Here is a 72,089-nt window from a genome sequence, read left to right on the forward strand (position 1 = left end):
CTCCCCACAAGCATAACTAATGGAGGGTTCGATATATTGCCGGTAGATTGTTTGGGGTGTATTTTCCTGGGAACGGAGTCAAAAGCCTTATGGATATCCACTGAGCACATAACCGTTTTGGTATACGGGTTGGCAGATAGTCCACCTGAGATGAAGTTGGGATATTGCTGATCCCAACGTAGAACTTTATCAATTTGTTGGTGAAGAGAGCCGTATTATCCTCACCCGATTTATATCTCTCCGGGTTTGTGAATCTTCTTAGGGATGCCCATACTTTTGTTAGAGGGACCTCCGCATTTAGTCCCATGGCGAACTTTTCAGCCCTCCCGTACCGTTTGTCCTTTCCAGACTGTTCTATGAATTTATTCAGTAGTCTGATCCAATGCCGACTGTCTCTAGTAAGATGTAAGCGACCTTTCAATGAGTTCCGTTCCTTGATTAGAGGTAGAATCCTCGAAGGAAATTTTCTTACTGGTTTTGAATAAATTTTCCTAATTCTTAAGATTTTCGCCCAATCAAAATTGTTCGGTTGAAATGCTTGAGGGCAATGTCGACAGAATCGAAATCGTGTACATCAAAGTTAATCAGTGATTTGTCAATGTAATGGGCAAATTAGACCCAATCTGCGTGCCTGTAGTCGTATTTCAGGTTGGGGAACCCCTTTCTGAGGGGCAAATTGACTTGGACTTTTATAATTAACGGATTGTGATCACTCCGTAAAGGTAACGCCCCATTTGACCAGAGGTGCAAGGTGGAAGAACAAAGGATCAGATCGGGGGAGGTAGGCTTGTCCCTGATGTTGTATAGAGTCTTGTGTGCAGTGAGGGATTGTTCAGGATTACAAGGTTGTCCAATTGCTCGAGAATAGGAGTCAGCGGTTTGTGACTTTAACCAATGACGGGTGTTTTGCATTCAAATCCCCAAAAATGATTAGGTTATCGAGTTTATCAAAAGGGCGTAGATCTGTGTTTCGGACACGATCCTGTTGGTGAAATGTACATATTGCAAATCATTATGTTTCCAACTGAGGTGGGAATAGTAATTGCAGAAAACTCCAAACTCGAATTTTTTCTTCCTGACGATAATCAAAGAAGGATGAGCAAATGATTCTTTTTTCATTAATCCAATAACTGGATTTTTGCGCCACCATAAAAGGCGAATCACACGACGCATACTATAAAAAAATATGTTGGATATAAATGACCAATCATTAATGTCGACCATTGCGAATAATATTTAATTAAAATTCCAAAAAATATTGAAATTTAAAAACCCCAAATCCTGCTTTTTAAACACATAATTCCATAACATTTTAGATTATTGCAGCCTTTAGATGAGGCTTATCTTTCTTGAATGGCCTTGGAGCGCGAAAAGGTTTCCAACCTCGGACGTTATTTAATCTTGCCACGTGTCTGACTCTTTCATAAATTATTTAGTTCTTCAGTGGAAATCAGATGGCGTAGCTGACTTTAACTGCTCAATGTAATTCTCGCAAGTGTGAATGCATTTATTCATTCCTATTTCTCAACTTTATCTTCGAATACATTTTCTGTAAATACTTTCACTTCCTACTTATTTCCGTAAAATGATTTTTCCAAAAAAGCAAATAATTCTGAAATGCTAGTATATAAGGAAAGTAGGAAGGAATAAGAAATGTTCACAACTGTTGGGAGATTGCTGAAAGCCATCAATGCAGCTCTTTATCTTGTAAATGGAGAATAACTAAAACGTAGGTTTTGGGCATTGCCCTTTTTGTGTCGACTACCACTTACCGCCAGCAAAATACTCAACAAGTGTTTGAACAAATGGATTCAGGGCAAGCAGTCAATATAATCTACGCTCTCACTGTTGGGAGTGGAATCGTATCGTTTTTTACATTTCTCGTGAGTGTGCTCAGCTTAGTAAAACAGGATTTGCGAGTCAAATATACCGTAAATTAAATTGTCCTCATCTGTAGCTTATTGTCGGATATTCATTGATGCTAATAATCTGCGCGTCTTCAGTGATTTTCTTTGTATATGCCTTCGTACTGGTCTGTGTGTCGTGTGGTATGTTTCCAGGTTGACGAGGTCAGCAAAGACACGATGCAAAGACTAATCGCGGAATACAACCAGACTGGGCACAGACTTTTGGACCAAATTCAATCGATTGTAATATTTTATTGAACCTCAATTTAGAACGAATGTTGCGGATTTGCAGGACCAGCGGAGTACGTTCAGGGAATCCCCTCTTCCTGCTGTTCTGTTCCACCCTGCACAATGATGAATTCTTATAGAATGGTTAATAGTTTGATTAAAGAATGATAGGGTTGTGGTTGGGTCTACTCCATGGCGCTCATTACAGTGTTTAAAATTATAATAAGGATAATCATGTTTATCATTTTTAACACAGTATATATCATTGATACATCTCTTAGATTCTTGGAATGATGCATCTCTCCTACACAATACACCTACAAAGAGGATGATTTTTATATAATTCTGTCTTCATTTTTTAATGTAAAATAATTCTCTTCGTGGTTTTGACCTCTCATATAGTTCTTATTGCTATAAGCACAGTGACTATTTTGTATGTCAATTGACTCTTCTTTTGGATGGTCTGTACTTCACATATAAATGTTGAATAAATATAATTGAAAGCAAAATATATAAAAACATTACCATCTGGAAACAAATTATAATTAAGATACTATTTAAGTTGGGAAATATTACCAATTTACATGATTTTTTTAATTATTTTAGTCCTGATAAAGAACTCAGATGGGTCATGTAACATTCATAAACAGAAAAAAATATGCATGAAGGAAACATGCTACATATACTATCCCAAGGCATTTTTCAGTCACAAATCAGCACGAGTTCTTTGTGAATTGTCGGGAAAACAACTTGCCACAGTCGACAACAAACAAGAACTAAGAACTATTAGAAGTAAGTTTTTTCTCTAATCAGGATTCCTCAAAAATATAAAAACAAACTCAATCGCCATTTGGCTTGACTACACCGACAAAAAAACAGAAGGAGACTTCAGAGACAGTAAAGGATATGTTATGGTTCGCATTCCACTCAGATTTGCAGAAATATTCAAATTGGCTTAGAAAAGTACTTCCTGCCACAAATAGATATACAAATTGTGCGGCAATGAACCTTCTCTCCTGGAAGTGGTTTGACTACGGCTGTCACGTCCGACTGCCAGTCTTGTGCAAATATACAAATCCTGCTTTTAAAGCGATATCTCGTCTGACGACTGCAACTCCAACGACAATCAAAGTAGAACTCAAAAATGAGAACACAATTCAAATGACAAAGGCGTGTGGAAACCACATTGCCTCTTTGGCCAATGACCACCAACTGTCGACATGTGCGATCACAAAAAAAGAATTTTTGGGGAATATTAACTACACATTTTCCAAGCCAAATAAATTGGAACAAATCACAATTTACAGTGGTGATAACGAAGATGGTATTGACTTGATAAATGCTGGTTTTGCTAGAACAGTCGAGGTTTTTTGATATTTTTGTTGAGGACTCGCAAAATAAAATGCTGCATTGTGCCAAAGTGGGGTCTGAACGACTGTGGAAAAACTCAAAAAACGTTTTCCGTTGTAATAGAACAATTTTATCAGCCAAGAAAATTATTTTCAAAAGCTATCAGCCGTGGGATGCCTTGTCTCTGTGCGAAATAGAGATACAGTAACTGTCCTAATTAATTACTAACATTTGGGTTGTCAGTATTAACAAATGCCTATTTTTTATAGTCCAGGGATTCCAGGGTCACTCAGTATTAACTTTGATGGATTGCACTAACCACAAAATTATTCCTACACTTTTAATTCATCTCTTTTGCAATAAGATGATTTATAGACTATTTAATTTTATAAAGTTGGAATGCTTATTTAGAAAAAAAATAAATATTTGAATATATGATAATTAAACTAAAATTAAAGAATTTTTCAGGGGTTATAAAAGTAAAATAAAGACATTTAAAATGCTAGTTCGTCACGTGGTTTACTTTTTAAATAAATGGCAGAGTAAATTACTGGGAAAAAGGTCAGTCTTCACCGACAACACCGTCATAACAAAACTGGCAAATGGATTTCGTGTGGCCACTGAGCGCCTGGACATTCCCACAGCGACAGTACGACTATTCTTGACGAGGCAGGTGGGACTATTCCTCGATGCAGGATCCCGCTATGAAAACCAGCAGAATAACGGAGTTGCACACTTCTTGGAACATATGCTGGTACTTTTGTCGAAGTGGTCGCAGTTTTTTTAGAAGATAATTAAAATTAATTAATTTTTTTAGTGAAAAATAGATTATTTAATTTATAACCCTCTATCAATAATTTAAATGGTTATTAAAATTATTTAAAATTTATTTAACCAATTTAGTCATTTTTAGTACGCGGCATCCAAATTCCAGGACTGTAGAAGGAATTTATGTCTTTTACAATCTGTGCAAAACATTCCTTATAGTTCTGTATTTGTTTTCGCCACATAAATTCTGAAAAAATAACTAACTAAAAAAACCTGCGAAATAAGATCCCAGATGATGTCTTACAGCTCCTCTTTGAGCTTTATTCTTGCATTTTGCACTTCCCCACATTCGTTCTACTGTCTGGGTGTGCACTCCCGTCGTTGGATCCACAAAGAATTTTCTGAATATATTATATTTCCTTACTTATGGTTAACGGTTTCGTGTGTGTAGCCGTTTTCAACCAATTGATCAGTTGAATACCCTAAATGTTAATCAAATAATGCTAACCTTTCCAGCAGTCACTATAAATAATGCTTCCCACCTCGACATATCGAATTACTAGACTGAGCAGTGTTTCTCTGCTCCTATCCGCGACTGGTTGCAGAAAACACTGTTTGGTGGCTCGACAAATACCACCGAAGACCCACTGTTTTGGTAAAACTCTTCCAGAGTTGTTTTTCCGTTTGGAAAACATACTCTCGTCTACCTCCACAATCATACCAGGACCACCTGAAATAAACATTAATAATACCAATTTTGCCGTCAGATCTTTTAACAAGTGCGTCCACACAGACTTCACGTAAAAAACATAGCCCAATCGACATATGTATGTTCACCCCAATTGTATTCGTGATGAAGCCATTTGAAGGTATGCCTATCGTAACTCCATAAGTATATGTAGGCGATGACATCCTCAAATGGCAATCTACAATTCTCTAACCAGGTATCTAGAATTATTTGAGAGAAATTATACCTTTTTTAATAGAACATTGGACTCTACAACCAACTCTTGAGCATTTCCAATTGAGCTTCGGTCCCAAGACTAATTCCATCTGATGTCCCTTCGGACATATGCAGAAAATGCACTGCATCCTCCTTACTTATTGGGAGCTGTCGGAATTTGATGTTGCATAAGTCCACAACAGAATTTTCCATGTGACCTATAGTGCCAGTTTATATCAATATTAGGTACATGCTCGCCATAATATTAAAAAATAGAAAATAAATTAGTAAAAAATTTAATAATATTTTAAATTATTGATAGAGCGACTTAAATAAAATATAATATATTCCACCTCAAAATTATTAGATTTTTAAAAGGCCTAAAAAAACTGCGACCACTTCGACAAAAGTACCCATATGCTCTTCAAAGGCTCCACTCGGAGGAGTCAGATGGACTTGGAACTGGAAGTCGAGTCCATCGGAGCCCACCTGAACGCCTACACTGGATAACAACCTCCAAGAAGTGGTGTTTGACCATCTGCACGCTGTGGCCTTCCACGACTCGTCCTTGGCCTACACAATATTGGGTCCCCCCGAGAACATCCGCTCCATCACTCGAGAACACTTGTTGGACTACGTCGCCCAGCATTACACGGCCGACAGACTTGTCCTGGCTGCCTCGGGGGGTGTCTTGGTTGTCCTCACACTGCAGGGGTCGACCACCAGCACTTGGTCACATTGGCTCGCACACACTTCGGCCATTTGGAGACGTCTGTAAAGAAGCCAAGTCCGCCGTATGTCTTCAGAGGATGCGATGTTGGGGGAGTCCTACATTCTAGATTAAAGTGTGTGACCCAGCATTGGGAGTTGTCCATGTGGCCATGGCAGTTGAGGGGCCTTCGTGGAGTTCTCCCGACAGTCTTCCTCTGATGGTGGCGAATGCGTTGGTGGGGATGTGGGACTCCAGTCAAGTGAGTGGACTCAACATGGCCTCCCGTCTGTCTAAACGAGTCGAGGAGGGGCGTCTGGCCTACTCATTCCAGTCGTTCAACACGTGCTACTCTGATACGGGACTGTGGTGGGACTTGTCTCTCATGTTAGGGGAGTCTACTTTGTCTCAGACCAGCAAAATGCTTATGAAATGGTCAAGGCAGTCACGGAGGAGTGGTCTGTATAATTCCTATATTCTTAGGAAGAGGATATGTTCTTCCGTGGGGGACCTCGAAGTACAGAATGCCAAGAACCTACTGAAGGCTACTCTTCTGTACAACCTGGACGGGTCCACGCCTATATGTGAGGACATTGGGAGGTGTGGTGTCTGATTAATCCCAGACATCTTCTGTTCTACGGGCGGAGAGTGCCATTTGCCGAGTTTGACGCGAGGATTAACGACATTGACTCGTCCGCTGTTCGGGATATTTGTTCGCGCTACATTCGATTCAAGGAACCCGTCTTGGCTGCTGTCGGTTTGTCTCATCTTCTCAGTTTAAAGGACCCACCCAAAATATTCCCGATTATTCCGTTATTCGTCCCACCTTGTCTTGGTGATTTTCAGTTTTTAAAATTATGTATTATTTCCACTAGTTTTACTGCGATTTCGTGATTATCTGGTTATACTACGAGCACTTTGTACATTTTATTTACAGTCAACTCTCGTTAATCCGAAAAATTCAAATCGACTTTCCCTTCGGATTATGAAAGATTCTAAAATTTATAAAAAGATTCGAATCCGGACCTCTGAATAATGAGCAAAACTCTTATTCTAATATCAGAGCAGAAATGTAATTAAGTCAAATAATTATCTTTAATTAATGTTTCTTCTTTTAGAATAGCTACTCCGCTGACATGTTACGTATCGACACCTCTCCTTTTCTTATTGTAATAAGAGAGTCAACTCCTCTGACGGGTTTACTGACATTCCCAGTTCCTCTCTTATAGCGATAAGACTATTCGTCTTCTCCGAAACTTGATGGCTGTCAACACTCTTTCCATGTTGAGTTTCCAGCATTGATGGAAAATGGTATAGACTCCTTAATGCCAACTCTGACCAATAGTTCAGTTTTAGACAATAGCCTGTGTATCATGCACAGACTGTGTTAATCGATAATGTCTTTCAACACGGTAAGTAATTTACTCTTGTTGATAATGTCAAAAGACTTATTTATGTCTAAAAATTGTTGAGAACCGCTTATAGAAACGAATTTTTGTTGAAAATTTTGTATTAATTCATTTAAAACAGTCCTAAAAGAATATCAGTATTAAATGATTTTAAACAGTGAACTAATTAAGTTTCACAATCATTTTGTTTTATTTTTTTAATTAAGTTCAAAAGCATGTAATTGGCCTATTGTTAGGATTTATTTTATTTATTGAACCAGAAAATAAGAAATGTTGAAAGTGGTTTAAACTCAAATTAAATACATTTTTCGTATTTTAAATAAATTGTTAGTTATTTATAAATATGGTTGACGAATCTCTACCGCACCCTTGTCTTCATTGTACCTCAAAACAATCAAAATTTTGCTCATATTTTTTAGATAATTTTTAACTTTTGCCAAAGTTTAATTTATAAACAAATCTGCCACAAATAATTTACAAATAAATCGAAAAAATGTAATTGAGGAAAAAATGTAATCAATTAAGAACTTTTATCGCTACTCAACCCATGCCAAAATAATTGCCAAAATAACACCTCTCTCCCACCAAATTACCACTTTGTCCCGATTGCTGTGGAGACAAGTGGAGTGATAGGGACGGCCGGAGTATCGCTTCTGACCAAAATTGGGAAGTGCATCCACAAGTGCACGAAGGACCACCGCCAAATCGGCTGGCTGTACCAGAGGATATCGATCGCAATCTTGCGAGGTAACTCGCTTGCAATCCGAGGTGCAGCCACTGCTGACACTTAATTAGCTATTTTGAAGAACTCTTTTTAAATACCTTTTAAATTGGGATTATAGTAACTTTTGGATTCTGAATCTGGACAAGTTTTCAAAGAAAATCATAAAAAAATCTGCTAAATAGCTATCCTTATAAGAAGTCAGATGCTTTTCAACAATAAAGCCGTAATGATTTGTGTGTGCCTAAGACGTCTCATATTGACGGGGCACAGATGCAGTTGCAAATTTTACCATTCTCGGAATATGTCTGCCGCGGCGTTATTAATCCCTATTCGCTTTGAATGAAAGAATTCGCCAAAATAGCCGAGTTTCAATATTAGCTATTTTTCGGAATCATGATGAACTTTCTGGTAGAAATCGAGAGATTCTTGGTCTGAGATGTAAAATTCATCAACTAGCCGTACAGTGTAAATATGCATGATAAAGGGTCACGTATTTTCAATCCAGAAAAGTCTTTTCAAACTAATTTACATGATACGAATGAGGTCATATAATTCTCCCTATTATAAAACCTAAATATAAAAAATCGAGGTAATTTTCAAAAAAAAGTAATGCGAAAATGTATTGTGATCGGTTTTATTTTGGACCGACATGCTCAGATTATAATAAAATTATGCTTTTTTAAATTTCTCCACTAAAAAATAATAATATAAAAAAATACAAACCTTAATTAAAGCGTGCATAATGGTTCTAGTGGATTTAACAAGAGAAGAATTGAAAATAATCTTGATATTAAGAATAATATATTAATTGATTCCAATATGAACAAAAGAGACAAGCATCGCCTTAAAAAAATCGAAAATTTTTTTAATTTTGTTGACGAAAAGGCATATTTTGTAAAGAATAACAAAAATTTTGGTTTTTTTTGTTCGGAAGAGAGAGAACTTAAGCTAAAAACTATCAAAATAAGCTAATATATTGAACTTAAAGCTATTACATAATGAAAATTATTTTGGGCGTGATCGGATGTTAAGCCTGTTAAGAAATAAAATTTACTGCGTTAAACGTTCTGAAATCTGCGATGTAATTAAATCATGTGTTGAGGCCAGGTAATATTTTTCATTTACAAATAGTCAAAGAATTTTATGTGTACGAAGCCTAGTATTACTCCAATTATTGCGAAAAGACCTCGAGATAGATATATCGCGGATCTCGTAGATCTAAGGAGATATTCTAAAATAAACGATTCATATTCGTCTTAATCAATTCATTTTCAAAATTTGCAGTAGTCGAACTATCTAAAACAAAATCTGCTGAGGAAATTGCTCAACTTTTTTGAAGATTTTTTACACATACGGACCTCCAGTCATTCTACATACAGACAATGGATTGGAGTTCAAAAATTCAAAGATGGATGAACTTGCTAGAAAATTTAACATCAAGCGAGTATTCGGCAGACCACGATGCCCGTAGATTCAGGATTTAATTTTTTATATAAAGATTTAATCAATCAATCAAATTTAATATTCTTTTAGTTATCGTTTTTTTAAAATATTTAATAAATAGTTTTAACAAAGTAACATTTAAATACATTATTCTGCCATCTCGACATCTTGTGTGTGTTCCCTCTCAACATATGGCACATGGGCAGGGACCAGCGGCAAGATGACATCCTACATAATATGGACTACACCACCGACCTCATCCTCAATCAAGCACTCATATTCATCCCTCACATCGTCGTCGGTCACATCACCCCCCACCACAGCAGAACTGATTAATCGACTTATCTCCTACTTTGTACAATTTAATGACAACATTCTGTTTTTCAACCGCCTCCTGACTATCAAGCAGAATATTCTCGGCATCCTCAATCGACAGCAACTAAAATGATGTGGAGAATATGCCTGGTTGAGGTGCTTCAGTGCCTCGTTTCCTTGTTTTAGACAATCGAAAATTCGAGTTTCCATTTGCTTGTTTTCTATTTGTCTGGTCTTTATTTTTAAATAAAATTTAAATACAAGTTGTTCGATGTTGTCCAAGTTTTGTTCTGTCCTCTCCGCAGTCTTCTCGGTTTGCTTCTTCTTCCTGAGAATGAGTTTGGCACGTCTGTGAGGATTTATGTATTTGACTACTCTCTATTTCCCGATTGGAGTAGTTTTATTGCGAGATTTCTGTCTTTTTGAATTGCACTGATCAGTCTCCGCTGGTGGCATTTAAGCTGATCTCTTTGATTCTTCAATTGCTATTTGGGGCTGTTATTTGAATGCTTTATTGATACCAATATTATTTTGTCCGTTTCGGTGATTCTAGTGACTGCTTTCTTATGGGAAAAGACACCACCCATCAACACAAGGGCAATTAATATTTGAAAATATATCATCTCAATTTTAACTCAAATTATACTTTGTTTTAATTTTGTTAATATTGTTAGTATAATAAATGAGTAATATTTAGTGGTCAGTCATTTCTTGGACTCCTCCTCCTCGATCGGTTCGGGCTCTATGACAGGCTCCTCAACTTGCTTCTCTTCAGGCAGTATCTTGGATAGTATAATATTGGCTATTATTTCTTTAGATATGTCTTTCATCATATCAGACAGAATAGTCATCTTCTCACTCATTCTTGAAATTGGCGTCAATTTTGGTTTTCTTTCCGTCTTCTCTTTACGCAGTTTTCTTTTCAGCCGCGACCGTGATTTTCTTGAGGGCCTGAATCTCCTCGATTTTTTAAAAGGCGATTTTTTTCGGAATCGTCTTCTCAAATACTACGATTTTATTTACTAAATGACCCTTTTATCTATCTCGTGGTCATCCTCCAAGTCGCCTTCCTCCATCAAATCCTCCTCTGACTCCTCATTCGGTATTTTTTCTTTTTCGTCGAATTCTTCAACTTGGTTGATCGTACATTTCACAGTGCTGAACGCAAGAAGACTGAAAACTAGGAACATCATTTAGTTTCAATTTTGTTATTTTTCGTTCAGTATTTATAGGAAAAAAATGTAACAAATGTATTTATTCGTAATATATTACTTCATCAGGTCAGAACAAGCCAAATTTCTCCCAAATGTGTTTTTGATTTTATTCGAATCTGTTTATTTAAAAATTGCAATTTTTATAGAGGAAAATCCATTTAAATTTGCCTGACATTCTAAAATGACTAAAATTGTTGTGTCATTATCCACATCTGTTATGAGTTGTGTGTTTTTTACATTCAATTGACCTCACTTGGTCTAAAATCTGGTCAGAACATTTTATGACTCGAGTATTCGGGTCTTAACAACTTAAATGCTCCTTCATTTAATTAACAATTTCCGATCTTTATGTTGTAATTACCCAAAATAGTAATTTCCGCATTTAGTTTTGTTTTTGCATTTCAAGCAAGTCGAACAGCTTGAACGAACAAGTTTATTTTGATTGGATTTATCGGATTGGTCTATCTTAGCGAAATGTTGTATTAAAATTGCTCACTCAGATAGTCAACTTGATGAAACATGTTTGAGATTTGTTCGATTTTACATTTGATTAATCATTTTTAGACATTTTATTCATTTTTGTCCGACAATTCATTTCCTTTCCGAGTCCTGTGTTACTGAAATTGGGCTTTGATGACTCGAGAATGTCTGATATCGTTACTTAAGCACGCCCTGATTCCCATCAACGCTGCTGAATTAATTTACGACTGGCTGATTTAAATGACTAACACCATCGTGACTCACGAACATTTGAGGTATAGTCGCATTATGGCATGTTACACATTTCCTAAAAAGTCAATCAAAGCATGGGCCGGGCACAGTGGGGGGCCCTCTCCTCCAGCTGTAGTGCTGTATTTATACTTGTATGATGATAATTGTAATTAGAGAATAGTACTATTTGTGACTGCAATATAAGCTGGGTAAATAAATAGTAACTTTTAATTAATCAAGTCGTTAATATTCCGATGAATATTATATTTAGAGAAGCCACAAATTGGCTCTTTCACATGCGATTATTTCATATTGCAGCAATTAGTCCTCTCCTCTTAATTATCTCTTTGCAATTATGCTACTATTTGTTCTATTGTGCCCCCTCATTAGCACTTGTCAGACTAAATCTTACTGATAATAATGTTTGCTGTCATATTTATTGCCAGGTTCCATTTGTGTGTCCATTAGTGTGGTTACATTCTATTTCTAGAAATGAATCAGAGAATATTCGGCACAGTTTTGGACAATAAAGTGGACAGAGAAATACCCCTAAAAAGTGGGTGTCAATTTCCCACCAAAAGCACATGTCGCCACTTTAAAGAACCAGTAAAAACAGAAATCACTACACCTCTAATCACAGACAACAGTAAAACGACGCAAACTAACAACCAAGAGAAACAAATCGTGAGTATGAGTCACGACAGAAGCATTGGAATATCGATTTTAAAACTAACAATATCTCCGGGAAAACACGGTTTTGGGTTTTCAGTGACCTCGTCAATACCTCCAACAATCTGTGTCATCTGTGCAGAGTCCTCAGCCGCACGTGGGGGACTGAAAGTGGGGGACCAAATAGTGGAGATCAACGGACGTTCGAGCAGCGAGTACAAACTAAGCGAGATTATTCGACTGATATTGTAATACGCATGCTTAGTCTATTGATAATTTATATCGCTGTGGCAGCATCAAGGTTTTTCTTGAAAGCCAAATGTCGATACGCGATATAACTAATCTCACGCTCTATTTGTCTAGAAATCACCAAGACAGTCTGTTTCTTGTGGTTTCCCGTACTTTTATGGTTTCCGCCAATGCTCCTGGAGTCCCATCTGATCTCTCCAAGTCTCCCAGGATCTTTTCTCTGCTTAGAAAGGCACTCAAGTCTATTTCTCTTCCCAAGAAGAAACAGCTTCCAGTCAATGACCACGTAGTTCACAACAACGTACTCAGAGTGGAGGAATGGCTCAGAAGACCTGCACAGGACCCTCCAAGACATACTGACATCTCTTTCGACAGTACATTCTATGTTCCTGAAAACCATTCCACGTGCAGGGAAGAAGAAATTGAACTCAAAAATGAAATAACAAATCAGTCTTGTCCAACTATTGTCAATTCCGACAATATTTCGGCACCTATTTTGAGTCCCCTCTCAGATTCGCTGACGGATTTTTCAAGTTCTTTGGACTCCCTGCTTCCCGTCCAAACTCCTTTCAACAGTCATCTGCTTAAGTTGATTGATGCCGAGATGCACGTTTTGGGAAGGATTTCTGAGTTGAGAGAAAATAATTTGCTTGCTTTGAAGTTTGGAGTTGATGAAAGTGTTTTGAAAAATTTTATTAACATTTTTCTCCAAGAGGTTTGATGTTGATAATATTGTAGATAAATCGTTTGACGAAAAAACGAATTAATGAAATTAATAGAATTTTGACTAACACTGAAAATGAGGCCTATAACGACGTGGTGGCAGTTTATGGAGAACAGGTTTTTGTGGGGTTTTTAACAATTAGATTGATACAATTCGTTTTTTGTACTCTTCGTATGCAGGTGTCTTATCCTCCAAAAACTACAAAAAGGACTCTCTCTTTATGATCCCAGTTGAGGGCTTGAAGATCATAGAAGAGGAGCTTGATACAATCAAACCGCATATCACTAACAGCGACCACTCACTCGAACTGATCTTGAAAGTCATTCGAGCCAGTGTAGCCAGCTGTTTTTGTGCATTTCGACAACAATAAGTGTTTTATGAAAGTTTTATTTACTGAAAATTGTTTTATTAAATCAGATGTTTTAATGTGTCCTTAATTGTTTGGTTTCGAGTTTAATTCAAATAGTGATTTCAGCTGTATGGCCTGCTTATTGCTCTTTTTTATAATTGGTTGACTCGTTTATTAGATTTATGTAATTCATATTGAGACGCTCACTGATAAAAATAGTTTCTCAGGGGGTTATTGATTTAAACTACTGTGATAATCATTTTTCGATTATTAATAATATTTATACAAAAGGTTGAACAAACATTAGGAAACCATAAGTAAATTTTTTGAAGGATTGTTCTATTCTCTTGGTCAGATTTTTAACTTGATCAGTTTAGTGAGAATAGTTAGGAATATTAATTAAATATTCATTTTACATAAATCATGAATCTACATTCAGTGCATTGAATTTGATAATAATCAATTTCATGACCAGAAAAATCCTCCTTTACATAAAAATGTTAATTCACTGACTATACTCAATGACTTAAGAAAATTGTGTATTTTTATTGAACAAAAGAATAAAACAGTAAAGACTCAACTCATTCCATTCCCATGGCCTAGACTGTGGAATACTAACAAGTTACTCTTCGTTCATCCCTAGTGAATATGCTCACAAAATCAGTCATTTCTCTCTCCTGTCCCTTCGACGAGTTTTCGTGAGGATGAAGACTGGATTGTGTCCTTTTCTTATTTGATGACCTTCGACGAGCTGTCTTTGAGTTAATACTTTTGGAAACAAATCCAGATTTTTTCTATAAATAAAAATTTAACAACACACTAAACGATGTCGTATGGCATTATTTTCCCGCTTAAAATTATTTTTATTTTTTATAAATAGAAATTGTGTCAAACTAAATGTTAAATCAAAACTAGAATAATATAAATGTCAATTTAAGAGATAATTAATAGTTATTCAGTTTCTGTTTTCCTTATTTGTAGTGTTTTATTTCATCAACCTTAACCTCTTAGGGCCCACGTTCAGTGCACGGATGGGCAGATTCAGAGGTTACCTTTTCAACAGGCATCGATAACCCGTACCTTTTCTCGGCTTGCATGCTTTCTAAGGTCTTCCGCAACACCATGTCTGGATGTATGCCTTCACCCTGTCCTCCAGATGGTTTTTGAAGTATTTTGACACTATTCCGTCCCAGGTAATGACGACAGGGACAATCTTTACTTTCGCCCGATGGATCGCTCCCAGTTCATTCGCCCGTTTCTAATGAAATAAATCAATTTGAAAAGCTTAACTTTTAATGCTTTTTGACGGAAGATTCCTTTTCTATTTCGGGTACATTAATTAAAGCCATCGCGAATAAAATATCGACAATATTGAATTATCGAACATCTTTTAAAGCTTTAAACGGTTGGTTAGACAGATATTAGAAACATATGAAATGATGGATAAGTTAGAAAATCTTTTGAGACACTCCAAAAATATCATGAGTTTGGATTTCAACTTAGAAAGGATTTAAAAAATAAGAAAAGTTTGAAATTGACTCATTATTTCAAAAAAATGTTTTAAAAAGAATATTTATTAATTAATCAAATGAAAAATTCAATAGTTTGAACCAGACCCCTGTTTGGAAGGGCACCCCTGCTTTCTGGGGCATTCTGGTACCCCACCCCGGGGTTAGACTGTATTTAGTTCTTTCAAAATTTGATTATGTTTTCTCAATTTTTTAAATTTCACTTGTAAATTATCTGCAGAGGCTTTATCTGCAGAGGCTCTTCCTTACAAACCTTTCGAAAGCAATTTGTTTTATAAGCCGTTCAATGGAACTGGGCTTTGCAGCCTTCTGCTGTAGGTTCGAAATCTTTTGCAGATTTGATGGAGGCAGATATTATCCCAGGTTTCACAAGCATTATCAGTGGAGGTTTCGACCTATTGCTTGAGGGACACCGATTGGTAACAGTTTAGAAATAGAGTTTATTTGGTTATGATTTGCAAGCCCTCGACGTCCACTTAAGAAGTTTGCTAGTCATAGTTTGAGGTTCGGGTAGATATTTGAGGTAAACATTTTACAGATGAGGTTTTTACCGGGGACTAAATCAAACGCCTTTTGTATGTCTACTGAGCAAAGAGTTGTTTCTTCTGGATAGGCAGGGTTTTAAAGCCTTTGTGGATAAAATTAGAGAGTTTTTTTCAGAAATGAAGATATAAATAGTCTTTTCTTAAAACCATGTTGGAACCGTACAAGTGCGAGAGACGGTTAAATCAGTTTTAATATTAGTTTCTCCAGATTTTCCCTGAGAATTCGTCCAAACAGCTCGGCTGTCAATTGCTAGTTGTCGTAGATGAGTTGACTTGTGTAAGAGTTCACCTCCTTATTTCTTAAGCATTCCAAGATATCCTCCTGGAGACTCTCAGTCTCCGCCATTATTCACAATATACTTGAAACCCGCTATGAGGGAACTGAGACTATTATACCAAGGAAAAATAGTGATTTATGGCAATGATGTCGACCTAATCTCTGAAGAGAAAGCACTTCTGGAAAATGTACTAAAAAAAGCAGCAGATATACTTGAAAAATGTTTCTTCACTGTCAACAGGAAAAAACAGAATGGATAGGACAAATGAACATCCACTCAAAAAAAATTGAGAAATATTAAGAACTCGGCTCTCTATTAGGAAACAGTGAAGATATCATACGAAGAAATACCCTGGCAAACGCGGCATTACACAGGCTGAAAAACCTATGGCTAAAACGAAAAGGAAATAGCATAAATAAGATAATGCTATACGACACATTTATCAAACCAATCCTCCTATACAACTCTATGACCTGGGGCACAATAAGAGAAGAATTGGAAAAGCTTAACTCGTTTCGCAGGAATCATCTAAGAAACATAACTGGAATGTCCTGGCCATCCAAAATCCTGCAGAGTTGACAGGACAATAAGTGTGACTGTACCCAAATAAGTCGCGAAATCATTAGCTCTCGTTGGAGACTTTTTGGAAACGGCCATTTTGAAAATTGACTAAATTTTGAAAAAATTTTTTTCCGTGCCTTCTGGAATATTCCTTATCACATTGTCAAAATTGATGCAAAAAGTGTCTAAATTGAATTGAAAATGGTATAGTTCAATCAGAACCAAGATTGAGTCATTGTTTGTGATTATCTCTTTGCGGATTATTCTGATTTTCGTACCATAAATAATTTACAATTCTCACAAATCATATTTATCCTTTTTCTCCAATTAGACCTGTTTCAAGCCACATTGGATTCACATCTAATTCAGAACAACTATCAGAATCCCTCATTTGTCAGGAAACTTTTAATCAAAACAAAAAATCAAATTTAGAAAGGCAATTTAACACAAAGCAAGAAAATTTGTTTCATTGTGTAGTAAAATTTTTAAGACATCTGTTAATAGTAATTGAGTATTAAACCAATGAAATGTGTAATCTTTGATTTATTTTTACAGAAAGGTTTATGCAAAATTTAGCAAAATGTTACACGATACAGAATTTCGTATAAATTAATTAAAGAATTGAACAAATGAATTTTTGAATTCCCAAGTTTAGAATATTAAAAATGTCATTTCTTAATGGTGATAAATTAAATATCTATTGTCTAGTTGACCGGGCGAGGGGCTGACTCGATCGAAAAAGAGTACTCTCACAAGGCATTAAAAAACCTATCTCAATTCACGCCTGTAGACATCCGAGACCCAATTAAAAATTAAAAAAATTCGTGAACAATAATTAAATTAGGAATTAATTTGTGTAAATTATTTAAAACAAGGAGATAGTCTCACTAGCCGAAGGACCGAGACTGATCCACCTGACTAGAAATAAGAAAAAAGTGTGACCTCTGAGTCTGCTTAGTGTCTCAACACACCTCACATACTCCTGGGCGTTCACAGGCAAGTCCTCAAAGCGGGATATTGCCCGAATGTCACAACACCACCCCGGTAGTTTGTGGTAGACAACCTCGACTTTGGCCAACTCCTCACAATTGGCTGAACCAATCACTCCCAAACCAAACCAGGGACATGGTCGATAGTGAAGCCATCCAGAAGGTAGTGACTGCCCACGTATAGCTCCTCCAGGTCACTGAGGACATCCAATTTGGTAAGGGCAATACTAAACACACTAAAATAGAGAAAATACAAACTAAATCCATTCACGATGGCCGAATAGCGCATAACATGACAGTCCAGCCACCCACAACGTCTCACTCGGCCTGTGGTCACTCCAATCTCCTTCCCCTTCTGCTGCAACATCTCTGCTGCCTCCTAAGCCAGTCACTACTCCAACTACATCACTCAGTTCGGTGGGGAAGGGCCCACTACCAACTCTCGTCGAATATGCCTTGAACACCCCGATTATGTCACCCACGTGTTTCGGAGGTATCCCCAACCCCGTGAAAACACCACCAACCGCACAGTTCGATGACGTCACATTGGGATAGGTCCCTTATATATATAATCGATAATCCACCAAAATCGATATCCAGCATGAATCCGTTGGCCCCTTCGACCAGGATGGATTTGCCTTCCTCGATTTTGCGATTCAAAAAAATGGAGGTGTCGGTGACTGTGGCTTTGAAGTAGTCCCTGTACTCCTGTCCAGTCACCCAGGGGGGGCCAACCTTGTAGGTCTCCAGTTCGGCCTCCACGTCGACGGACAGAGAGGGGAACATTGCCTTCTGCACATCCACCAGACTGACAAATCTGCTCGATTAACACACACATTCACTTTTCTTCAAAAATAGCCCAATCGCCAACCAAATCAGCCAGTTTGAGGACAGTTCGATTGACTTTGGAGGAATAGCAGGGACCAATCCCCTTCTTAGTTGTGCCTATTCTGTCCTATAAAGACTGGACTGTACTTTTTGTGGTCCCTCAACTGCTCTTGTGCTGCGTCCACGTCCTTAAACATTTGGAATACTTTTATATGAATTGTACTCTCACCAATGGGGGCTCTGTTTGAGATTATTAGACGACTTCTCAGGTCTTTGAGTCCTTTCATTTCGGCCTGTTCGATTTCGTGTTTGAGGTCGGTGAGGGACACGACGACTCCATTTCCTGGGGATGTGACTAGTGGGGTACCGATGACTCCCACGACTGACTGGTGACACACGCCGGAAGGGAGGAGGTGGAAGAAATATGTTTGTCCACCAAAGACCACGGTATGGCCGGCATTGGAGCCTCCCTGACATCTGCAGACGTAGTCGTAGGTCGGGGAGAGTTGGTCCACCATCTTACCCTTCCCCTCGTCTCCCCATTGGCCACCTAATATTATATCCACACGTCCTGGTCTAGAATTCATATTTTTTGAATTTATATCGTGAGTTTAAATAATAGAATTTTTACGTATAAATTGATTTAAATTAAATTAAATCTATTTTTCCAGACAATAATTTGTCAGTTTTTCAAAATAAGATTCCTGTTGCTCTCCCACGTGTCACACCAGGCATTCCAATATTCATAAATAACCACCAAACCCCGAGGGACTGGATGTTTCTGGAACATTCTAGAAATGCCTACTGAAGGACTTTGATTGCACCTGCCACAGCAATGACGCTTGTCAGACAGAAGGACACAGGCAGCTGTTGTAAGCACGTCAAGAAGGACAATTGACCAATTTAATTTACAATTTATCATGAAATTAGAATATAGCTACATCGCGTGAAATAAAAAGTGATAAAGCCAATCAGGAACTGCCTGCGGAGAGAATTGAGAAACAGTTCCCCAATGAACAGCTAGACACACTCAAAAAGTCGCAGGGGTCGTTTCTAATTCTTCCGAGGTGGTGGCCTTTCTCGGTGAGTAAACGAAGAGTTGATTATCTTATCGTACTTAAGGTTTTTAATCAGACTGGTTCAAAAATGAATCTGTCAGAGAAGGATCTGTATTTTTTGGCTTTCCGACTTCGATTGAGGACGCAAGAAGGCATGATAGGCAAAAGTGTCAGAGTATGTCGCGTCCCAGACGATAGCTCTACCGTACTTATAAGTCTTTTTTTTTGCCATCTTTCCTGTTGAGACCACCCGCGAGGGGATCCCGGTTGCTTCAAATAGGTGCTTTGCAATGCTGTTTAGCCTAGCGTGTCTGTGAATTCTCCCTTGGGTTATAAGGCAGGAGAGCGGGTGTAGATCTTTGCAGTCTATATAGGCCCTAAAACGGCATTGGTGAGGCTGGCAAATGTCCAAGGCGAGTCGAAAAAAGATTCCAATTCTTAAGCACTCTGGATATACCAAGGTTCCTGCTGCAGGATGGATAGGCGTTAATCCAAGCATGGAGATGCTCCTGACAATAGCCAAGCACGGCGGTGTTGGTCTCCATAAGACATCAGGTTCCGAAAAGACCGAGAGCTGCTGCCCTCCGCCCATTCGTGCATTTTTCGGGGGTTTTGAGTCCGCTAGCTGTCCACAACAATGCCCCGTATAAATGCTTGTTGTCAGTGAGGGATCCGGAGGGAAGAGGAAGGATCTAGACCAGCGGTTCTCAATGCGGCCCCCGGGGCCGCATCTGGCCCCCAGGATTTTTTTTGCGGCCCCTCTAGAGTAACTAACTTTTTGAATTTTTTAATAATGTTAAAATTTATTATTTATTCTTAAGGTTAAACATATCCATAATTGGTGATTTAATTAATCAATTTGAAGCACGTTTTGGGGTACATTTATATAATTTAATTTTAGACTTTTAAAGAATTCCTTCCTTTAACTTATTCCAGATTTCAAACTTAATAAACAAATAGTACTTCTTTTTAAATACAACGCCTTTTGTAGATTTTTTAGCTTTTATTTCTTTATAAAGAAAATGGAAATTAAAAAAAGAAAAAAAAGTCCAAAAACTCATTACCATCAGCAGTGCTGCACTTCGATTGCAGCGAGTTACCGGCTTGAAAAAATATAAAAATATATTAACATATTTTTTTGTGCGGCCCGCGAAGCTAATCTTAATTATCGATTTGGCCCTTGAGCTAAAAAGGTTGAGAACCCCTGATCTAGACTACAAAAGACCTGCATCGGTGTGAGGAAAGAAAGCATGGCAAGTAGAGAAAAGAGGTGGACTGGAATTCGAGACCTCCATGCCTAATAGGCAGGATAGTCTGTTTCCAGCCCTTGTCGTCGAAATTTAAATTGGAAATCTGAACAGAGTATTTCTCAGAAACGAATTGTCGAACTCTGTCCGGAAAACGGAAACAGTGTGAATTACAAAGTGCGTACTCCAAACGAGGAAAAGCAAAAAAGTTCTTCAGTAGAAGGAAAGCCAATGTCTAGTTTGACTAAGATTCGGGGATGTGAACTCTCGGACGCATGAACCGCTGTCTCACAGCCTGAGGGGACCCTAACTCCAAGTTTTAGCAGATAAAAAGCTATTAAAAGTTTCGACCAGCCTTAAAGCCAGGCGACAAAAAACGTTCCCGACGACGATTGGGCGAACACCGCAGATTTTTTAGAAAAAAAACAGATGGGCGGAAAAGATAAGTCCACGAGCGAAAGCAGATAATTCTGAAGACAAACAGTTGTTGACTAGTTCCGTGATTGAGGCAGGGGGCTGGGGCTTGTTGGGCCAATCGCAGGGGAAATGAGATTGCAAAGGTGACTTGGGAGGAGGCCCTCAATTCCTCCACTACTGAGAGCACAGCTGTCGTTCGTGGGTCTCTGAGGGGGGCCTTAAATTGGATAAATAGAAATGGCCTGAGGTCTGCAGATGCTGGGGATTTCTACTCTCCAATGTGCAAATTACATTTTTGGTCGATAGGAGTATGTCGTAGTGCTGGAGTTTATATTATCTTCGGGATCGAACAGCTTTGCGGCTTCGACATGGATAAATTGAAAAGAGTAAGAAAGAATATGATGAATAAAATGGAAAAAAGGATCAAAGGAATGATAACGATTGAGCAGAAATGCTACAAAAAGATAATAACATGAGAATCAAGACACCATAAAAAGAATCGACAAACTATAAAATAATTTACAAACAGCTAAAAAATAAATAACTAAATTAAATATATTTGGTGGTTAGCATGAATCTAGTGAGACAAATAAAACGAGGTTTGTGAATTCAAATAAATTAGGCGCCAAACTAATTGGGGCAATAGACCAGGGGACATCCACCACAAAGTTCTCGGTTGATCCCATCACATCATTCTAGTTATTCGACTCCTCCACATGGGAGTGTGTCCTCTCCCACAAAACCCCCATCAAGTCAATAACCCCCCGAGAAGGGTGCCTCTGTGAATAACCAGTAGATGGCACGAACAGGACCCTACTGAGCTGTTAGACAGTGTCCTCTGGTGTATGAATATAGTTGGACAACAGCTACCCCACTACTCTACAATTGAGGGTAAATGTGAGCTTACTAGGATAGGCATAGGAATTAGCAATCAGAGGGAAACAGTCGTCGTCTGGGAGAGGGGTAGTGGGAGACCACTCTATAATGCTATTGGCTTGTCCTTTTGGGTAATGTTCTTAGTTTGGAGTGATGTGAGGACTCGCAGTACGATAGAAGAGTACATCCACAACACCCACATCAACACTATTAAAGTTTATTTAAATTAATTAATAAATATATATTAATAGAATATATGTGGATTGCCTTTATCCCCCTATTTTTCCGCATCAAAAATAAAATGGCTAATCGAGAACGTGCCCAATGTCAGACAAGCAATGGAGTCTGGCAATTGCTGTTTCGGGACAGTCGATACGTGGCTTCTGTGGGTATCCTCCCCCCTTAGGAATAGAACTTGACGAAAGGGGAGACCTACCTGACGGACACGACCAACGCCAGTCGGACTATGCTCCTCAGTCTGCACAGTCTTCAGTGGGAGGACAGTCTCTGTGGGTTTTTTGGACTCCCAAAAAGTGGAGATTGGCTGCCCAGAGTGTGTCCTTCCACCTCACATTTCGGGACTATTTCGACCGAGGACTGTCAGTTTAAAGGGACTCCAATAACAGCAGTGTTGGGGGACCAGCAGGCAGCACTGTTCGGCCATCAGTGCTTCCACAGGGGGATGATGAAGAACACGTATTGGGTGAGTGTAGTGTAGATATGGGACGGGCTGTTTTATGCTTATAAATGTGGGCACTGAGCCAGTCATCAGTCAGTCAGGACTACTCTCGACTGTTGCCTTCCACTGTGGCAGTCACCTGGCCTATGCCCTCGAGGTAGTGTGGGTGAATAGTGCAGGGGTCGGTGGCAGCTGCGGGGAGTGCTCTCACTTGGTTGAGGGACAGTCTGGGCATTGATCAGTCCAGTTGGGAGGGACAAAGTGAGTGTGGACTGTGTTGTTTTGTCCCTGCTTTCTCTGGATTGTACACTCCGAGTTGGGACAGTTCTGCCAGAGGGTTGGCCACTCACTAATTGGCAGTCTTATTTCTGGATTGACTCACTTTACAAGGCCGGCTCACATTTTTTGGGCAGCTTTTGAGGCAATTGCCTTCCAGAATAAACAGGTTTTGCTTTTTTCTGGGAATTTGAGGTTTTTGATGTAATGCGGGCAGACTGTGGGGGGATTATGGTTTGTTGTGGTGGTTAATGGTAAGGACGACTCGATCAAACTGAGAGTGGACGGAGGACTGACAGAAAACGACCGACTGATGCAACTACAAAGTGACATTCTCGACATTCCAATTGGTTTGGTTGTTAAATAATCAGTTCGGAGTCAGTTTAAGGAGTTTTCTTCATTTGGGGCTGCTTTGGCTGCTGCCCACACACTTGGTCTGTATTCAATGGAGGAGGCAGTTCAACCGTGTGAGTACTCGACTGTCCAGCCCTGTCCTTCCACTGCTGGTTGTGGGTGTCCTGTCATTCTAGTTCGTGCCAAATACAATTTGTGGTTGAAAGCAGTCGAAAAGTCGAGAAATTCTTTATTTGATTGATTTTGTTATTAAAAGCCGATTAAATGACACTTTTTATTAGAAAAGAATTCCTTTTAGAGTATTTAAGGACTATTGAGTTAATTCATCTGCAATTTTGTGGGATGTCAGTTTGTCCCAGTCAATGAGTGTTTGAGTTATTGGAAGACCTCTGCGGAGAGCTTTGAAGTTCTTTTCTAACATTTCAGTAAAGTTATCATCGAGTTTGTATTGGTAGTTGTCCTCCGCCTTCCTGATTCTCTGCACAATTTTGTCGACCAGTTCTTGCTCGTTCTAAACACATTTCTTATAAAACTCAACATTTCCTGACACTTGAAACTCTTTTTTGGAGTTGGAAATAAACTGGACGTTTCCATTCTCAAAGTAGTGAGTCTGGGCTACAATTGAGGGGATTACTTGCAGACGCATATCCCCTCGCATGCTGGTCTCGAAAGTGGAAGGATCAATGTCGATTATCCACTGAGACCGCATCCTCGCATTTCTGTCATGTCCGAATATATAAACGTGTATTTGCTGTCCATGTAAAGATGGCTTTCGATGCAGGCCTTGAGGGACACACAGTCGGCTGATCTGCTGCTGACGATGAGGCACTCTCCCCCCTCGTAAAAGTCCTCCACGTAGGCTTTGAGGGAGTTTTGGAGAAGGGAGTGGTAGGGCTCCACCAATTCCAATTTCTCCTTTTTTATGTCGCTGGTCTTCATTGTGAGGGAGTCCAGGCTGGGCTGATTAACGGGTTTGGCCACCTGAAGGACTTTTGGCTGAGGGGGTCGTAGAATCGGTTGGTGTTGGGGATCATGTTGTAGGGGGTCAGGAGCACCTGGGTGACTAAGTGACCTCACTTTGTAGTCCAGTCCATGCACCGACGTTTGGCAGAACTGCTGACTGTGGTAGAACATGAGGCGTCTAGGAAATGTTGGGAGGTTGATTACTGTTGGAATACGGGCTTGAGGGAGTTGTCGTTCTGCAGGAGGATTGTCAGGTCTGGGAATATCACGTGTGGGCAACCATTCACGATCGACTGGTGTTCCCCCGGGGGGATCATCGACACAAAGTAGTCAATTATGCACTTGAATGAACAAGGATGGCTACCTTGATTTCTTCTAATCTCATTATGGATTATCCATTTTGAATTTATATTATTAAATTTATTTTTTTATAATTTATTAATCTAAAATATTATATTAAAATTGGTTGGAGTTTTATTGGGCTCTTACTGTGGAGATGTGACTCTAAAACAGTGGTTCTCAACGGTGGGCGATTCGCCCCCAGGGGCGATTTTTTCTGCCAGGGGGGCGATGGCTGATTGCTAATATTTGAAAAATTAAAATCTTATGTTAGAAGTCGATAATCTTTGAAAAAATAAAAATATATAATCGAGTCTAATAATATTTATAATATAATGATATTTGGTACTTTTGTCGAAGTGGTCGCAGTTTTTTTAAGAAGATAATTAAAATTAATTAATTTTTTTAGTGAAAAATAGATATTTAATTTATAACCCTCTATCAATAATTTAAATGGTTATTAAAATTATTTAAAAATTTATTTAACCAATTTAGTCATTTTAGTACGCGGCATCCAAATTCCAGGACTGTAGAAGGAATTTATTTTGAAAGGATATCCACATTTTGCAGAAAATGCACTGCATCCTCCTTACTTATTGGGAGCTGTCGGAATATAAATTAGTAAAAAATTTAATAATATTTTAAATTATTGATAGAGCGACTTAAATAAATATAATATATTCCACCTCAAAAATTATTAGATTTTTTAAAAGGCCTAAAAAACTGCGACCACTTCGACAAAAGTACCGATATTTTTATTATATTTTATTTAATTTCTAAGCGTGATTTCTAGTTATCTTTATGGGTCGTGTTCAAAAAAAGTCAGAATGTATAAGATGAATATATTTTTTTGGATTTATTAAAGATCCTCAAGATCCTAATAAACCACTTTGTCTTCAATGTGGTACAATTTTTTCGAATGAGGCAATGAAACCGTCTCGTTTGATTGAACATTTAAAGCGAAAACATCATAATTCAATTGGAAAAAAGCCAGACTTTTTTCTAGAATTAAAAAAGAATTTTGAAAATAAAAACACCTTACCGTCAATCTTTAATAAAAATATATCTCAAAATGTCTCTGGATTATCTTATTCATATAAAGTTGCAGAGATAATCGCAAAAACTGGTTGCATTATTATTTTAATTTATAGGTAATGCCCGTTCGATTGCAGAAAATGTCATCCGTCCTTGTTTAAATTTATTTATAAACGATATCTTACAAAAAGATTCTTCAAATATTATGAAGACTATCCATTAAGCAACGACACTATACGAAGAAGAATTGATGAAATTTCTAATGAAATTGAACAATCTTTAATTTTATTTCTCAGAAAACGCAAGTTTTCAGTCCAACATGACGAATCAGTTGTCGTTGATAATCAGTCAATTTTGATGGCATATGTAAGGTATTACTTTTTATAAATACTTTTTATAAAGATATTTCGATGATGATTCTATTTTGCAAGAAGAGTTATTATTTGCAAAATCTTTGTGATATTATTTGATGCAATTGTTGATTTTTTAAGATTACAAGAAGAATTTAAATTGTTTGATTCCTGCAAAATTCATAGAAAAAATATTTTTAATTTAAATTGGATTTTAAAAAATTAAATGAAGTTTCATTGGCTTTACAAGGAGATTATGTTAATTTAATTGATTGCAAACGAATTATAAATACATTCATTGAAAAAATTCAATTTTACAAATTTAATTTAAGTAATAGAAAATTTGGAAAATTCGATTTTTATGACCACACTTTTGATGACAACGATCTGAAAATTTATGAATTTCATTTAGAATCTTTGGAACAAGATTTGAAAAAAAGATTTGAAGATTTAATTAATTTAAACTTTTCTGATTGGATGATTAATCCTTGGTTTCCCATTAATTATGATTCTGATGATGAATGTCAAGAAGAATTAATAGAACTAAAAAACGCCGAAGAACTGAAATTAAAAATGAAAACCTGACACAATTCTGGGGAGAAAAATCTATAAAAATGAAATTCCCGAAATTATGGGAAAAAATGATGCCAATAATATTATGTTTTCCTACGTTATACTGCGTAGAGAGAGGATTCAGCACTCTGAATAGTATGATCGGAAAAAAAAGAAACAAACTAAATATAAAAGAAAGAGGCGACATTAGAATTACACTTACGAAAAGAAGTACAAATTTTGAAAAACTTGTCAATCTTCATCAACCACAAGGATCTCATTAAAACTCTTATTTTTTAAATAAAAATTTTTACTAATGAAATAAGGGGGCGATATAAAAATTGGAGGGACGAAAAAAATTCCAAGGGGGCGATACAAAAATAAAGGTTGAGAACCACTGCTCTAAAAGACGCGTGCAAAGGGTCCTTGCTGAAGGGCATATCTTTTTGGATAGAATTGGTTTTTTTAAGGTCTATAATTTCAACTTTTTAAAATTAATTAGAATTATTTAATAATTTTAAATTTAAAAATTTTTTTATTTGTAAAATGAAGAGGTTGTCAATGGTTGTTGTAAAATATAATTAGCGGAGTGGACTTGGCCTACACAGTATTCAAAGCAGCCATCAACGAACGTCTAGCATACCCCCACCCAGTCTATATTCTCCACGGCTTCCAAAGCAGCAGGACTCGCTGGTCCCCGGTGGCCGAGGAACTGTCCAGGAAGGGGATAGAGGTACAACTCTTTATACAAGACAAGACAATCACCGTGGAAGCACGGAATCACGGAGACAGTCCCTACGTCGACGACCACAGCCACCAAAACATGATTAAGGACGTGGAGAGACTTCGAATAAAGTTGGGTCACTCCAAAATAAGCATTGTGGGCCACAGCATGGGAGGGATCACCGGAATGTTCTACGCCCTCGAATATGTAGTCCCCCACCCACACCGAAGGGTCCCTCCTTGGCCGATTTGGTGGTTGTGGACATCACTTTGGCCCCCCGTGGTGGAGGGAGTCCCCACTTCGAGACCATTTCCCGAATTCGGATACCAGAAGACCCCACAATGACCCGGGAACAAGTCGTCGAGCACATTCTAGCCAACACAGAATCACTCATTTCTGTTTTCGTTCTTTCTTATACTCAGAGAAGTGCTCTTGAGAATTTTTTGAGTGCCAAACTGGTTTTTAAGGAGGGGAAATATCAGTTTACTTTCAATGAAATGCTGGCCAGAAGAGGACACCAAATTGGGAGTATTCCTCCAGGAGTGTGTCCCAAAAAAGTGCTGTTTGTAGGGGGAGGTGACTCCACGTACATGACGTTGGTCCACTTTTGTCACGTGCAGTTCCGAGGGATTGGAAATGACGCAAAAAACACTTTCCGAACCAGCAAGTGGTGTACATTGAGAATTGTGGACATTTGGTTTTCGAGGACGATTTTGAGGCATTTACTAAGACTGTGGTCGACTTTTTGGTTGGGTGACTAATTTGGTTTATTTGTTGTTTAATAAAGAGTGTTTACTAAGACTGTGGCATTTACTAAGACTGTGGTCGGGCTCTTACTGTGGGGATGTGACTCTAAAAGACACGTGCAAAGGGTCCTTGCTGAAGGGCGTACCCTTTTGGATAGAATTATTATTATTTAACCCAAGAATCACCAACAGTTAATTAGGGTAATTAATTAGGTGATTCCAACAATCCTCAAAATCTTTCTCAGCTTTTCCCGATGTTGGACTCTGGACCCAACGCAAGTGCGGGACGGGCGGGGAGCAGTTTTTGTGAGGAATTGGAGTGGGGTGATGTGCTTTAGAACCCAAGCGGCGCAGGCATAGCCAATTGTTGGTTCGATGAATTGTTTGTAGAGAGTGCCGAGAGCCGCGAACGGTGTCTTTAGTCCACCAAAAATCGATTTGATTAGTCCAATCTTTCTTTGACTGGATCCGATGGCCTTCTCTAAATGGGCAGTAAAACACATGTGGGTGTCAAAAGTGACCCCCAGAATTTTAGGGTTCTTCGTGAATGGAATCTTTTCGTTGTCCAGAAAAAGATCAACAGTAAGGCTTCCAAGTCTCTTGTTCGACGTAAATAGGGTAGTGGACGATTTTTCGGGGGAGATGTTCATCCTGTTTTGATATAGCCAAGTTCGAATTTCTAATAAAAGATCTTGTGTTCTTTTGGAAGCTTTCGAGAGGTCTTGGTCACGTGATTTAATGAGTAGGTCGTCAGCGTAGGCGAGAATGATTGAGTCTTCCATTTCAGGGTTAGGGATGTCGGATAGGTATAAATTGAATTGGTTTTTTTAAAGGTCTATAATTTCAACTTTTTAAAATTAATTAGAATTTTTTGATTATTTAATTTATTTTAAATTTAAAAATTATTTTATTTCTAAATAAAATTTCTAAAATGAAAAAAAAACAAAATATAAAATGAATAGGTTGTCAATGGTTGCGGTAAAATATAATTAGCGGAGTCGACTTGGCCTACACAGTATTCAAAGCAGCCATCAACGAACGTCAAGCATACCCCCACCCAGTCTATATTCTCCACGGATTCCAAAGCAGCAGGACTCGCTGGTACCCGGTGGCCGAGGAACTGTCCAGGAAGGGCATAGAGGTACAACTCTTTATACAAGACAAGACAATCACCGTGGAAGCACGAAATCACGGAGACAGTCCCTACGTCGACGACCACAGCCACCAAAACATGATTAAGGACGTGGAGAGACTTCGAATAAAGTTGGGTCACTCCAAAATAAGCATTGTGGGCCACAGCATGGGAGGGATCACCGGAATGTTCTACGCCCTCGAATATGTAGTCCCCCACCCACACCGAAGGGTCCCTCCTTGGCCGATTTGGTGGTTGTGGACATCACTTTGGCCCCCCGTGTTGGAAGGAGTCCCTACTTCGAGACCATTTCCCAAATTCGGATACCAGAAGACCCCACAATGACCCGGGAACAAGTCGTCGAGCACATTCTAGCCAACACAGAATCACTCATTCCTGTTTTCGTTCTTTTTATACTCAGAGAAGTGCTCTTGAGAATTTTTTGAGTGATACACTGGTTTTTAAGGAGGGGAAATATCAGTTTACTTTCAATGAAATGCTGATTAGACGGAGACCCCAAATGGAGAGTATTTCTCCAGGAGTGTGTTCCAAAAAAGTGCTGTTTGTGGGGGGAGGTGACTCCACGTTAATGACGTTGGTCCACTTTTGTCACGTGCAGTTCCGAGGGATTGGAAATGACGAAAAAACACTTTCCGAACCAGCAAGTGGTGTACATTGAGAAATGTGGACATTTGGTTTTCGAGGACGATTTTGAGGCATTTACTAAAACTGTGGTCGACTTTTTGGTTGGGTGACCAATTTGGTTTATTTGTTGTTTAATAAAGAGTGTTAGTAATAACGAGAGCCGTGATTATATTTACTAAATTATGCCTCGATTTCACAGAAGGATAAATAGTCCCCGTATTGGTAGCTTTCGAGCATCACTTTGGCGACCATTGAGGTGAGATTGGCACATTTGAACATGTTTTTGGAGTGTGGCCAGAGTCTGTCAGAACCGACTTTGGCGCAGTGATGTTTGATGTTGTTGGTGGAGAGAGCAAAGACGTCGAAATACCTCGACATTTCTGCAAATAAGTGAAGGAGTGTTACCAGGCATGTTTATCCCACTGTGGATAGTAATTTGCTGTATAGTCTTGGGAACCCCCAATGTGTAGTTAATCTTGCCATAAAAATTCCCCTGAGTCACCACACACGTAGCCATGTTTAAGTCATGTCCATATGTCGTGTAACTGTAGTTTCCATACATGCTTGTCATTTGTATTGTGTTCGGCGGTGGTGTCGTCGTCGGCGTAGTAGTCGTGGTTGTTGTAGTGGTAGTAGGGGTCGTAGTAGTAGTAGGGGTGGTAGTAGTAGGAGTGGTAGTAGGGGTGGTCGGGGGTGAGTAGTTTGGGTCGACGTATTTGCAGACAGCGGGGAGTCTCGCAAAGCAAATGTAGTCGAACCACTTGCCTGTAAAAATGTCCATTCCAGCACAGTTTTCGAACTGATTTCTGCCACTTGGTTCATTTTGATACCAATTAGAATATGTCTGAGTATTAATATATAAATAGACCAATCCATTCCCATTGCTGTCCTTGAATATCCCCTCATTGTTGATATCATCGTAGTCCAACCAAACTGCCACAGACCTGGTCTTTATGTTTCGAAGGATGGCTAAAATAGTCCCCAAACCCTCACATATCAGCGAGTCCTTTTCTGCCGAACTTCCAACAGTCACCAACTCCCTCCCGACTGTTGTGCAGAGAGTCCTCGCCCCCGAGTGGGTGACGTAGTCCTTCGCGTAGATTTGATAACAAAATCCATTCGCACACGAAGTTTGGGGGGTGGAAATTATGCAGATTCCACAGACCTTCCTGGCCAGTAATACAAACAGCACAAATTCGAACATCACTCTCCGCCTGGCAGAGGGTATTTAAGGCTGCGGATATTGGTCTTCCAGATGGCATTGGGAGTATAAATAAACTCATTAATTGACAATTAATATTATTCTTGTTGTGCTTGTTTGACAGACAACACATGTCTATTACTTTGGAATGTCACTTTTATTATTTTTGGTAACAGGGATATTTAGAAAAGTCATGTGATTGGGGGATAATTGATTATATATATTTAATTATATACAAAATGTGAATGAAATAATATAATAATTTAACAATAAAATATACACTTTTAAAAGTCCGGTTATCGTTATTTGTCATGTCACTCCGCAAACATTCCTGTTCGTCCAAAAAAAGCAAAGAAGAGTCCAATTTCTGGGACATTGGAGGATACACCCCAACCTGTCGTCGAATAACCAACGGAATAAAATCACTCGACGACCTGAGAACATATTTGGGGGAGAGAGCCCAATTAGCCCAGAACTACGCGAAAGAACTGAACGAACTGTCCAACAAATGGAAAGGAAAACTCTCAAAATGTAAGCAAAGCAAAGCAGCACACAGCAATCCCCATAGCGACGGCCATATTTATGATAACCTGATAGCCCAGGAATACGCCACAGCCCGACAGTTGTGGGAAGAATTGCTGGAGGAACCCACAAAAACGTGTTCAGTCCAAGTCGAGTTGGGGAGGGCACTCAATTCGAGACAGGGACAAGTAAAGAAGTGGATAGTGGACAAACAGAGGGAGTTATTCCACAACAAGAACATGAAGGACCACCAAAGTCGATTCCAGACAGTGAGGGGGTGAGTAATGGGGTAGGCACAGAAGGAGTGGGCTGTGAGGGTCACCAATATGAGGAAGGCCAGGGAGGAGTACGACTGTGCCTGTCGGAGAGTCCACAATTTTGAATTGAAGAGGAATATAAGCACGTGTGATCAGGGAGTGGTCCAAGACAGTGTCAAACAACAGGAAAAGGCCACAAAACTAAAGAAACAGCAACAGGATGCCAAAATGGTGTATATTGAGGCCATTCGACTGGTGAATGAGCGGAGGGAGTGCTACTCGCAGGAAATGATGAGAATATTCGAGTCCTGTCAGCAGGTGGAGAAGGAGAGGATTGACTACTTCTCCAGCATTGCCCTCCTCATGGCGGATCTCCTCCACAAACATAACTGTGTGGACATGTCTGCTGTTTATTCCGCAATCCAGGGAAGACTGACGGAGGCGGACCCTGAGAGGAGTCTGAAGTACTGGTTTGATGTGAGAGGCCCCTCCTCCCCTCTGCCGGTCTTCGAGTTCCAGGAGTCGAACATCAACGAGGATGTGGAGATATTGGTGGCCAAGTCAGTCCGCCACTCCGCCCCGGCCGAGACATGTTCATACAGGCAGAAGAACAGTGTGGAGACGAATGGAGGTAAGCAAGGGAGTGAGACGTACTCCCCTGGGGAGGAACAGCCGGTGGTGGCACTGTACGACTACGAGGCGGGGGAGGGGGATGAGTTGTCCTTCCGAGCTGGTTTGTGATGGGACTGACTGGCAGGGCAGAGAATGATGCGGTTCAGTCAGGAGGACGAGAATGGGTGGGTTAAGTGTATGGATGACCAGGGACAGTATGGATTCGTCCCCTCCAAGTTCATAAGGGATCAGTTACTCCTCTAGTGATTTATTACTAACATTTATCAATCTAGTTTGCATATTTTGGTTGCTTATCAGGGTGGTTGTGATTAATTGATTAGAAATGGTTGATTATTTGGTGCATTGCCCACATTATATATTAGCAGTTGTAAACATGAAGCCACAAAAGACATGAGAGCCCCACAGTGGATGTGCCACGTATTTGCAGCAGCCGTAGTACTCCACTGCAAGGCCTGCCAGGACAACAAAATCCTCGTCCGTGTCCATCAGAATGTCCTCCCCCCTCTCCGTCAGTCCCTATGGCACATAATAGTCAATATAAACAGGCAGTCCACTAGCGGGGTCGACATAGTCAAACCAGTCATTCCCCAGCACATCCCTCAGTCCCTTGGCCCTCTCCACGAACTATTAAATAAGGAATAAGCATACATCCCGGCACAGACCAAGTCGTTCGTGGGCACTCTCCAGTGAGTAATAAACCATGTTATTGACAGTGTGGTAGCAGACAGTGATCATCGTCACTAATCCCTGTCCTCTCAGCTCTGGGAATGCTCTCTCCAGTTCTGTCTATTGCACAGTTGGCTGTACTTTCTTTCACGTGGGAATCACTGCAGGGAGTCACGGCCAGTTCTGGGTGGAGGACTGTGGGAGTGTCGGTTGGTGAGTTGCTGGTTATAAAAGGATTGAATTTAAAGTTTTTGATTATTTTTTGTATTTTTGTGTTATTTTGGGGGAGGGTTTGTGGTATGGGTTGACTTGGAAAGGGGATTCGTGTTCGCCTTAAATGTCTATACTTGTCACAACGTCTGAACATTAAAATGTAATATTATTTTATAATTAATAAACAATTATTTAATTATAAAAATAAATTCAAATATTATTTTGTTTCATGTGTGACGACACCCAATCAGACTCAATAAAGTACATATATAAAGACCCTCAATGGACATGTCCCTGCAAGACTGACGACTACATCGAGGTCATAAAGGACGGCACCCTCCTCGAGCGAATAGACCTCAAAAACACAAGCAAACTAATACTTGGACGACTCGAATCATCCCAAATCCGCCTCGACAACCCCTCAATTTCCCGCCATCACGCTGTAATCCAAAACTCCCCCCAAGGCTGGTTCATTTTCGACCTGGAAAGCACCCACGGCACATTCATCAACAAAAAACGCATTCCAGTCAGAATCTACGTCCCCTTCAAACCTGGCCACATTGCCAAATTCGGAACCAGTTCCCGCCTTTTTGTCCTCCACGTACACGTGGTCTCTCAGTCCCCAGGGCCTGGAAGAGGAGGTGGAGGAACCCCTTTCAATCACCCAAATAAAGCAGCAACGACTGATCCCCTCCCCCAGACTGCCCGACCCCCCGAAGGAGGAGGAATGTGAGGAGAGAGTGCCCTGTGTGTGGGGATTTGGTGAGGAGGAGTGGATTATTGGCAGGGGAGGACGCCATGGATGAGGGAGTGGACGAATCAGTCTTCATGGGGGACCCCAAGAAGACGTTGAGGGACTTTATGGAGAAGGATGGTGGAAATATGCCCTCATATCAGTTCTTTGACGGAGGGGAGGGGCAATTGGGCTGCAGATTGAGGTTTGGGGGACTGGCTGAGGAGATTGGTGTTGGACGAGGAAGTGGTGGTGGCTGAGGCTGTGTGTTGGGGGAATAAGAAGGAGTGTGTCCTCCAATGTGCTGTCGAGGCCTGTCGCCTTCTCAATGCCCGAGGACTGCTGGCCGAACAGTCAGCAGGGCGACCGAAGGCTGAGAGGAACTGGGAGGCGAATGACTACTACGACAGTGACGAGGACACATATTTGGACAGGACGGGCACAATTGAGCGGAAGAGACTGATGAGGATGCAGAGAGCGGGTTGCCAGCCCGTCATCAACGAGAACTACCACAGTCTGGTTGTGAGTTGGGAATATTGGCAGATGGTTAAATTGGAGGAGGTTGAGGGACATATTGACAACCGGGAGTGGGAGTTGGAGAGAGCTGGTTGTTTTATGTGTGGAGTGTAGCCAATGCTGGACGGATGAGAGGGGACTGTATGATGGATGCATTGGACGTGTATATGAACACTATCAAGTCTGGTGGAGCCGATTCGAGGACGAGGGTGAGAATAAAGGCAGATCTCATCAACCTTCGGGCAGAACACCGCAAGCTGATTAGTCTGGTCAACATTGCCCGTCCTCCCGGCACTCTCCCCCTCGACCACACAGATAGACTGTCCCGGGTGGCTTGTCTGTCTCACTGGTTTAGAAGAAGACTGACAAAGTCCTGGTGGAGACCATTCAGGCCGGCCCAGAGGAAGTCAAGCCGAAAAAAGTAGAGGACTCTTCTTGTGTGGAGCCAAAGCGGAAGGAAGTAAGGAAAGTGGTTTCTAAGCCGAAACGACTTCGAATCCTGAAGACTGCGGAAACGGTGATTGAGGAGTACCCCACCTTCTCAGCTGACCCCGACTATGCAATGTGGTTGCCTCCTTCTGGTTGGTTTGTGTGGACACTCTTAGAGGATGTGGGGGATGGCCACACACATCTCAATGAAAAGTACGGATATTGACATTCTCTTTTTAACATATTTTTTTAATTTCGGAGAAAATGACTTGGCCTAATATAAGTCCTGATTCCGATATATTTTTAAAATGAGAAGAATTTGTACTGTATGGAATATAGTTAAGACTTTATTGATATCTATAATCAGCACATTTGAGGTTGGTGGAGGGACTGTCCTGTAGATGGTCTACCTGAGCATAATCGTGATTGCCTCCTATTCGCTTTATTTCTCGCACCAGGAATTCGGACTCCAGCTTGGATCCACTCCCGTGGTCATTTTCGCGATTGTGATGATCGGCATTCCAACGGTGGCAGCCAGTCTGAACTTGTTGGGCGTGATTGGGGTTTTGAGGGAAAACACGGTCTTGTTGGGCTATGTATTATTCCCTGTTAATTATAAGTTCTACCGAATCATGCTTTGTGTGTTTTTTGTATTTTCTCTGATATGTGCAGTGTCGATCATTTACTTGGGAATGCCCAGTTTTCAGAACGAGGTCTACAAGTTTGGACTGAACAATATCGGAATGTACCTCATCAACTCATACGACAGTGATCCAAATATTCAGGCAGTCGGTGACTACATCCAGCAATGGGTTCTCTGGTTAGTACATTCTAGTTCAACTGCTGCGGACTGACCTCGATGGACGACTGGAATGCCAGTTCACTTTTCAACTGCATTTTGATTAAAAACGTCTACCACCACTGCAGTGCCCCTTTCTCTTGTTGTGCTGATTTTATAAAAAAGAAAAATTTTAATTGTGGCAGAAATGCGAGGGTAGTGACTTTTATTTATATTTTAAGATAACCAACAGACTTGCCCTGTTTTCTGAGGGATGTGGGACTGTCATTCGAAACCTTTGTAGTAAAAATGAGATGAAAATTAGCATTTCGTTATTTATCTATCTTGTGTTTTTGGTATTGTATATGTCAGTTTTTTTAGTTCTTTTTTATAATTGGAATTTTTTTATTAAGAAGGTCAATTGTTGATAAAAGGTATTAATATTAAATACTAATTTAACTTGGTTATTAATCTAAAACTTTGTTAATATATTTTAAAATGTTTTCTTGTGGTGCAATATTGTTTTTGTTGTGTTTATCACATCTATCTGGTCAAAAGTGCCAAAGTTGTATCTATAATATCCAATTTAGTATATGTCGTGACATTTGAAGGATATTTCACTCCACATTTTCTCCACAAACTGATAACTCGTCATCTCAGTCAATCACACGATTGGCATATTCTTCCACGAAACAACACAAGAACATTCACTGACTTTATACAGATATGTGTTAGTCGTTCCCACATCAATTCAAGTCCTGCTTTACCCCTCCACAGCCAATATATCCCTTAAAAAGAATTTCTCTCCAACACTATTATCGATTATTTTCCAAACCAGCTAATTTTCCCGCCTCAATCCACAACATTGCCCAAGCATTGGGAGCCCCCTCTATTTGGAAGACAGGGACAGGGAAGGGGGTCAAATTGGCCGTGTTCGACACTGGACTGACCGACAGACACAATTATTTTTCCCGCCAAAAAATAATCGATAATGTGGATTGGACAGACGAGGGGACCTCCAGAGACTGTGAGTGATCATTTAAACCAGCCCAGTGAACGGACATGGGACATTCATGGCAGGGCTGATAGGGGGAGGGGAGGACTCGGTGGCCCCCCAAGTCGACCTTCTCATCATGAAGGTCTTCACCAGCAATCAAGTTGACTGTCCCCACCTCACAAGGTCTCCAATACGGGCTGGTTCCTGGACTCCTTCAACTACGTGCTGTCCCATGGAGTGGACATAATTAACCTCAGCATTGGAGGACCTGACTTTACCGATTTGCCCTTTGTGGATAAAGTTGTGTGGAGTAGTACAGGCAGGTTAGAGAAGTGGTGGCTGGAGGGGTCATTGTGGTGTCCGCTGCGGGAAATGACGGGCCAGTCTTTGGGAGTCACAACAGTCCGGCAGACCAGTCGGAAGTCATCAGTGTTGGCAGTATTGGATTGGATGGCCGAATCTCCTCATTTTCTTCACGTGGGATGACTCTGTGGGAACTTCCGTGGGGGATAGGTCGTACTAAGCCCGATTTGGTGACCTTTGGGGAAGGAGTGGTGGGGTTGGGGATCACCACTCCGCGGACAAGTCTAAGCGGGAGTAGTGTGTCCGCGGCTATTGTCTCGGGCAGTCTGGCTCTCCTCCGTTCCGTGATTCCTCTCAACCCCGGAAGTGCCCGACAGATTCTGGTCGAGTCGGCTGTGTTGGGGGATGAGGGAATCACGGAACAGGGAGGTGGGAGGCTGGATCTCCTCAGTGCTGTCGAACATGCGAGAAAATATATTCCTCGAGTCAGTCTGCATCCGTCCTACATTGATTGGAGGGATTGTTTATACATGTCTGACATATGTGGACAGTCTCTGTACGAAGGAGGACTCCCAGTCTTCATCAACGTGTCCATAATCAATGGTCTGAGTGTCACTAGTCGAATCACTTCCCCCGTAATTAAGCATAAAGGACGTGTAGCCTACGTGGGAGTATAGTTCAGTGGGAGGACAGTTCATTCAGGTCGGGGTGGACTATTCACAGGTCATTTATCCTTATTTTGGGTATCTGGCCTTGTCCTTGTCTGCATTGCCGGGGGCTGTTTCCGGGGAGGTGGAGGGGAGTGTCGTGTTATTTGTGGACTCGTTGGGGGAGACTCAAAGAGTGGTTCTCCCCCTTCGAATATCTGTCGTGTCTCCCCCTCCTCGGAAGTAAGATTGGAGTGTTATTGGAAGTAGACGTATTCTGTGGGATCAGTACCACAGCATTGGATATCCCCACGGAATAGTCCCCTCTGATTTCCTGGGAGACGTGTCCTTTGATCGGTGGTTGTGTGCTGCTCATTTGCAGTCACGGGGACACAATTTACACTAACTTTCGGGAGTTGATTACTGCATTGAGACAGGAGGGGTATTTTGTGGATGTTTTGAGTATTTTGTGTATTTATGGAGTAGCCACCCGGGTGACCTGTCCTTCTGTCAATCTTTCTGCATATGGTTGTGTGTTCTATTCATTGTAGGACTGTTCATGGTTGTGGACCCAGAGGACGACTTTGGTCAAGCTGAAATCACTTATATCAACGATTCTATTAAAAATGGACTGTCTCTTTTCATTGTGGCGGATTGGTACAGTGACGTGATCCTCCAGAGACTGAGACAGCCTCCAATGTCTGGATTGGTGTGTTATTGGTAGATATCCAATCATCGGGGGAGCCAATGTGCCTGCCTTGAATCGTCTTCTCCGTCCATTTGGGATTGCCTTTGGGTGGGGATTTATTCTTAGTTGTAGAGAGGGGGCACTATCTGGGGCATTTTTCTACAAGGGGGGCAAAGGTGGTGTGCTGTGAGTCACTTTTAGTATATATTGATGGGGGAGTGCCTATAATTCGGTTTCCTTCTGAGGGACGACTTTTTTCTGTTCCTCTTTTTGACAAAAGCAAAATGTCGAGTGATATGCGGACTGATCATTATATTGCTGGATTAGTCGAGAATGTCGGTGGGGGAGTCATTTCAGTCCTCGGGGACTCCTCCTGCCTCGACAGTGCTGGGCTGAGTTGTCTCTCAATGGCCATTTCCCTTGTCGGTCATTCTTTATCTCATCCACGCATTTCGTTGCCCGAGTTTATTCGCCCTCCACAAGTAGTCGAGTCCGAGGATGTCATTTTTGAGTGCAAAGGTGGGCATTGGTGACTTACAAGATTGTGGAGACCTTTCCCTACTTCGGGCCAATGTTCCGAAATGTGGGATCCTCACAATTCCGGCCAGGTCTGTGGAATCGAATGTCCCGTTGTGTTATTCAGTCTATTAGTAGATTCAAGGTCGCCACTAAGCCGTCGGGTTGGAATAATATTTCGTTTATTGCTGAGTCATCTGATGCACGTGAATATCACGGGAGTGTTCTGTTTGGGGTGTTCTGTGTTATTATTTGTTTATTACTTCTCATTCGTGTATGCATGCGAATGTGTTGAGGTTATTTTGCTAAATTGTGGATATTCTACGGTGAATGTACAGTGCCTACAAATCAGGGTTGTTAAAAATCATGATTTTTATTTTAAAAATAAGATTTTTGGATTTAGACAATGCTAGATCTTTTATTAATATTAAATAATTTTAATTTATTGTTTAAAATGCAATAAAAATGTATGGAGGATATAATAAAAGCAAAAAAATTTTACTCTCGCTTTTTGGGGCAATATGATAAAAACGGTGCCTCAAACCGAGGTCGTACTGTACTAATTTTGTAGAAAGTCCAAGATGTGATATGAACGGATTAATACACGTGGGGAACTGGCTACATTTTACCTTGAATAATCTTGATCAAAAATTTTAAAAATTAATTATTTTTTTCACCTACGGGTATCACCTTCAGCAGATTTAAATGAAAATGCTTTTTTACATCAACTTGATTATTGCATAAATCTTTAATTATTTCGGGATTTAGACCAGTGGTTCTCAACCTTTTTTAAGTCAGCACCCTTTTTTGACACAATTTTAAAGCTTAAAAATTTTAGCGCCCCCTTATTATCTAATTTATTTTTTCAATCATAGATTTATTTGTCAATATTTTCAACAATTGGCCGGAATTATCAGTTCCCTTACTGGTTGAGCTGGTAACGTAGCTCTATTGCACAATGTGCTTCCTCGCGAATTTCTGTCTGTTATATGACTCATTTATATGTAATACTGCTTTTCAGCACCCTGCACGTCACAAGACGGCATGGACTGGTCGAAGGATGAATAGCACAGGAGAATCAATCTATATATACAATCAAATTGATTATATTCTCTGTCGGATGAACGACAAAAGCTTTTTGTTCGACTCACGCTCTTATGGAGGATCTGATCACAAAATCACGCTTTTGGAAATTGAAATGTCCAGGGCTCTTAGCACAATAAACAGGACAAAGCTGATTGAGGTGTTACAACGCTTTTTGGATGAAGGTTCGGTTAGAGTAATTAGATTGATTCTCGCCAACACTGAACTTGAAGTAAGAATAAGAGAACACAAATCGATGAGTTTTGAAACGACACTGGGAACGCCTCAGGGAGACTTATTATCTCCATTGCTATTCGTAATATACTTGGAGTCGGCCTTACAAGATCTAAGACCATATTACAAAGGTGAACCGAGGAAAAAATTTATGACGTGGACGTGATACCCGAAGACAAATCCTCATTAATAGAACTTCTCGAACTTGCACCGGAGCAATTAAGAAAATGGTTCCTTTATGTAAACAAAGAAAAAACTAATCTTGTGGAAGTAACAAGATAAAATGACAAAATCAATGAAAGATGGCGCAATGTACGACAACTTGGCTCTCTTCTGGGAGACAGTGAGGATATTGCAAGGATAAAAATGCTGGCATCTGCAGAAATGCACAAACTCTGGAAGAATGGCTATCATATGGATCAGCGAATGTTCAACTCCGGATAAGGCTTTACAATAGCTTTGTGAGACCCGTGTTAATGTATAACTTCTCCACTTTGGGTTGCACAAATACGGAACTGACACGTCTTAACAGTTTCTACAGAGGACAATTGAGAAAACTGTTCAAAATGGAGTGGCCCTATAGAATATCTTGGGAGTCGTTATACAGAAAGTGTTCTACAAGGCCACTTTCCATTGACATTGCTGAATCCCGCTGGAAGCTATTTGGACACAGACTGCGAATGGACCACTCCGCACCCGCAAATACGGTGATGGAGGATTAATTCCAATGCGACAAACCACGGTTCCGGGGACGCCTTATTATTTTTTTCAGAATTAAAAAAAATTAAACATTTTAATGACTACTTGTGCCTGAAGAGAATTTGTTAGTTTCTTTATGTCAGCTGCACTATTTGACAGATTCAGTCTCAAATCTTTTCTATTCACAATTTGTTATTTATCTGTTGAACAAGCAATAATATTGTCAAAGAATATTTCGTGTCTCCACAAATATTTTTCAACAGTTTTAGAGATTGTTAGTTCTCTTGTTTCGACTTTAAGATGTTCAAAAAAGTAGAAATTCTTCTTGAATTACATCATTTTGATTAATAAAACGTATGTAAATTAATAAAAATGCAACACTATCGGTAAATGTCGATTCATTAATTTGAATCGAAAATTTTGTTGTTCTTAAAAATGCACATAAAGTTTCTTCGATATCAGATACCATTTCATCAATTCTGGAAGAGACTGAACTATTGCTCAAAAAAATTGATGAAATTATTTGTTCAGAATCGAAATCAACCATTAAATTGGTATTATATTAAAGACTTCATGAGGTTTTCCTGATTTCTCTATCTATTGTGATATTTTGTATGATACTAATAGGCCTTTTTCAAGTATCTTCGAATTTTTGTGAATATTTGATTAATCATAAATTTTCATAATTATATTTTAAATTAGAAAAGTAATTAATATCCGCATCAGGTTTCTCAGGATGACAAATCTTGAAATGATTTAGGATTCTTGAGAGCTTCATTCCTTCATTTGTAAAGACCTTTTTACACATGAGACACATAGGAAATGAATTGTTATGGTCTTGGAATATCACTCCAAACTTTAGGTGTTCATTCGAATATATACGTCGATTATTTTTTATCAGACATCTATTGTATCGTTAATATCTCTGTCGCAAGATGTAAACAAAATGTTGACATTTCGCTCAGGCCGGCCACACTTTTTTATAGAAAGATCAAAACAGAAAAAGAACATGTTACCAAAGAACTAACTAATCCAAACGAAGTCATGTGTCTCTTCTTCTCCATTTTGCTCACCTAATTTTTGTTGTATGACTGTTGAAGATATCCGGTTCCGCAGTGATAACACGTCACTTGTTAATCCGGGTTGCATATTGGATGAAGGAACCTTCATGAAACCAAAAAAGTCAGACATCTATAAAATATTAAATGCAATTAACAAATATTTATTAATATTATCAGTAATTCAATAAGTTTAGCAATATCTGTATCAATATCGGATCTGTGTTCTTCACAAATTCTTGAAATTTTTTTTAGTAATTAGGCAGTGAAAAGAAATAGAAATAACTAGAGTGTCGCAGACTTAAGAGTCAGTCCGGCGAAGACGTACTGCAAATCAGGAGGCAGTTCCCGCGAAGAATCGAGACCGAGACTAAAGCCATCTCGTCATCCTCTGGTCATTGGTCTTTGATGCAATTTTTTCGCCAACCAGCCGTAACAACTTCTCAGCTTCTTTACCGACCGTCGAAGGCGAGGGGCACGAACTCATAGGCCTCCGAAAGCTGAGCGTATTTCGACATTTTCTTTTCCTCCGCAAGCGCGCGAGCATAGCCTGGCGAACATCCCGTCCTGGACAACAATGTCTCCTACAGGGAATCCACACAGGTCAGATCCCAAACAAGAGACCTACCTCCCCTGAATGGGAATGTAGTCATCCTGTCGGGACGTTTTCCATCACCCCGAAAGAGCCCAACCCAACCAACCGGTTCCAGGATAAACGGAAATCCCGGGGAATCAAAAGCCCTCTTGATCACTTCATTGAGTCGAGAATGGCGCGGAAAACAACCAGCACTCCTCTTACAAGACAAGGCGTGTAATCCGTTTGAAGTAATCATGAAACCACATCGGCAACAGTGCGGATGGCATATATCAAGTCCAAGTCGAATACACACTACGATGCAAACAGCCTCGTTCTTCAATAGTATAGACCGTTGGACGCCAACTGGAGAGCGTTTGGCCAGTCACCTGTGCTGGGCTGGCAGACGCAGTTCAAGGAAGCTAGCTGCATCAGATCGGCTTGCAAGCTAAGTGAACATCTGATGACATCCCAACTCTTCTGCGAAAAATCAAGTCCGAGCGATCTCCATTCGCCAACAGCAACAGAGTATTCCGTAAGCTTGCCGAGTTCGGGTGAGTTTATAAGAACAGAGCGAACGAAATTTCCAGAAGCGGACAGCGAGGAGAGATAGCAAGATCTGTACAAGAAGGAACCCTGATACCCCCAAAGCGGAGCGGGAGCGCAACACGAGAACGTCCCACCTTAGTAAACAAGGTGTTCAGAAGGAATTGCAACGACAACGCAAAAGAGTCATCCAAAACAAGAAGTTCTTGATGTTAACTATAAAATGGAGAAGAGCAAAGCAAATAGGTCAGCCGAAGGATATAAAGAAAGTTTTTCTCTGCAAAACATATAGAGAAATTAACACTGCCATGTTCAACTGCCACTTTGCTTGCACTCAGACGCTGCATTACTCAATCCCGTCAGCAGACTGTTCTATTTGAACAATAAAGTAGTTGCTGAATCGAAGCTAAATACGAGGCAATCTCAACTTAGATTTATTGACAGATTTTTGTTAATTTTATCGTTTCACTTTTTTGTTATAAGTAAATTTAACGACTTGTTTAATATACTCTGTTCGGTTTTTGGACGAGGGGTCAGTATCCCTCGTCCCTGGAGCAAATGGTCGTTGTTTTAAACATTTCTTTAAAGAGGTCCGCAATGAGTGAATGTAGGTTTTCACTTCCATACTTAAGTAGTTTTGGTCCTTGCCCATCTAGTCTTTGACTTTTATTGTTTTTGAGCATAGCACATGGTCTTTGAACTACTTCAAAAGTTATTTCCAACTTCAATTTCCTGGGATAGCCAGTAAATTCTAAAATCCCTTTGCTGATTTAAACAATTTCTTGAAATGAACGGCAATTAATACTGCTGCTTTTGTAGAATCTGCGATTCGTCTTCCATCTTCGTTATTTATGAACAGAGGTTGTAAGAGCTTCCATTGCCTGAATCTGTATCTCAGTCTCAATCCTTGATATAGAGGAAACACACGTTTTGACTTTCTTTATATTTTTTCTTTCGCAGCTAAGATATTCTTTGATGTGTTTGTCATCCGTATTTAAATATTGTAGCTTAATAGATTGTTATTTCTTTACAAGGTTGTTCCACTTGGTGATGTGGTGTCAATTTCTGTGTATAGAAGATGTTTCTCCGCTGTTCCCGTATTGATTTTTGCATTTGCTTCTAGAGTTTGGGGATTGGTTGACTTGTTTCTACAGTTTTCAGATACGTATCAAGGTATTTCCTGTAATTATCCTTCGTTTGTTGTATTGACATTTTTTTTCCTCTTGTGAATAACATGTGCCCCTTTGGTATTATTTTTGTCCCTGATTAGATGTTTATCAATGTCAATAATCGACCCCCCCATATGATTTTGCGTCAATGAAAAATGCTCATCTTTAGCTCAACAAATTATGTAATCAATCTGGTTGTAAATGTTTACAAATTCGAGAATTCTTCCTACACCCTGTCTTTGTAGTTTTATCTATTGCAAGATGGATAAACGCGGTGTTGAATATAAAAAAATCAGTTTTCCTGACAAAAATTGAAAGCAATGTTTCACCGACGTTCCGTATTCCTTCTCCGTGTTTTCTCATAAAGGTTTAATTCCTTTTATTCCCACTTTAGCTTTAGTTTGGCATATTTTTACCATTGTAAGCATTTATTGTTTGGATATCTATTTACTGTTTTTTTATTAAGGTTGTAGGAAATAATATAAGCCTAGTTTTACGTAATATGCAAGATCAAAGACTTTGAACAGTAAAAAAGTCTGAATCTTTTGGTAAGACCCACTTTAAACTTGAAATGGTATAGAAGGATCTTAATCTGATACAATACGACCATCCACGAAACAACACTAAAATTTTCATGCAGAGAAAAGTAAACAAAATTGATTGGCATTTTAAGAAAATAAATATTGGCGATTTATTAAGTCTTTTTTTAAACCATGGACAAGATATCGGATATCCTTTATGCTGCACAATCAGCCTATCTGTTCTTAACGTATAAAACATTTTTTTTACTTTAATAAAGTAATGGAAATGATGATGAAATAAGTTGAATTGTTTATTAACGTAGATCGACGATTTAATCGTATGATCAAGAATATAAATTTTCCGTCAATCCTCTCCGAAGGTATTACTCCGATGTGTTAGAGGCTCGGAAAATCCAATTACTTCACATTTATCTCCATTTAATAAAATCCCAGTTTTCGCAAATTCGGATTTTATCCTCGATAACTCCTCCAAAATCACTTCAAAAGGACCCTAAAAGTGACGTAGTCCAAAAACCAAAAATTGACCAGCGAGGAAGTGGTGCATGCAACATAATCGACACAGACAGCGGATATAAGAGGTCACCCTGTTGGATTCCACACTCTGACCTAATGACTGCCGAAGAACAGTGGGCTGCTTAGCATGGAATATGCAAGAGAAACTATTGAAAATAACTCAGGACAGCGTTCGGCGACTGCCTCAAGCATGTGGTCCCTCCTGACGTCATTAAAAGCGTTCTTGCATCAAGTTTGAAAAAGAAGAAAACATTCTTTGGCTTGAAAAACAACAACTGGCGAATAGCGTGGGATAGTGCTTTGCAAGCCCCTTTAATACTGACGCCGAATTGATAAGGCAAGAACTCAATTGGGGACAACACATGAGACATTATCTTGGAATCCAGGCGTCTGAATACGTTCCCAACTTCGATCGGGCGTAATTCGCCATCACTCTTGCGAAGGGCCATAAGATTGGCAGAAAAGAGGAGATCCTTTGCTACTGCAGGTAAAGAGCCAGTAATGATCCGAGTACAAAGCCGATTGAACATAATAGAGCACTCCCTGAATCAACTGTCAGAGAGAAAGTGAGGTCCCTCAAATGGATCGACTTAATTCCATAAATCCTACCACTGCTGAAAAGAAGGATCCTTTTTTTGTCAAATAAAATCAAAAATTTAAATAAAATAACTCTGTTACAAATTAAATAAAGAAAATTTATAAGCATTTTCGTACAAGTGAATGTCCGAAATTATCATGAGAACTAATTTCCTCCACAAAGACGTCGACTGGAACTTGGGTGACCTTAAGAACAGCCCGACGAAGGTCAGTATCGGCAGAAGTATTATTAGTAATGCCCCGATTCATGTCTTGGGAATAACTAGTTTGTTTAAAAGACAGCAGGGATTGGTCAGTCTTCAATGTGTTCAGAATTCCTTTCCGAGAGGGCAGGTTGACAGTCAGTCGAAAGAACACGTGGTTGTCCACAGACCTCTTCCATAAACTTTTGGCCTGTCTTTGATTCTTCATTCGATATGTTTGTGTTGTGTATTTCCCTTTTTGTCCGAACTTGACAATAAAGTGGAGTCCTCTGTAGGACAGTTTGACAATCTTTAGCCACGTGAATCGGAACATCCTGAGACTGTCCAAATATATCACAATTCCAATGCAGCCCACTCCGAATGTAACTGCCAGTCCGTCGATTACTTCCCCCTCAAAAAATTCGAAACTATAGCGTGGAAGTTTTCTGACAATGTCGAGGAAGTGCACGTCGGCCTCCGTGTTGGTAAGTTGATTCAACATTTTGTGGGCCTCCCGAATTGTGGCCAAGTATTCCATCGAGGGATTATCCATCAGAACGTAATTGATGGCCTTCTTCTGGTAGTCTTCGGTCATTTGGTACTCTCCCAACTCACTCTGAAGACAGTAGGAGGCCAAAAGTATCTGCACTCCGAAAGAACATTCGATTTTGTTTTCTTCAATGTCTTTCCGGAGTTGGAGACACAGCATGTACTTGGTCAGTTCATTCCCCACTTTGGTGGGGTCAGGGGGATAATACTTGACCCCAAACACCACAATCTCGTCTAAAATATTTGACCATAGCAGACACCTTTGATCGGCTTGTCCATATTTAGCCATTTTCTCTCACTGAATCCCCGAGTAACGTAGAAGGAGAAAAAGTTGAAGTCCGTTATTCTGTGTTGGTCACAGAACATGTTCAACACAGTTTGTGCTAATGTGTTCTTCTAAAAACAATTTTTCAGTACAAATACGTCTTTGTCGATTGTGAACTGCTCTCCAGTCAGATGTATTACTACACAAGGCTTTGAAATGCCACTTAGTTTTTCTGGTCGTCTATTTTTGGGTGTTTTGTTCGTGTTTGTGGGCATCATTCGGTAAGAACTGTCGAAAGAAAGGTTGCTCATGTTAAAAGTAGACATTGTATAATAGAGTTTCCTTATTAAAGTTTCCTTCCTTTTTAAGCAATTACTTATCTATTTCAATTGGTTAACCATTTTAGAAATATTAATAAATTATTTAATTTGATATTTTATAATTTAACAAGTTATATTTCTTCGTTGCCAGATTATTAACAAATAAAATATTTTATACTTTTTTAAAAATAAAATAAAACTTGGAAATTCCTATGAATGTTTGGCTCATGAATACAATATGGTTTTTGTGGTGTCAAAAACTCAAAATAATCTTGACATTTAAAATAATGATACCGATACTCCACGTTTATATCACTACATCTGACTAAACAGTCAAAACCTGTGTGCATCTCAACGAATGTGCTTATTTATGCTAATGACGTTATTATTACGGACAAAGCAGTCCTTCCAGCAACATCGGAAATGAAACTAAAAATCCACTTAGAGCAAATAAAGCAGTGGATGGCAGTGAAGTACTTGACTCTGTCAATTGAGAAGTGCATGCTCACTTGAGTATCATTAAGAAGTGCAAAAGAAACTATTCCTATGAATGGTGACCTTGTAAAAAGCCAGTTTCTAGAGAAGAGAAGGAAATAGCCATGGACGACTTAGTGAGTAAGGCCTCCTACTGGCCCTTAGCTTTATGTTCGGTATCTCTTTGCAAAAATAAACTTATCTTATGAATTGTATCGACATATTAAAATGTCCATTTTAAGACATGAATGCATTTTAGTTACAAAAATGACAGATATTTATTTCCACTGACAAAACTCCATATTTTAAAAATCGTATAATCTTAGATACCAATTTTGGCTAATTAATAGGAATGTGCTGTTTTTCATACCTTAGGTTTTCTCAAGTAATACAAAAAAACATAAATTGTACATTTGTTTATCAAATATTGCTGAAATAAAAATAAAATATTTAGTCATACCTCTTTCCCCTCTCCTTTTTTTCTTCTGTACAGGAATGAGCACTCAAACGCTTCTACCCAAGTGTGTTAAGTAACCATTGTGGTATTTGGTGTTAGTTAATCGCATGTCACATAAAATAAAATGAGCTTTAGACTGGTGTTTTAGTTCTAACTCGGTTACGAAATCGTATTTCCTTCTCTTCTTCATTTCCACTATCGGCAAACGACCACGATAACATTCTCCTCGGTTACCTTGTTGCGATCAACGGTCAACACTGTCCCACTTTTTCTGTTAAAGAAATTTCTATCTTGCATTATAAGAATAATAAATTTCCCCAAAAATAAGTTCAATAATAAACAAGACAAGTCTTATTCATTAGAATTGAAAATGAACTTTCCTAACTCCATAGCTAAAATTTGCCATGTTTTATGACCTTTAAAAAGATATCGTAATTTATAAGTGTTAAAAGTGCAGAGAATAATTTACTCAAAGATAAGAAAATTTGACAAAACAAAATTCAATTTCTCAAATCTATTCCATGCAAACTGCAACATTTGTAGAAATAATATTCCCCAGTTGATTATCAAATCGTACCAAGTCCATTATGACAAGTCAATACACGAGAGTGCCGAACATAAAATCAATCTTTGTAATAATTTAATAGTTTCCTGGATACACAATCAGTAGCTCAAATGAGAACAGATCGACACCTCGGATTGCATATTCTCACATTTCTTAAACTCTACGCAGTACTGGCTTGTGTATGACCGTTGCTACTCAATTATAGGTCGACGGGGTCCTCCGAGTTGGCTTCTTTGCTGCGGAATACAAGGTTCCCTTTATCTCGTACTACTGCGTGTATTTGGACTTTTACGACCTTCCCTTCTCCTCATACCTCAGTCTGTCTGTTTTCGGAGCCCACACTTTAAAGGTAGCCCTCTCAGTCTTCGCCCTGGGGTCTTCCCTCCTTGTTTTTTTCGCAATCTCAAAGGTCAGTCTTGGACTTAGATGATTCAGAGAAATTCTAAGTTTCTGATCCCTCAAATAATTTCACACGTGATCACAGATGTGTTTGTCGTGATGCAATACTCCCGTCCAACTTGGATGGTATATATGAGTCGACTTTTCCATTGGTCACAAGCACACACATCCCCGAATCCTATAGTGATTTTTTATGCGTATGTCACTGCAATGCTACTTCTTTCGGTTGAATAGTGTCTCCCTTATCCCCTCAGGCTTATATGTTCTGGGGTCTCTTTGATGGCTACAAGTTTCTGTCCTCAAGAGTAGCCAAAGTTGACGATGCATATCTTCCTTAATTAATCTAATCTAACACTTTTTAATATAATATTTGAATATACAATAAAAATAGTTTGAAGAAGACGACAGGATTCCCCTTGCCACGAAGCAAAGACTTGGCAGGAGGTGCCTGGAACCATGTCTTGTAGAAATTTAATTAGAAGTTCTCGGCAAAGTCACCAGTTTATGCCGACTGAAGAATATGGCTAGATGGAATAACAATGTGGAAGGAAGATGCGACTCTGGCAGAGTGCAAAGCGACGTGGACGTTGAAATCTCCAGTTTCAAAAATTGCCTTAAGAAACTCAAATTCCAAATTGGGAATGTATTCAAAGAGAATTCTGAAAGCCAACTCCAAAGGTCCAGCGAAGGATGGTCAAAACGTGTATGCCAACTTTTTATAAACTTGTCACCAAATGTGTTAATACCAAACTTTCCAATTTCGTCGAGGAATTTGGCCTAATTTCAGACAACCAACTTGGAACGAGAAAGCATTGTCAAGGCGCCAAGGAGCAAATAATTGGGAAGGTAAAATTAGGCCGGGTAATATTCCAATGAGATTAATTGCCCTTGTTGCTATTCGTTATGGTAATTAACTCAATGTTTCCTAAACTCCAAATTAGTCAAGAAGATCTCAATATGTTGACACTCCACAAGTCATTTTTTCTTTATTGACGATTTGAAAATATGGACTCCACACTGGAGAATGTCAAGAAAAGGATAACCATGTTATCCAAAACAAAGGTGAATGCTGTGAATTTGTTTCGTGGCATCAATGAATATGCATTATTCCTTTATAATTATTATATCAGGCTAATCAATATCGAAGCGCACAAATTTGACGAAATTGACCAACAAATAGGCCGATTGCCTACGACTCTCAAGTCTTTCCTCCAAATATGCAGCTGTCGGCGGAAAAAATCTGAACATTGATCCACTAAAGGACGTTCAAAGAAAATTTGTGCTAAACCGAATCAGCTGTAAATCATTACACTCGGTGATGTTTAGATGTATGGAGGAATCAAATATCGACCTATCTACTTCTTCCCAATGGCTATCAAAAGGGAACAAAGTTTATGGTGCGAAGCATTGTACAGTACGACCCCGGTTTGGGGCAGACCCCATGGGTGGGGCACCCTCGGGTTTTGGGGCACCCCCGCTTTTAGGGGCAGTTTTTGAAAACAGTAAATTTTTCATTCTATTATTTATTTTGATGACCCGGTTTGGGGCACTTATTTAATTTATTTAATTACAAAATGTTAGTTTATTTATTAATTATTAATTAATACTATTATTTCACGTGTTTATTTTGACTTTAGTATGGTTCGTAAAAAGAATTCAAAGATTAATTATGAAACAAAAATTAAAATCGCTAAAGATATAAAACATGGTCAATTTTCAGAAAGAGATCTTGCTAAAAAGTATAAAACGAGCAAAGGTATCTTTTTTAACTAATTATTAATTACAGGTACTATTTCTCGCATTAAACAAAATTTTGTTTATTATTTTGACGCGGGATTAACTGAATCCGATAGAATCAAGGAATCACATGATCCAAATAATGAATTAGATAGATTAGTTTTTGAAACTTTTCTACGTCTGAGAGATGAATTTTTTCCAATTTCTGGAACTATCTTAAAACTGATTGCAAAAAAATTATCTAAAAAGATAAATTATGAATCATTTAAGGCATCAAATGGATGGCTAGACCGGTTCAAGAAAAGACACGAGTTGCTATTTAAAACTATAAGTGGAGAAAAGAATTCATCTGACCTTTCTACGGTTTCCAATTTTTTTGCTGATTATGACAACTGTTTGGAAACTGTAGGAAGTGAAAATATTTTTAACTGTGATGAAACAGCTTTATACATAAAGCGAACGCCGTCGAAATCTTTTGTTCAATTTAATGACAAATGCAATGGAATTAAAATGAGCAAAGAGAAAGTTACCCTTCTCCTTTGTTGTAATGCACTTGGTGAAAAGTTAAAACCTCTATTAATTGGAAAATTCAAATCTCCTAGGTGTTTAAAAAATTTTAACGCTGAGGATCACGGAGTACTATATGCTGCATCAAAAAATTCGTGGATGACTAGTGATATTTTTGGGAAATGGTTATGGAAAGTAAATCAAGATATGATCAATGAAAAGAGAAAATTGTCTTAATACTGGATAATGCGAGCTGTCACAGAAATACAGAATATTCCAATGTTTATTTACTTTTTCTTCCCAAAAATACGACCGCTTTAATTCAACCCCTAGATATGGGAATAATAAAATCCTTCAAGTCCCTCTATTTCAATAAACTGATTGATTTTACTCTTATATTTGAAAAAGAACAGCTTTCTGATTTGAATTTGAATAATGTCAATCTTAGACAAGTCATTACAGTTGTCGGGGAGGCATGGAAAATGATGTCAGAGACAACGATAATTAATTGCTGGCAGAAAATAAATGAAAACAGATCAAAAATTTCGGATAATGTACAGTTGGACGAAGAATTAATAGATGACGTGATTTCAGATGTTATTTCAATAGATTCGACAGATATTATTGAGGACAAAATTACTTATGATGGATATGAATCTAAAAAATCATCAATTAAAGAAATCATAAACATCGTGAATTCTCTAGAAGATAATATTTTCAGTACATGTCCACAATTTTTGAAAATCTACTACGAATTTAGAAAAAACCTATCAGGAGAACTGAAAAAAAACCAATTCGGTGAGAAAATTACTGATTACTTTTAATAGTATTTTTTGTTGGATTTATTAAAATTTTTAAATTTTATTAAGAAAGGACTATGTTAGAATTTTTATTAATATTAAATAATTTTAATTTATAGTCTAAAATGCAATAAAAATCTATTGAGGAGAAAATAAAAGCAAAAAATCTTTACCCTCGCATTTTGGGGCACCCCCGCTTTTTGGGGCACTATGATAAAAATGCTGCCCCAAACCGGGGTCGTACTGTATTGTCTTTTACAAGATAGGAATTTGTTTTTTGCATACACGGGATCACTCTACGTTTATTGCAAAAAAAGCAAGCAGACTGTTGACAATCTAGCCACGCAATGTGGTAGGATGCTAAACAGTGATTATCTCCGAAGGCGGAAATTGAAAGGACAGAATGAGGTGGTTAAGTGTATCCATCTTCAAATGCATAAAATTAAACGAAGCAGGAAATTGAAAGGACATTTGGCTGTGCCAATAATGTCGATCCAAAATGTCGAAATCAGAGTTGACGCGTCAATTATGATTGAAACCAAAGTCCATTTCAATAAACCTAACATTTTTGTGTATGACAAGAGGAAGAAAGAAATAAATTCAATCGAAATGGGGATTATCTCACAAGATCGTTTAAAGCAAGAGTATGCCTCTGCTGCAATCAACTTGTGGAGCTGGCATGCCGCGAGCAATTACTTTGACGCAGAAATAAAAATGAAGGGAATTTTGTGACTAACTCTTTTTCCAAGCGAAGAAGAGAAATCGCTGACGATCTGGATTCTTAATTTAATATTTTAAGATGGAATTTACATAATTCAGTCATATATTAATTCAAAAAAACTCATATCAAATGTTACTACGCCCGACAAATGTGATCTCAAACAAAACCAGGAAAACAAAAATAACTAGTTAAATAATCAAATTGTGGAAACTATACCATTTCAGGTTTAAAGTGGATCTTACCAATAGCCAAGTGAAACTTAGCAGAAGAAAAATATTTTGGAAATTTATCTTTTAGAAATTTATAGGCATTTTTAATATTTTTAAACATAAACTAGCTACATAAGTTTTATAAACGATATCTTTAATTAAAAATAGATTAAAGGTAAGGTTCATAACCCAAAAAAGTGTGATCGTCTTCAAATTTTTTATAAAAAGCATATTTAAGTTGGCTGTCAAGGTCGCCGAAATAGTCCTTAACAAGTTTAATGCTATCTGTCTTGCTTGTTTGGACTAATATTTTGTTGGTGATTGCTTCAGGAATTCCAAATTGAGCTGACATCTCAGTCAAAGTATCTTCCAATTTATTGAGTGGAACAATTATGTTGTAATCCACGACAGAAAAGGAACACAGTTCACTCATGGGTGTCCAGTGTTCGTCCAATGGCAGATTTTCAAGAGAACTTTTAGCCAAATAAGTGATGAATTGATGAAATGTAATACTTTCTGACTCATTGAAATATTTGAAAATTCTTAAAGAATTTTTGTTGTTCAATCGCCAACTCCTTGATTTGGGATTGAGAAACTTGTTCAAATACGCAGACAATATGCGTTCTGCTGGATGACGGACCACAAGCATTTTGATAGAACTGGGAAAAGATGTGGGAAAAGTAATGTTGTGTTTGCTGTACATGTTTTTATATACATTGGCAGTGCGTGTGTGAAACCACAATGCGCTTTGATTAAAAAGTGATTCTGGTTCAAAATAAAGAGTGGTTTCAAGCAGGTATAGTATATATAACCATTTCACCATTACTGACGACCCCACTTTAGGAAGTTTGCAGTAAACTAGATTGAATTTTTTGCTGTAGTAGTATCGAGGCCAGAAATCCACTGAATGCACCAAATCATAAACAATTTGGTCATTTGAATACATCGATTCATAGACGAGATCCTCACGAACTGAGTACCTGTAACATATCCAAGTCAGTAAAATACAAGCTCCAAATGATACGAGCTTGTTTGAGAGACACCATATCTTTATCATTCAGTCTCAAGAACACCATATTACTTTTATTGCTGTTGTTTGGTGTCACACGGTACGATAATTGACAGATGTTTATAATCAGATTATATAAATATTTATTCAAATCTGATTGACTTTCTAAAACAACCCGAAAGTCCCCTGTTTGTTTAAAACCTTTCAAAAATCCAAGTCCTGACCTAATCTTATTAGTTTAAATAAACAATTCCAGGAAATGATTACACGACTTCCTGCCAGTAAGAAAAATCGTTTATTATAATTATCCATTGCTGTCTAAATTAGTCAACTCAGAATATCCTCTTGGCCAACTCCTCGGCAGAAGCACGTGCGCGGGTGGCGACACTCAACTTGAGCTCACTCAACTCCTTATCGAGGTCAGTCATGAAGAAGACAATAAAGTTAACAATCTCGTTCACATTCATGTCTCGGCAGTGCTGACTGGTGACGAGGAAGGACAGGTCGTAGTCCTACCAATGACCCCCCAATACCCTCTATCGCTTTCTTCCGCAGAATTTGAAACTCCACTGCCCGCAGAGTGTAGAAACGAGCAAACTTGGAGGCCAACACGAATTCGATCTCGTCGGACTAGAAATGTAACGTGTTTGTACTTTTCTGATCTTGAGGCTTATTCGGACAGAGTTAATGGAGGGTTCAATCAGAATCCTCTCCTTATCATTCCGTGAGATTATCAGAGGAGTCATTAGTAGTTCTTTTGAGTTCCTGTCCTCTATTTCTGGCTTGTTGTGTCTCTCCACCACTTGTGAGTCAAAGTTCTGCAGACATAACACAGCCTTCAATGTTAGCCGAACTGCATCATAGTATAACTTCGCTGAGGTTGCCTAGACCTTATATTTTGAGTAAATTTATGGTATTAAAAATGAGTACAAAAAACCATTTGAGCTGATCAGTAATAATTTATCCCTTAATTTGAATTAATTTTTTATTATATTAAAAAGAAAAATATTCATTCATAAAGTCATTACGATAAATTATACAATTTCTTATCCTCGAAAAGCAGTTTGGGTCTTTTAAAGCATTTTAAATGTATATTAAGATTTTTTTTGTTTATTTTTCGAGAGATAAACTCCGTTATAAGGAATTTCTTAATCAAGAATTTCGACAGAATTTCTTAATTATTTGTAAAAAAATCAGACTTTAATTCCGTTGTAGAGTTAACATATACTCGTGCTGGTGTCAAAAAAATCGAGAAAGGTTTGCCGTTCTTTTATGCACAAATTCAATTGGAGAGAAAATGAAATTTTTTCAAATCAAGAATTAAAAGTCTCCGTGTAATTTGAAAATTTTAAAATAAATTAATGAGGAACGTACAGATGATGTTCAAATAATGTAATCAAATAAACGAAGAATAAATTGAAAAAATTTATCCAAAAAGTACATCAAATTTCTGCTATTAAAAATGACGACATATTATATGACGGGATTGTACAATGCCAATCTACTAAGGAACTAGTTTATACAATTAATGTGATAAAAGATGGTATTTTCAGCTTGCTTTAGAAATATTAAGTGTATTTAATAACTTTAAAAAGTTAACGATGAATGAATTAATTTGAAAGTACAAGTTCGGAGAGAAAATAACAAATTTTGATTTCACCTTGATCACAAGCAATTATTATGAAAATGTGAATAAGCCATATAGCTTTTCATTCCGAAATAAACAAAATCCAAAATATCATTCTTGTAGTGAGAGGAATTGAGTTGAGGTATTCCTTTATTACTCCGCCAACAACACTTTCTTCTTCAAAAGTTAAATGACTTGAAATTTTTAAAAGAACGAGTTATTTTATTAAGTAAATTAATAATTTTTTTGAACTTAATGTGCATTTGAACTGACCCGTTTCTATTTTATATTTTTTTAAATAATTAATTTAATTATTTCTAATTTATTTTAAACAAAAATGAATTTATTTGAATTTGAAACGGGATGCCTTCTGGTGGTTATTATCTAGTATTATCCATTTTATTTATTTTTATTTATTAAACATTAAGACCACAGTTAAGACCGAACTAATTAGCATGTGATCTCGACGCACTTCGACGGAGATCCTCCGGAAAGGTTCAATCCTATGCAAAGTGCATCGTCCTGCGACGACGATGTCCCAGGGGTAGGAGAGCTATTGGTCCTTTTTCGGTGAGCATTAGGTGCCCCCTCGGCGTTTCCAAATCCAGTCGAAATCTCCAAGTGAATTTGGTGGACCACGTAACGCCTTTCTAAGGCCGATAGGAAGGAGATCCCTTTTGACATACTGTGTCGTGCCAGATGTACTCGTCACCTCACGGGCAAAGGAACTTCGACGAGATTACCCCGACTCCAAATAGCCTCTTCTGGATTCGAACCCACGACGGCTGAATTCCAGTATCCAGGGCATACTCTTCAGCCAAGAGGGCCATAGGTTTTGATGTTAATAAATTCAACTTAAAAAGCCAGAAACAAAATAAAATGTCTAAATTATTTAAAAATTTTATAGAATTCCAAACAGAAGATTTGAAAAAGCAAAGCAAAAATATGCTCAAATCGTGAAAGAAAAGGAAAGCAGAATAGAGGTTTAAATATTAACATTTACATCTATTAAGAAGAGGAAGAAATGGAACCAATCCAGAGAACATGCAATCGCAAAAAAGAAGGAGAAAAGGGCCGCCGATCACAAGCTTTTTTCACAAAAAACCACCAAGGGTCAGCCATTAATGAAAAACCGAATGAAACTACTTTTAAATAAACTAGAATCCAATAAATAAAATTTTCATTGTCTTTTTAAAAAATTTAATTTAAAAATATTATAGTTTTAATTGATTATTTTTTTAAATATAATTAATTGAATTTGTTATCTCCGGTTCTATTCATAATCTACCTGGAGGCAGCCCTAAGACCTCTTCGGAGGAATAAATGCTTTACCAACGTGATGGAAGTAATTTACGCCGACGATATTGATTTCGTCTCCCAAGATCAGGACTCACTGGAAAACTTATTAAAAGTGATCCCTCATTCGTTGAAGGACTGGTCCCTTGTAATAAACCCGGACAAAACGGAAAGAACTACCATATCCCGCCTGGGACGAGAAACGAGGAGAAGTGGAGAACATGCAAGAAAGTTGGATCTCTCCTTGGGGACTCGGAGGACGTTATTCGAAGGAAAGTGCTGGCTGTTGCATCCTTCAAAAAAATGTGGACGATCTGGATGAGGCGCAAGTACATAGGAACCCGCCTTCGAATTCGGCTGTACAACTCCTTTGTCGAACCAATCTTGCTTTACAACGCGGGGACCCGGGGCCTAACCGCTAAAGAAATGGAGCAGCTCAACTTTTTCCACAGAAAACAACTACGACTACTCCTGGGAATTCACTGGCCAAAAAAGATGACCAATAATGAACTCTACAGAATCACCCATACATCCGAGATTGCAAAGAAAGTGACGTCCACGAAGTGGATGCTCTTTGGACATGTCCTAAGAGCCTCGGAAATGACGCCGGCCAATAAGAACATGGAATCCTACTTCTGCTCATTAAATAAAACGGCATATAGGGGCCGACAAAGAACAACATTACCGACTACGCTCGACCATGATCTCACGCCGATTGGAAGGAAACTGAAATCGGCCGATGATCTGGACGAACTGAGATGCCTCGCACGTAACAGGGGAGCGTGGATACGACTAACAGAGCGTATCCTGAGTTAGATGGCAAAAGTGGAATCTTAATTAACTTTTTGATTCCGCGAGATTGCGTTAATAATAAATAATAATAATTGAATTTGTAAAATTGTTTATGTTGCAAACATTATGAAACGTGCATTTTTTCTAGTGAGGCACTTTATAAGGAGGTGTCATATATCCAACCATATCACTACATCCCCTTCAGTTGCCGAAGTATTATCCCGCCCGTTTTTCTTGCCAATGGTCACTCACCTTGCTCCACCTCCTTCTTATACCCTCTCTACATACATTGAAAAGTCTCCTTTCCTCCAAAAACTGGTGACTTTGCACAAAATAAACCTCTCAGTATTAGACAAACACAAAAAAGTGACTGGTTCCGTCTCCTTGTGTTAATAATAGACAAAATAGTCCTTTTTGACTACGAAAAAGACTTTATTCCTTACATCGACTTTTTTGCTGATCTAAAAATCAGAGACACCTCGTTCAGTGCTGTAATCACACGTGCTCCACAAATACTGTCATTCAACATTGACACTCTCGTCACACGTCGGGAATATTTGACTGATAATTTACAAATTTCCGTAAGAAATGTCAGTTCAATGATCTCTCGTTACCCCTTTCTTCTCCAATTGGACATTTCAGACATGGAGGAGATAGTCCACTCGGTCATGACTTGTCTACGTCTGAGCCGTGGGTGGAGTTTCTAATCTGTTAGGTATCACTCTGAATAAATTGTTGGTCAAGTCGCCTCGAATTTTGGGATTTAAGCCGCATTTTTTTCGTGTATTTTTGGTTTTTTTGATTTTTTAGTTGGTCAATGACAGGCTTTTTATGAGCTGTGGGTTCGAAAGTTTGGCAGAACGGAGAATTTTGTTGGAGAAATGTGTTAGAATATATCTTACAAGTAACAAAAGTCTGAGATTGTGCAGATCCGGACGATTTGGTTGCACGGACACGTTTTTTGAGTGAAATTATGGGGATTTCACAACAGCATGTTTTAACCTATCCGAACATACTAAGACGGTCGGTCGAGTTTTTGGATGAGAGACACGAGTTGTTGAGGATGTTTGGGAAGGCTCAGTATTCCCCTCGTCTCCCGGGGTATGTCCCTCTTTCTGTTGTGGCGGAGAAACGGTATAAACTGTTTTGTGACCAAATTGGCCTTTCTTTACAAGACTATTTTAAATTTGTAAAAACTCGGTAATAAAAATGAATTTAATGAGTAATTTGGACTTTCTTAAGAAGGGGGTTGCCTTGGAATAGTTTAGCCAAGCACTGCCCAGTTCATGTTGTTTATATATATTTTCTATTGTGTTTTTTGAACCAGTTTAGCGTTGAGAGTATCTATTTTGTCGTGGTCTTATCTAAGTATTTTGTCGTGTGTCTGCTGTTTGGAACTATTCAGAGTGGCGATTCAATTTCAAATCTTCTGCATTATAGTGGCGTTTATAATATTCAAAAAAGTTTATAATCAAAGTAATAATTATTAAATTGCTTGCTAACCGGTCATATTTGTTCACATCACTTTAATCTGTTTGATGAAGCAGCTATCGAGGGGTTGTTTCGAATAGCCTAAAATGTAGAAAGTTAATCTAAAAACTGATGACTTTGCACAAAATCAATTTCTCAGTTCTAAACAAACACAAAAAAATGACTGGTTGTGCCTCCCTGCTAACGATAGACAAAATAGTGAGGGTGAATGCAGAAAGAAAAGTTCGCAATGTTTTGTTTGCATATTTTTTTTTTTGACTGAACAATTCTTTCTTCTGAAAAAAGTAAAAAAATAGCTAAGCTAATTAAAGGCCTCACGAGACACCCGGCCAGCCTCGCGAATGGCGAAGCCGTTCCCTCGGATCACAGCAATCGACAGACGTTCCAGGAGCCAAGAATACTCTCTTGGATCGTGGCTAGTCCTTGAAATCCGTCGACCGAGCGAGCGAAGGAAGCGGAGTGTCTTGGGGCCGAAGATCCCGGAGGACTCCACGGCAATTGGAGTAAAGAACAGCGAGTTGGAGAGGTGGCCGTACTTGAGAATCTTTCGCTCCTCGGCCTGCCTCGAAGCGTGCCCAGGATAGGCGGCGGACAGAGCGAGATTTCCCAGCGAGAACGTGTCCGAACAGGTAGAATCCCAAATAAGGGATTTCCCCTGCTCGTATGGGAAGGTGGACATGCCGTCTGGGCGTTTGCCATCCCTCTATCCAATCCAACAGGTTCAAGGATTGACGGGATGCCAGCTGAAACGAGGGCTCTCTGTATGATCGAGTTGAGTTCACTGTGACGGGGGGCACGACCGGCACTCCGCCGGCAAGCGAGGGGATGCAAACCGTACTCGTCAACAGTTCCCCCACAACGGCATTTGTGCGTCTGACAGATTTTCAGCCCGACACGGAGGGAGATTGCAATTCTTAGGCATTCCTTGTCCACAAGGTTCTCGATGGAAGGGAGAGGGAGAGCCTTTAACCAGACACCGCTGCCTTCGCAGCGACCTGCACGGAGGCAAGCGACACGGTGTTGATTGGAGACAGGAAGGAGGCCTTCGAAAATTGCCTGACAAGAGATTTTGTTCCATTGACGCTGTACAGATTGAGAATTGGGCAGCTTCGAACCAAACCGAGCCTCCCACCGACCACGGGCAGCAGAGTAATCTTCAGACAATTTCCGTTCGGGGAGGTTTCTAAGAACGATGTCTGAGAGAGTACGAGCAGCGTGATGGGCGGATAGGAATGCGGGGAGAGCAAGATCGGAATAGGATCTCAAGCCAAGGCCGCCCCAGCGGACAGGCAGGGATGTCTGAGTCCAGCCTGGATCGTCGAAAGCCAGATTGCAAAGAGAGCTCGTACCGAGCCTGAGGATATTGTCAAGGTCGGAAAGAAGGTCGCCTCTTTGAAAGCAGGGTGCACATCTTAGGGTGTAAAGGATCTTAGGGACGGAAAAGTGGTTTCGGAAAAGGAAAAGAGCCACATGAGGCTCGATGACTTTAAGCTTCTCGATCATTTTGGATAAGTGGGAAATTTTTCCAGCGAGTGAACATTCGAGGGCAGAAGGCCCCATGGGGGCACCGAGGATCGTAAGATTTGATTTGTCCGTAATCCGGACGTCTGAGAGACTGCCTTGGCACGTGGAAATTGAAGCAGTGAAGTTACTCGGATTTAAGGCAATGTTCACGATTTCGGATTTATCGGCGTTTATAGATAGGCCGATGTCCGAGAGGGAAGGGAGGATAGTCGATGCCGATGTGTGAGCTTTGGACAGTGTCCAAGATTCACAGCCATAGAGAAAAACGGGAAACACAATCACGTTGACTAGTCTTATCTTTGTCTTGAGAGAAACACCTCCTTGCTACTCCAGATCCGATTCAGTTTTCATCGTACTCTTGCACATAGCCATCCGTCTATTATTTATGAGACACAACCACCATCTCTGTTATCAGACTTCCAAGAAAGATATAACTTTCAACACATTCTATTTCTTCGTCGTCGACGATGACACTAATTTTTCCAGACAGTGAAGTTGTCATTATTTTGGTTTTTTTCACATTTAGGAATAGGCAAAAGAGGCACTGTTGTCTTTGACTCTCGTAATTAATTGCCTCAAGCCATACTCTGTTTCAGACAGCAAAGTAGTATCGTCTGCATAACGGAGATTATTTATGTTGAGGCCACCAATCTTGATTCCGATATCATTTTCGCAATTTAACTCCTCTATGACTTTCTCCGTGTAAATATTAAACAGTAGCGGCGATAGAATACAGCCTTGTCGGACGCCCCTTTCAATACCGAAACAGTCTGTGTCTCCATAAGGAGTCCGCACAAAACCCTCTTGGTCAGTATAAAGAGATTTTATTATCGATATGAGATGATGAGGAATTCCAAATTCTTCCAGGACGAACCAAAGTTTCACGTGAGATACGCAATCAAAAGCCTTGCGATAGTCAATGAAACACATGAAAAGAGGCTTCTGGGATTCACGGGATTTTTCCAAAATCCATCGAAGGCTGGAGATGTGATCTTTCGTACCACGACCACGTCTAAAACCAGCTTGATAATTTAAAAGAATCTTTTCTGAGATTGGAGATAGACGTTGTTTTATTATCGTCAGGAGTAAAAATGTCTTTTAAAAATTATTTCCGATGATTCCGTCAAACACTGTAAACAAATTATTTGTATTTACCTAAAAATTTTTATTTCTTAATAATTACACGCGAAAGTAGACCACACTGAAGCTTTACTTAATTTTTGAACTTTTGACAAATATCTAAGTTAAAAAGCTTTTTAAAGGATTTCTTCTTTAATTAAATTAATAAAAATATTAATTTTTTCAATAAATAAAATTATTCAAAAATAAAAAGTAGTGCTGTTTTTGTATGTGCACATTTTAATAATTAATGTACAAATGCTGTCACAATGTCCCATATGCGCTACCAAAGGACGTGAAAGTCGACTAATCTCATACAAACTCGACACTGAGGGAACAACCATAGATCTATGTGAACACGAAAATGTAAAATATGACCTTTACTCTCATAGTGCACTTATCCCACCGATTTTGGATCTTGTTTGGAGTATATCCACCAATCGACCCCTCAGAAAAATGAACCACAACGAACCGATGCACCACAATCAACAGTGATGTTCGTTTCTGCCCCAAAAAGACCCAAAAGAGAAAAATTACTCTCAAATGAATTCAAAAAATCAGTCAAAACTTCAAACGAAAGAGAAAAGCCCAAAAATGACGAAAATATATCTCAAATGTCTCCTTCTCCCTCCAAAACTGCGGGATTTGACCACCAAATTCAAAGCAATTCGTCAGATACGACCATTCCGACCAAAGATTTGTTAAAAATGGCACAAAACAAAGTCAATTTGTGGCTAAAGAACTGTGAGTCGGGAGACAGTGGTCTCGGACTAACCAACACGCCTCTCTCCCCTTCAAATCTCCCCCAAGATAAGTTGTCTGGGTCGGTGAGGGGGAATTTTGAACACTTTGTTGAGAAAGTCCACGTTTTTTGGCATCAAATGGACGGTCAGAGTTGGGTGGATTCGTTTTTTGATGTTTTGGTTCACAATTCTGATCTCTTTCAACTATTAATGGCCGATCCGCTCATTACAAGACGTCTGCCTTCCGTGAATGATGGTCCACAGGAGTTTTTGAGGACGTTTTTTCTTGTTATTGAACATGTCTTTATCAGGATACGTTCACAAACAGAAATCCGGAGGATCCTTTCTCATTTTTGTTCTGAATTTTGCTTTTTTGAAGCCTTTGGACATTCTTGCTCTGCCTTGGTTAGGGCTCTGAGAGGGATTTTGGACGGAATTGTCAACTTGGAGGATTTTAGAAGCCTTAGAGACCAGGTTATGAAGGTTTGTGTGTTTATATTAATGATTTAAGAGTAGACAGCACGTTTTTTCTGCTTTCAGCTATTTTTTGCCAGATCAGAACACGTTTTTTGAGATGATGGCGTCATTGATTGGTCAGTCGTGTACTTTTGGTGAAGGGCTCTATTTTGAGGCTGATCGACATGTTTTTTGTCATAAATGTGGAGAAACGACTTCGCAGATGTAATTTGTGGCTTTTTTATTATTGGAGAATCAAAAAGTCAATTTTGGATCTTAAAGGAGAAGTCGTTCTGCATTCGTCGACGGCTACGTTAGAATCTACCATTTTTTGTGTTTCCTGCAACGGAAAGGCGGGTGTTCGGTATAAACTGGCCAGGTTTGTTGTTTTGCTTTATCTTTGTTAGAATGAACTCATTTTTTGTCATATTTGCTTCAGAAGGCTTTAAGAAATTTGATTTTAACAGTCGTTTAAAGTCGTCAGTGGACGATTCAGTGTTTTTGCTTTCTTCCCTTGTGGCACGTCACCAGAAAAGTGGGTTTCCAGTCTCGTGGTACCGTGATTTGAGGGGTTTGTTTGGTCGGTGAATTAATTTGGGCAGAGAATAGTTGGATGCCTTCTGTTTGGTCTAAGATCAGTCTTTCTGCTCATTCTTTTAAGCGTCCACTGATAGCGCACTCGTGCATTCGTTGTCTGGTGTATCGGAGGTTGGATGATGGCCGTGTCCCTCTCAGTGTGTCTGCCTTTAATGTTTTTTGTGGATATATTTCTTAGGGGGACAATTTGAGTGTTAGTGATGCTTCGAGTTGTCTCAGTGAACGGGATTACAGGATCTCTTATTTACGTCGTCTGTATTCACGATAATTTTCTACTTTTTTTTATTTAGTAGTATTTTTAATATGTTTTTAGTCTCAGTTAATATCTAATTTATGCTTAGGTTAGAGTTTTGTATTATCGACATATTGAATCTAATAAAAATTGATGATTCAATTAAAATTTATTTTTTTGTAAGCTGGATAATAATCTTTTGTAAAATTTTAATGCCTGATTAGACAAACTAAATCAAGCATTGTTATTGATGATCCTGACAGGTGATACAATGTCACAGGCTGGATAATGCCCTGGGTTGGATAATACCCCTTAAAATTTTTTTAAAATCAAACGAAAATAACCTGATAATTAATTAAAAATAACTTGATAATGGAATTAATTCGATTTATTCAATTTTTTATCCATTTTTTGATTGAAAGAATTTTCAAAAGAGTCGGCAAAAACCGACATCACCAATTTTTCCGAATCAATAACGTATTTTATTATAATTATACATTTTTTAGGGTACCATTTAAAAACAAATATTAAAAATTCATGAATTTTTATTATATAAAAATTTTATAAGAGTCATATTTTTTTATACGACTTTGTTTTCATATTGTGGATGATTCGTCATTAGATCTTTAAGTACGCATTTGTCTTTTCACCTCCGATATTTCATATACAGTGAATCCTACTGAATCCTCGCAAATTGGCCATTTTTGGTACATAGAGATTTTATGGCCAATTTGAGAAAATGGCCAATTTGAAAAAAATCAATATTTAAAAAAAAAAATAAACACGTTTAAATTTTATTAAAATAAAATTCAATCCCTAATTCCTTTTTATTTGCTCTTTTTACATTTTCTTTGTATTTTCTTATTGCAGTAATCAGCGAAACATCATTCTCATTTTCTGCATTACAGTAAAGTTGCCTTTCTATTCTAGTTAATGTCTTTGCAATATCTTTTCTATCGAGTGGATATATGATTTTTGTCTCTTCGTCGCTAATTTCAGACTCTTGATCCTCTTGTAAACAATTTTCGTTTATATCTTGATCTTCTGTGTTTTCGATATTTAGAAAATCTTCGCTCATTAGAGGATCGAAAATGTCAGTTCTTTCAATTTCAGTCTCATAATGTTCAATTAATGTATTTTCGTGATTAGATTCATTTAAAATCTTAAAACAATTTTGAATAGTTTCAGTAGATACGTCATCCCAAGCCATATTAACAAACAAAATTGCATCTTTTAATGTCAATTTTTTGTATGAATTGTATACAGAAATATTTTCAGTCTCCAGCAAATCAGTTAAGTACTGTAGCTTTCTTCTCATGAAATGAGTCTTGAAGGTTTTTATAATTCCAATATCCATTGGTTGTAGTAATCCAGTAGAATTTTTAGGAAAAAATAAAATCTTAATACAATCCAAGTTTTGAGGAATAGAATGTGCAGGACAGTGGTCTATTAGCAATAAAATTTTCTTCTTTTTAATTTTAGCTGGAGATCAAAGCTAATAATCCAATCAATAAAAATAGATCCAGTCATCCAAGCTTTCTGTGAGCTATAATATGAGACAAGACATCCATAGTCAAAATTTTTAAAACATCTAGGCATTTTTGGTTTTCCAATCATCACAGGTTTCAATTTATGACTTCCGGTCATGTTTGAACAAAGCATAATAGACACACGGTCTTTAAAATTTTTGTATCCTTGGAATCGGTTTCTGCATACGCTTTTCGATGGAATAAGCTTGTAGTATAATGCAGTTTCATCCAAATTATAAATTAGATCAGGCTTATACGATTTAGAAATTTCTTTAAATTCTTCACGAAAAGAATTAATGTCAACTACTTTATCTGTTCGCATCTCTCCATGTAATTTTAGCATTCTAAAACCGTGTCTCTTTTTGAATTTTGCCAGAAATCCATTAGAATTTTTAAAGTTACTAAGTTGTAGCTCTTCGGCAAAATGCGCAGCCTTACACGATATTAAGGAATCATTCAAAAACCACCTAAAAATTGGTTTTCATTAATACCTTTAGACTCTATTGTATCCATCCATTCGATCATTTTTCTTCAAGCGTAGGAATTTTGGTTTGTGAGCAGCTTTATACGAATTTTGATAGATTTTCGAATCCCGTAAAATAGAGTCTTTATTAAGCAGTAGATTATTGATCGTCTTTCTCGAGATCGTCTTGTGGAATAAATGTGAGAATCTGTCAGCCAGAAGCTGACACGAAACACTGTCATTTTCTTCCTTGTAGTTTATAATTTGTGTTTTTTCAAGAAAAGTGAGCCGAGTATAACGTCCACGAGAAATTTTATAAGACATGTGATTAAAAAAATAGTTTATTTTCTAATTAAAAAAAATAATAATTCAAAAATTGTGGCCAATTTGAGAATTGGCCAATTTACTAAGAAAATTAATTTTTTTTTAGTAAATTGTGAAAAAATTGGCCAATTTAAAAATTGGCCAATTTGCGAGGTGGCCAATTTGCGAGGATTCACTGTATAGTGTAATCAAATCTGATCGTATAGGGGGTATTTTCGGTTATTTGGATTCGCATCAATATCATGTCTCCATCGTCCTCGTTACAAATAACTTGCCTTTCTACTTGACCCTGAATCCATGGTGCTTTAGGGCGTCCACTTATGTGTATGATTTTCAGATCATTACACATTGTTTCCATACATTTGTTCTTAAATTCTTTCCCATTATCCGTCTGTAAAAAATGGGGGACCAATCATCTAAAAATGTTCTTTAATTTTCTAGTAATTTCCTCCGCTGATTTCCGTCTGGCAAGTTTTACAACTGCGAATTTAGAAAATGATCTATAACCACAACCAACTACAATTTATCAAAAAAATACCCATCCATTATCGCTATTAAGGCTAGCATACCTTCTTAAATCCACATAAATTTCTTTCTCAATATCGAAAGCACTTATCTCTTCCAAAATGTGTCCTCATATGTTCAATCTATAATAATTATGTAACGATCACGATCACCTCGATAGTTTTTTAGTTTAAGTTCCTTTTCTTCTTTGGGAAAAAACGTACCTCTGGTTTTTGTATTTTATGTATACTATCCCTTCCTCCTCGAAATTAACTGTTCTGCTAATTTTCTGTATCTTTTCTTTTCAGATTTCTGAAATCGGTCAATATAAAAAACATCTATTTGAATATTTTTGGTAAGGTTGAGTAAAACCATTTCTGAAATATAGATTTGATCGATTATACTTATATTTTTTCAAATTGAAAACTTAGATAACCAAAACAAATTTTCACGCTAGATTAATTTGAAAAAAACTTTGATAAATTACTAAAATAATTAAGAAAATCAAAAATCTAATCAAAATAATTTGAAAAAATATTTATTTTTTAAAATAACGTTGAGGGGGCATTATCCACCCAGGGCATTATCCAGCCGGTGACATACAATGCTGCGAATATTTTTTAATACGTTTATTTAGGTAGATTCTTTGCCGAATTGATATCATCAGACATGGTCTTTTACGGAATATATAAGAACACGTGAAAATAATACTCATTGTATTAATATGGAAAAGGAAAAAAAATTTTAATAATGGTAAGTAACAAAAAATGTAGAGCTAAAGAATACCGTATTTTTCGATCATAACACGTAGATTTTTGCTACATAATTAATTCCAATGGATGGGGTGCCTGTTATAATCAATAACTAAAATAAATTACAAATTTTCGATCGAAAAAAGAATAATCAAACTTAGTTTGACGCACGGAAATTGTGCAATTTCCAATTTTGAATTCCAAATACACGCATATTAAAAATCTTCAAGCCTCACTAACATCACAATCCGCCAAATGGTCAACGCCAATATTTTTCTTGTAACAGCATAAAAACACCATAAACTTACCGTCTCTATCTAAGATTTCTCTATCCGTTTTTGAACAAACAAATCGTGAAACAACGAAAGAAAGATAAGATTTCTGATTCAGTCAGCGGGAAATTTTAGGTGTGCTTTATGTTTAATTAGTGCGGTTTCCTGATGTTTTGGCCCAAAATTACCTGCGTGTTATTTTCGATTGCGCGATAAACTCTTGGAGAGTAACAAAGGTTTTACTGAAATTCCCAAATCTAAATAATTTAATAAAAATACTTTCTTGGGTTTTAGTATTCTACTTTTATATTGCTTCTGCAGTTTTTCAATTGTATGTCAATATTTCTAATTAATAAAGGGGGTAATAAACATACATTTTCTTAATTAAGAAGCCTGTTAATAGTCTCTCTTTTTTCTATAATTTTTAAGGTTTTTTGGTTAATTTTGTTGTTATTTTATTTTGTACATAAATAATATAAATTTTAGCTAAAAATAACATAAATTTTAGTTATGTATATTCGCTATTTGCATATAATAATTATTATTTATTTAATATGGGGTACAGTTGGAACGATTGGAACAATTATAATATGGAACAATAACAAACCACTAAACTCTACCTATATTATCCCATATATCAGGTAGAATTCAATAACAAACAAATTTTTAGTGACATGGCTAACAATCGACCGCAAAGTTCGTTTTTTTCATTATTTTTTACAATTTCGTTTCTCCACGGTTTTTATTATCTTTAATATAATTAGCATTGCTAATCGCATATATAATATTAATTTATAATCGGAATAAACTGAGAATCCTTAAGAAATCACAATTATTGAATAATATTTTATTTGTTAATGAATTTATATCTGCTTTTGGAATTTTAATTCCTGTCAATTTTCAGGTTTTTAATTTTTATTCCAAAATCAACTAGCTTGACCCACTTCAAAAATTACACTTATCTGGAGCACTCATTGGGTTTATTGGGAATTCAATTGGGATTTGTATGCTAGCCAAAGTCTCCTCAATGCTTTACCCACAATTCAAAACTAAACAGGCTATCCTAACTGAGTGGATTTTGGCAGCTCTTTTGACTATTTCTTTTGTGATGTGTATGTGATGTATGTTTTAATGTTATAGATCTTATCTTTAATATTCTATCGAACAATTTCGACAATGCTGTAAGGTTTTTTTTATAAAAGATAGAATTTTATTACTGTAAGTTCATTTTTTGAATGGATGATGCTCCCATTTACATTTCTATATTTTGGTTCGTACTATTTTGAATTTCGAAATCTATCCATTGAAATTCACTTTTCTGTAATCACAAAATAAAATAACCAGAATAATTACTATTTATCTACACAAAATAATTTTAAACTCTATTTTTTACCTAAGTTTACAAGTCCTTTAGTGAAACCAGATTTATTTAAACTAAAAATTTTTAAATTCACGAAGTTTTATGCCATTCTTTATTTTTTAGTGTAACCTTGAAAACTGTTACGTAATTTGTTACGTACGTTACAGTAAATAAAGTACTGCTTGAATTCTCTTTGATTTTTCGTATTGATTTGTACTTTAACATTAATAAAATATGTTAATATTTGTGACAAATAATATTTATTGGTTAATTAAAAACAATTCATTAGGGCTGATTTTATAACATGTACTACATTTGGTTGACAAGTGAATTTTTTTAATGTCGATTTATTGATTTCTATATTTCTTTTTTTAATTGCTGTTTATTGAACTGATGAAAAGTAGTAATATTAAACACACCAGAATTAAAGTATCTTAAATTAATTATCAACGAAATCTAGTCTTAACGACTTAATTTTAAACAATGGCGTGCACATAGATGAAAAAATATAATTTATGAATATTATTCCCAAATCTAAATTATACTGTATCTTAACACTGGGAGTTGTGAGCATGTCGAACAAAGTAATGATTTTAAGAAATCTAAACGAAAATAATATATTTGGGCGTGGCGCTAAAAATAAACCATTTTTGAACAAAAAAACACTGAAAAAAGATTGAAAATAACGAAAAAATTCCTAACCATATCTGATGACGAATGGAAAAGTACAATTTTTTCGGAGGAATGCGTTTTTCACGTGATTCCAAACAAAACAAGAAAAATAGTTTTTAAGAAAAACGGTGAACAATTTAAGTCTAAAAATATTTCAACAACTGTGAAATTTGGAACAGGTTGATTTGGTCTGAAATTTTACAGAACAAAAATTAGGGAAACTCATGTTATGGGGATGTTTTTCTTTTAACGGGGTTGGAGAATTAGTTTTTGTTGACGGGACATTAAATTCGGCGAAATATTTAAACCTTTTAGCCAACAAGCTACAGAGATCTGTTGCAAAAATGGGACTTTGCGATTTCATTTTTCAGCAGGACAATGCACCCTGTCATACTGCTAAGTTAATTATGGATTATTTCGAAAAAGAAAACATAAAAATGCTAGACTGGCCGTCCCAGTCTCCTGATCTGAACCCAATTGAGCATTTATGGGCTCATATGAAGGCTGAATTACGCAAAGTCGATGTAAAAAATGTCGAAGAACCAAAACAGGAACTTCTCCATATTTGGGAAAATATTCCAAAACATTTTATTGAAAAACTCATTCTATCAGTCAAAAAACGATGCTGGGAAATTTTTACGGCAAAAGGAGAGCATACCAGATATTAATTAGGAATGGGTTAATTTTGAATCATTTTTTTTGTCATCAGATTTTCAAAGAAAAACTAAATATGAATTTTGGACTTAGTTAAAAAAATTAGTTAGTTAATTAGTTTCTTTTTTATCAATAAAGGTTACTTTGAACCTATTTTTCGTCAAGATGAAACTGAGTTCGTTGGAAACTTGCTGATTGTTTTCAATGTTAGGATTTCCCAAAATTGGGAGTTTGAGGACAAAAACCTGCAGCCAAATGTCGAATTGATTTTTGAATCTTTGTTGTATACTTGAAAATCCAAGATTATAGAAGCAGCGTCAATAGTTCCTTTTTAATAAATCAAATATTTAAGCCAATTTTTTCAGTAGTTGGTTCCGATTGTTTTTACTTCAAATATTATCTACTTTACTGCATCTGTCTTCTCCCAAATAACGATAGCTATGCGGCACCATTTCTCAATAAATAATAAGTTGTCGCTAATTTCTCAAAATGATTTCCAAAACCATTAAGCTTAAAGTAAATAATCACATCCTCCATTATTCCTCTTCTTTAAATTTCAAATCATCGATGAATAAAACATGATTTGTAGAATGCTCACCAATAGATGTATGTAATATTTTAAGTTGCTAGAAGACAAGGATAGCAGAGTTTTGAAGAATGACACGATGAACTCAATCTCGAATGCACTCGAGAAGAGAATTAATAGGCTGGCAGACTCGAAGGTGAATTCTGCAAATTTTTTCAAGTAAGCATACATCAAACTCAACGTTCTAAAGGATTTCCAAAGAAACCACTTAATTGAACAGATACAAAAAAGCCACTTCACTTGATTTTGTTTAATTGCTATGATGATTTGAACGTGGATCTGAAGGAATCGTCCTGCTAGTTATCTCATGGGAACAACTCTCCAAGGTTGGAGGTAATGCTGTGGATGGTTCAAGACCACAACTTATTCTTTGACAATGGTGGTAATTGTTGCAATTATTGAAAAAGACTGGATGCTCAAACCTTTGTAGACGTAGTGAAGGATTAGCACCATAGCCCTTCTGGTCAAATTTAAAAAATTCCTTTTAATCTGTTCGGGCAGTTCTCTTCCAATTTTGTTATGTATGTTCCTTTTAAATGCATATTTTAAATCAGCGTTTCTCAACGGGGTCCCCAGAATTTTTAATGTAGTCTTTGTTTCTTTTTTATAAGGATGCTCTAAATATAAAAAATAAAATTTCTGTACACTTTAATCACGTGTTTTAATGTCAGATAAGAAACGATTCTGTGTTTTTCAATATTAAAGGTATCTTATATAATTGCAAAGAATAAGGCAACTCATTCTTCTGGCCGAAATTTTGTTTGGCTCCGATTCTGTATCCAGATTCTAAGATATCGCTCCGTCAAATGATACAATTTTTTGAAGAATTCGAGATATGTCTGATGATATCTTGTCTTAGATTGTTCATCGTATTAACTAAAGTTTTTTCCCGACAAGCATTCAGTTTGATGGCTCGACTGATATAACGTCGATTTGTCAGTTGGTTTCTTTTG

General features: G+C 38.0%; 5 protein-coding genes across 5 annotated transcripts; 2 read left to right on the forward strand and 3 right to left on the reverse strand.

Moving 5' to 3' along the window:
* The first annotated feature begins 19,588 nt into the window (after positions 1 to 19,588).
* LOC115232282 (glycerol kinase 2-like) lies at positions 19,589 to 25,909 on the forward strand. The gene is given in 9 exon segments (XM_029802110.2): positions 19,589 to 19,675; positions 20,862 to 21,006; positions 22,185 to 22,255; positions 22,292 to 22,429; positions 22,432 to 22,746; positions 22,778 to 22,853; positions 22,894 to 22,980; positions 23,367 to 23,462; positions 25,803 to 25,909. Coding segments are annotated over 9 exon segments (1,122 nt in total).
* Positions 25,910 to 31,336: 5,427 nt separating this feature from the next.
* Positions 31,337 to 32,715, forward strand: LOC115232303 (protein kinase C and casein kinase substrate in neurons protein 1-like). The gene is made up of 2 exons (XM_029802125.1): positions 31,337 to 31,567; positions 31,634 to 32,715. The coding sequence occupies exon 2, from the start codon at positions 31,885 to 31,887 to the stop codon at positions 32,554 to 32,556; it is 672 nt and encodes a 223-aa protein (XP_029657985.1). The 5' UTR covers positions 31,337 to 31,567; positions 31,634 to 31,884; the 3' UTR covers positions 32,557 to 32,715.
* A 13,333-nt stretch (positions 32,716 to 46,048) lies between these two features.
* On the reverse strand, positions 46,049 to 46,969 carry LOC115232283 (protein 4.1-like). Its single transcript, XM_029802111.1, has one exon. It carries the CDS (start codon positions 46,967 to 46,969, stop codon positions 46,049 to 46,051), a length of 921 nt encoding a protein of 306 aa, XP_029657971.1.
* Positions 46,970 to 53,303: 6,334 nt separating this feature from the next.
* LOC115232284 (carbohydrate sulfotransferase 12-like) lies at positions 53,304 to 53,783 on the reverse strand. Its single transcript, XM_029802112.1, has one exon. It carries the CDS (start codon positions 53,781 to 53,783, stop codon positions 53,304 to 53,306), a length of 480 nt encoding a protein of 159 aa, XP_029657972.1.
* Positions 53,784 to 65,469: 11,686 nt separating this feature from the next.
* On the reverse strand, positions 65,470 to 66,685 carry LOC115232285 (jerky protein homolog-like). Its single transcript, XM_029802113.1, has 2 exons — positions 66,513 to 66,685; positions 65,470 to 66,016 (listed from the first exon to the last, which is right to left on the reverse strand). Exons 1-2 carry the CDS (start codon positions 66,683 to 66,685, stop codon positions 65,470 to 65,472), a joined length of 720 nt encoding a protein of 239 aa, XP_029657973.1.
* Between the last annotated feature and the right edge of the window lie 5,404 nt (positions 66,686 to 72,089).

The sequence above is a fragment of the Octopus sinensis genome, unplaced genomic scaffold, assembly GCF_006345805.1.
Source record: "Octopus sinensis unplaced genomic scaffold, ASM634580v1 Contig20285, whole genome shotgun sequence".
In the NCBI taxonomy this organism is placed as follows: Eukaryota; Metazoa; Mollusca; class Cephalopoda; order Octopoda; family Octopodidae; genus Octopus; species Octopus sinensis.

Coding starts and splice junctions, on each gene's coding strand:
- LOC115232303 (XM_029802125.1), top strand. CDS start 31,885: ATGAGGAAGGCCAGGGAGGAGTACGACTGTGCCTGTCGGAGAGTCCAC.
- LOC115232285 (XM_029802113.1), bottom strand. CDS start 66,685: ATGTGTAATGATCTGAAAATCATACACATAAGTGGACGCCCTAAAGCA. Junction 66,017..66,512: donor AGATTTGATTACACTATACA/GTGAATCCTCGC, acceptor ACCAATTTTTAG/GTGGTTTTTGAATGATTCCT.
- LOC115232283 (XM_029802111.1), bottom strand. CDS start 46,969: ATGGCTAAATATGGACAAGCCGATCAAAGGTGTCTGCTATGGTCAAAT.
- LOC115232284 (XM_029802112.1), bottom strand. CDS start 53,783: ATGCTTGTGGTCCGTCATCCAGCAGAACGCATATTGTCTGCGTATTTG.